The sequence below is a fragment of the Otolemur garnettii genome, unplaced genomic scaffold (genome assembly GCF_000181295.1).
Source record: "Otolemur garnettii isolate 467f Iridium unplaced genomic scaffold, OtoGar3 scaffold00036, whole genome shotgun sequence".
Classification (NCBI taxonomy): domain Eukaryota; kingdom Metazoa; phylum Chordata; class Mammalia; order Primates; family Galagidae; genus Otolemur; species Otolemur garnettii.
This window is the reverse complement of record NW_003852431.1, coordinates 3,041,930-3,109,185: the sequence shown is the minus strand read 5'-3', so window position 1 is coordinate 3,109,185 and position 67,256 is coordinate 3,041,930. Positions and strand designations below refer to the sequence as shown.

At 34.8% G+C, this 67,256-nt stretch overlaps 1 non-coding gene across 1 annotated transcript; it reads right to left on the bottom strand.

Moving 5' to 3' along the window:
• Positions 1 to 19,824: 19,824 nt before the first annotated feature.
• On the bottom strand, positions 19,825 to 19,928 carry LOC111725301. Its single transcript, XR_002773394.1, has one exon. It is a non-coding gene; the product is annotated as a U6 spliceosomal RNA (small nuclear RNA).
• Positions 19,929 to 67,256: the final 47,328 nt, after the last annotated feature.

Sequence of the window (67,256 nt, the reverse complement as noted above, 5' to 3'; positions counted from 1 at the left end):
AAGACATTTATTAAAATGGTAAGGCATCTTTACTCAGTAAGTACAGGGACTATTGTGATAGGGTTGTGTGGTAGGGGAAAAGATTGAGCTGAACTCAGAATGTAAGTATTTATAATCAGAGCGTAGGGGGTAAGGAGACTGAAAAATTACCGAAGGAAACATCAGGGGTCAGAGGAGGGTCTGGCTAAACCAATAGAACAGGATTTCTGTTAAAGACGGGCCAAGGTGATCAAATAATAGGCGAGAGATAGTGGCAGAGGAGGTTAGTGGTTAGATATCAAGGGTGGGCGATTCTGGCTAACCTGATGTAGCGGGATTTTTTTTTCTAAAATTGGACTCTTGGGGGACAGACCCAAGTACAGCGCCAAGTTGAGTTCTGAGGAGCCTGACTAAAGTTCTGTCAAGGAGACAAGATCAGGACCCAGAATCTACCTCATAATTTGGCTTCTAAAGTATGCCTAAATTTCACTTGTATGTTTGAACATTATTTTTGTTCAAGTTAATTTCAAAGAGGCTCTCGAGTCCTTCTGTTATTAAGTCTCCTGATCAAAATGGCTACTGAGGTAAGTATGAAGAAGTGATTCTAATCAACAGTTCAGATTTAACTTTCTTTATAAGTTTCTACATTTAAATAATGTGTCTCAAACTGTAAGGTGCATTTGATGAAGCCGGTGAGCTTGTTAGGAAGGTAACAGCCTACCCTTTCGGAATCCCAATCTGCATTTTAATCAGATTCACAGGTTATTTCTGTGCACATCAGATTGTTTAAGTCACTGGGTTTTGGAATTATTTTTATCTACAGATTCAAATACAGAAACTATAAGCAAGTACCAGGTTTTTTTCACAAATAGACATCCAAAGCTAGTCGTGTACAGTATGCATGTTCTAGATGACCCTTCTTACTGAATACTAGAATTTCTTTAATTACTTTTAGCTCTGAGTCAGTGATCATGTTATATAAAATCTAAGGAAGTATGTTTGCTATCAAAATAAAATAAAAAGTTCCATAAATTTTATGTCCAGAGTTAATATGTATAATTTCATGGTGTTGCGTCATAATTAGACATAATTATACGTGCCTTGCAGGCATGATAGCAAATGTATTTTAAGATAGCCATACATATTTGTTAACACAAAGAAGTTAAAAGGTGCTGAGATTTCCTTCTATCCAAGGACTGATAGGAAACAGTGCAACTGGAAGGAACATAATAACCTGTTATTTTGAAAACCAATGTTGTAAAGTCATCCAGTTTTCTTAACATTTATTAACTTGTTACAATTTCTCGAGTTTGTATTTGATGTCAAGAAACTAAATAAGACACAATTTTCTCCTCCAGAATCGGAGCTGTTTGTGCAGCCAGGCAAGTAACCAGAAAACCTCAATAGAGATCAAGATGTTGTTGACAATATAGAATATGCTAGTTTAAGAGTACACGGGGCAAGGAGTACATACCCCAGTGAGAGACGACATGTACAAAATTACACTGGGGTACAGTGACAATATTTATGGCATTAAGGATGCCTGAGTTACCAGAGCCAGATGTCGAAGATAAGCCTTGCAGGAAGCCAGTGAGAGGGGAGTGGATGGTATTCTGTTTTATTCACCACACGAAATGATTGCCATATTTAAAGAACAAAACTTGTTTACCCTTTGCCCCTTTCACATATAAATCCTGTGCTCTTGGATTTTGAACTGCAAGTTCTCTGTTTCCGCTCTCTTTGCCTGTGTCATTTAGAAAAGAATCACTAATCGCTTCAGTAGGTTCTGCAAAGTGTCCCTCTGCCAGCTTGCAACCCACAGTGATGAGCTTTTGGAATTTCTTTGTGAAGGCTTTTTCTGGGGAGTTAAATGGATTCAAATGCTTGTTTTGCACTGGACTGTGAATTCAGGTGCCCTGAGAAGTTGGTTTACTTGCTCTTCTGTCACTCTGCTATTCCTCACTCTCTATTGTTAGGTAAATACAGATGCTGCCACTATCCCACTTCATTCACTGTTCCTGTATCAGTTTGTTTGTGTACATGTCGGAGGAAGCCAATTTATGCAATGACTGGGAGGGTGTGTTGATCTTCTTTTGCTGTGATGTGTCAACAGTGGCAACTGAGTGGTAGAAAGAATGGGAAACTTAACTATAAAAAAGGAGAGTTCAAATTTTAGTTCGAACATGTTAGCTATATGACATGGTGCAATATGTCTGGAGTTTCTGACCCGTGCCGCCTTCATTTGAAAATGGTAGATGGTGAATTCAGCTACACAGATTATTTTCAAAATCCCTATTAAACTACTTAGCTGAAAAATAGGTGACAGTTAAATGTTACCAGTAGCGGAAAGTAGGTTTACCCCCTTCTTCATGCCAACAAAATGGAAAAGGATTTGATTAAACAAATTTACTTAAGGAGAATAGAGGTTGTGATTTTGTATTTTGCCTCGGTGACTACAAATTTGGCACTAGAGCAAGACAACTTTGTGATTATATGATGGGACCGCAGACAAGTTGCTGCATCCATATAAGTCGGGACATTATGATTTGCACAGAGCAGACAATGCACACTGACTTCATAGAGTTTTTCAGAATATTAAATAATGATGTATGCAAAGTATGTAACGGGGGCCTGTTCATCTTGGATCTATAGTGATGGTAGTCATAATAGCAAAGTTGATGAGTAAGCAATTTTGAATATTTGCTCATTAAAAGAGGATACGTTTGAAATGAGAAAACATGTTTAACATATTGAGTAAACAGTCATGGATCCAGAAATGGTGGTAAAAGGCCACTAAGACACATTATAAGGTTTTGACAGTTGAATTTGTTCATATTCTCCTTTTTACTGAAGCAAGGCATGCAGCAGAGTCCACCTGAATAGACGTCACAGCCATGCCTTTGATGGAGCACACATTTCCCCTGCGGCCAAGTCTTCTTTGCACATCGCTAAAACTAGCACCACCTACATGGACCAAAGTCTCAGGTACAAAAACTAAACACAAGGTTTTAAAAAAAATGAAAAACAAAGAGAGACAGTCATGAACAGTTTTTCTTCTGCTGTGTGCTTCTGTGACTACACACGGATTCATAGAGATGTGATTGTGAAGCAGGGGTGTGAGTCATATTAATTAAATACTAGATATTGTCGTAATTTCTACTTCATAGTTGTCTTTTTCTTCTTTCTGATGGAAAGTGTTTTGACACAGGGTAAAAGCAAGGGTAATATACAGCAATGAACTTGAGTACATATCAATAACAGGAAAGGATGATTTATGACTAAAATATATTCTAATATGAATAAATAAAATATTTTCTCCAACTGCATAAGGTTTAGTCTCACTGACTACACAAAAGTCAACCTAAATTTTGAGAATAATGAAACAAGCCCCAAAAGGGTAATTTGCAACATTTTTACAATATTAGACAGTTAAATTAAAAAGATAATAACACAATTAAGTAGTCTAATCTTGCCAAAATTAGAAGTGAAGTTTCAAAGACAATTAACTACTAGGATAGCCTGTCACTGGAGGATTTTGACAATCATGACATAGAATATCACCTGAAACAGGGCTCTCTAAAGGAAATCTATTACTTCCTCGTCTCTGTTTTTGTTTCTCATTTACAGTAAAAGTACTTGGAGCAATTCAATGTCATACTAGTTTTATGTTACAACTTGTTTCAACAGGTTATACTTTCTTGCAAATTGAATACCAAATGCTTTCTGCTGTATATTTAGCTCTTCAAAGAATGAGATAAGTTTTTATCTTTTTAGGGTTTTTGAAACACACTGGAATGATTTTTCTTTTTGAATGGTTATTTTCACTTCGGGGAATATTTTCAGTTTAATTTTCTACACATTCAAGTTTAAAATTTCAAGTTTAAAAAAATTTCAAGTTTAAATTTCAAGTTTAAAAAAAAAACTTAAGGTATAAATCAATTCGTACCTAATTACATATTTTTTCATACCTCTGTTTGATTTTATTTCTAAAAAATTTCCTGCTCAAAAATGGATCTAACTTGATAACATTCTTTATATTCTATAAAGAATAACTAATACATATTTTTAACACATTCATTTTTTATTATTACTTCAACTACTAAAGGTAATTTTACCAATGTTTAGTTATAAATAGAATTGAACGTTAAGCACAGAAGTGTATTTTTCCTCGAAAGAAGAATAGCATGTCTGGATAGCAGAACTCTATTTTTAAGAGAACCATGATTTCTTTGTTATCCTGTCACAATGCTGAATACAATGTTACATCTGTAGTAATTACCTATAGTTATTGAACTGAATTCTAGGCACATTTAATTTTTTGAATAGTTCAAAAAATAATCTTTTATTTCTTAGGAAAAATTTATGCTTACCTAATTGCATATTTTAAAGTACCTGGATATATTATTGGAATAAAACCTATACATTGTAAATTTTTAAAAGTACATACATTTAGGAAGCATTGTCAAAATGTAAAAGTTTGCAAACCACTTTGTAATAGTCCACTAAAGTAGACCAATTTTGATCATTTATTTATTATTATTATTATTTTAGAGTAGGTATTGAGAAGTATATATATGGCAGACCCTGCGATGAGTGGTAGCAAGGGAATGCCATCAATTAGTTAAAATATGTCTTGCATTATTGGTTTGAGGGTGAGGGAGACACTTATATGACTAGTTTTCCCTTTTCTAAACATGCAAAATATCACATACACTATAGTATTGCTATCGAAGTTTCAAGTTCTTGGACTCAAAGAATGAATCCATTCTTTCCACAGGATCAGTGGTAAGTCAGGATTTATTCACAGAAACAAAAATCACAACTACAAAAAACCAAACCTCCTAGCAGAGAGAATCCAGGAGGGGAACAAACTCTCCTGCTTCCTCTTTGAGCTCTATCTTCGGGCTCTCTGTCAGGGGTTTATATAGTGGCAGGGGGTTGTTTTGCCAACTTGATGTTGACTTTTAGGGCATGGGTCTACATCAGTTACAGCCAGCTGTCCAGTGAACTCTCAGACCTTGGAAACTTACATGAAATTCACCAGTCAGAAGTGCAGGTGGAGGAGACAGCAAGGTGCCATTGTCTCCCCCTGCAGATGTCCGGCCCTTCCAGCAAGCTGATTCCTCCATCCACAGCAGCACCAACACCTCCAGGGCTAAGGCTGCAGATTGTGGTGTCACTTGGTCCTGCATCAGTATGATGTGGTATAATGGGTTTCCAGTATAAGGCCAACCTCATTCATGCATCGTGTGTAACTGGGTCTATTACTCTACCTAGTAGGCAGTAGGTATTTAAAAATATCTTATTCATAATTAATACAATAATCAATTTATTTATGCAACAAGGAACTTACTGAACACATTTTGTGATAGACAAGACTTCAGTGCAGTTGCAGTAGCAAGGATGAAAAGTGCGTCCTCAACTAGAGGGACATATTTTTTAGTTAGTAGGGCATGATGTATGAAGCACTTTAAACACTGTACCCCACATATGCATAAATGTATTCATGATCTATGTGTATATGACTTAATAAAAAAAAAGATGTATCGACAGGTAAAGTATAAATAAAACTGAAGTAACTCACATATCTTCTCTTGAGAGAGTCAGTTAAGATTGTATTTGGACCGACTCTGATGGAAGAATGGGAGGGTTCCAGGTGGAACACATGAAAGGAATCCATCCCAGGAAAGGGGAGGAGCATGTGAAAGTGCCGAGTTGACCAGAGCTTGGCCTTTCCTAGGTACTTACTAAATACTTCTTACTCCCAATGGATGAAATTATTCTTACCTGGAGAGATTTGTCGGGCTCAGGGGAAGTTCTTGGACCAGGAATAAAATGTGTGTTTTGGCAACGAGAAAATGTAAAATAACATAGTTTCTATGCCAAGCTTTTAGGTCTAGAAACAGGTATTTCAAAGTAGTTCACAGGAGTGAGACTTTGACTAATCTAATTCTATATGCTCTTGGTTCTTGAATAAAAATATATCCAAAATTAAGTAAAATGTCCAGGCATGGTGCTTTATGACCTGGATGTTAGGTCTTTTGTTATATTTCCTCCCGTTTCTGATAGTCTTTTCATTTACTTATTAAACTATTTTTTCCATTATTCAAATTGGATAATTGCTGTTATTCCATTTTTAAGTTTACTAATTATTTCCCTGCCTCCTCTATTCTGCTACTGGGAAGATTCATAAAGATTTCAAACTTTTGTTTATTGTACTTTTCAGTTTCAAAATTTCTCTGTGTTTCATCTCCATGTCTTCTATTTCTTTGCTGGGGAAAATTTTCCACTTGTTTCAAGTGTGCTCATAATTACTTGTTAAAGCATACTTACCATAACTGTTCTCAAATTTGTGTTGAATAATCAGATTTCTCTCCTTTCTCAGTTTGGCAGCTATCTGTTGATAGTCCTTTTGTTCCTCCCATTTGAGATCCTGTCCAGGACTCTTAGTTGCACTTAGCACAAGGAATAGGAAAGATTCATCTTCTCCATTTTCTTTGTCACATAAGTTACATGTAAATTTTAAGGGTTGGTTTCTTTTTGCTTATATGGTAGGGGACATAAAATTTATAAAACACATTTTCTATATGTAACAAGGCAAAAAAATTCTGGATTTATTAAGTAATTATAATAAAAATTAGATAATAAAACAAGTCAAAAATTAGTTACACAGTGGTTTATCATAATTAGTCTTTATATAAAAATGTTGCTAAATTTTACCTGGATGTCAATATCTTGTAAACTTTGTTTTTACTTGTGTATTTATTAACCTTATTTAGTAACTATGAAAAGAGTTTACTGATTATTTTGAAGTTACATTTTTATAGGAGTGATAGATAGGAGTATATTTTGTATTATTGTATGCTCTTACGGTTACTCAATATAATCGTAAGTAGCCTTAGGAATTAAAGACACAGTTAAGATTAGAGAACAATTTCCTAAATGAAATAATTACAAGTAAGTACATAATTATGTTGATAAGTTTTTAAAATAGAATTCACTGTCATTAAATTTTATTGGAGATGTAGTTGTAGATGATCACCATTAAAAGTTATTAGATATAAAGATAACTTAAAATTAATAATTATAACTGCAACTTTACTTCTAAAAATAAAAGCAAAAGAAAGAAAAGAACAGAAAATTTTAAAAAAGGAAAGGAGAGAAGGAAAAGGTAGAGATGTAAGGGAAGGCAGATAACTCTTAGTTTTCTTTCTTTTTTTATGCTTTTTCATAGGATATCGGCCAGGTAGAATCTTGGTTGCCATGACAGGCTCACAGTGACACTCAATAGCCAGTCCTTATTTAAGGGGGATCTTTATAGCTTAATTAAAATGTTAATTGCAAACTTTTTTTTCCCAAGAAAGGCATAGTTTAAAGTTGGGGTTTTGCTGGATTAATAAGGGAGTCCTATCTGGAGATTTAGAGCTCAGACAAATGAAACAGACAAATCAGACAAATGAAACATATACAACTTGTTGCACTGAGAAAAAATTCTTTGTTAGCTAAGGCAAGGTAGATGTTTTCCTTCTTTTAATTCCTAAATAATTAAGTATCTACTCATCTAGGTTAATGTACTGTCATAGAAAAATAGTTCATCATGACAGAAATCAGAGCAGCAAGCTCATCAGCATGAAAGGTCTTTGCATCCGTCATGTACTCTTTGTCAGGGTTTCAGAAGCATCGAAATACAAGAAGAGAAATGCCCTCCAGCATTGTCTTACAGTTGCCAGGCCTAGAAATAATATGTAAGGTGCCTGAGTACTCCTGACATGGTGATTTATTGAAGGTTGGCTGGCAGACAAAAGACTTCACCGAATGATGTGTTAGGAGTTCATGAAATAACTTCGCTTCTTATGTCTTTTGTACAACCTGCTAGCACATCTTAAATGTTCCTCAAGAGACATATTAAAATGAAAAAGATAAACTCAGCCTTTTCCATAAAGCATGTTTTATATTTTTATAATCCATATATATAATTACATAAATATGTTACATAGCATATACTTAGTTATATATGTGCACACACACATATAAAACTCTCATAATATTTTAGTAGCTTCCATGGTTACCAGAGTTATAAAGAAAATCAAGCTTTCTGTGACTCTAAAGAATTTTATGATGTCCAAGCTATAATGAATTAAAATAATAAATCTTAACAGATATCGGCTTGAGTAAAGCATGCAGGAAAAAAAAAAAAAGCCGTTCAAGTAACTGTCTTCTATCTCTATTATTAAATTGAAAAAATTAAATATAATTATATCGGAACAGAGATAAGCAAAACAGGGGACCGTTCGTTCTTTAAAAGTTTCTGATAGTCCCTTGGACGCCGTCACACTAATAATAAAAAGGACAACATTGAAAAGTACAGGAATTGAGTCTATTTATGAAATTGAAGGAAAGTTTGTGGATTAACGATAGAAATAAAGCTACTAGAACATTATAGTAAGTTCTGTCCTGCTTCCTTCCTCCCATATTCAAGTGCCAAATGGATTATTGAAGTGCGTGAATTTAAAGTAAAACTTTTTTTTAATACAGCACTTTCATCTGACAGAGTATTTTTTTTGAAATGTATATTTTAAAAATACATTGATGATGATTATTAAAGCCAGAATGCATTTGGATGGCCTACAGGGGTGACGTCTCAAACTCCTTTCCCAGCATCACAGGTGGCCTTGATGTTGGGATCATGAATAAATCTGTCTTTACAGAAAATGTTTATATTTTTTTCATGATGGGTTTTTTTTTTTTGACAATGCATTATTTTATTGTTTCAGATTCATTGAGGGCACAAAGAATTAGGTTACGCGGTTTGCATTTGTTAAGTAAAGTTTCTCTTATAGTTGTGCCCTGCCCTCAAGAGGTTTGCTATATACCCTAACCCCCTTCTCCTTCCCTCCTCCCCTCTTCCTGCTCCCTGGCCCCCTGCCCCCACCCTGAATTGATTTGATTCTTTCATTTATGTGAGTATGTTTTACAGCATCTACTTGCTTCTTCTCAGGCTTGTGTACTTTGGATTATTATTTCTCTTTTCTTGTGAAACTTTACTAAGAAGGATGTGTTCTAACTCTATCCAGGTTAAGATGTAAAGTCTCCATTTTTTTTTTATAGCTGAATAGTATTCCATGGTATACATATACCACAGCTTGTTAATCCATTCCTGGGTTGGTGAGCATTTAGGTTGTTTCTACATTTTTGTGATTGTAAATTGAGCTGTTATAAACAATCTAGTGCAAATGTCCTTATGATAAATAATTTTTTTTTTCTTCTGGGTAGATGCTTAGTAATGGGATTTCAGGATCAAACAGGAAGTTTATTTTGGGTTCTTTGAGGATTCTTCAGACTTTCTTCCAAAAAGGTTGTATTAGTTTGTAGCAGGAAAATGAGGCCTGATGGAGAGAAAGATTCACCCGAACACCCATGTTTGAAAGAGAAAGGGCATTATTTCAGCCCATGGTGCTGCGATGGAACTAGAGTCCAGAATGTTGAGCTCCAGGCCTGCTTATCCCTGTCCTTTTATAGGGTTTACAGAAAAGCAAACAAAGGAATTATTATATTGTCCCTCATTGCAGGTTTCAAAGCATGTGCAGGGTTTATGCAAGCTGAAGCAAGAGTTGGTTTCAAGGCTCTATGAAGCTACATTTCTACAAATTCTTAAAAGTTGAGTTACCATGGGGAGAACTTTGAAGTAGGGTCCTTGAATTTTGGCAAGATGTCTTTTATCCTTCCTCATCATAACATACTTTTCTTGGGTATCCTCTCACAAATTTGGAATACAATGCATAGTTTAAAAATACGTTAGCATCATTTATGTTGTACAACTAAGGTTTTTTGGACTCTGTCTTAAATTTTGCATCTGATATGAGTGCCTGGTCCTCACAAGCTTCCCAATTGTTTGGAGTTGATGGGTGCAGTGTTGGCCGAGACACATCATTCTTTCTTACTCAAGGCGTGACTCTAATAGTGAGGAGAGAAATCAGAGACAAAATGCCCCTTATATCGCTGTCCTGTGGTGTACTGCTCTTGATTTTGTCTGTGAAAGCTATCTAGCAGGTATTGACTCTCTTTCCATCACAGATCCAGTGCCTTTCTTCTGCAGGATATGTAAGTACATGGGAGTTTCTTAGATGTAACTACATGATTTCACAGCCACCTCTTCTTGTCATAGCCAGTGTCACTGTGGCTCAACTTCTCAGCTTCCACTTTCTCCTGACATGATTCTGACTCTCAGTATTCCCCAATTGTGGACTGTCATGTGGTCCATTCATCAGCTGCCTTCCCACATGTAAACTTGGACCATGAGAAAAAATATTCTCATTATGTATTACATACATAATATTTTCTTTTCAGAGAGGTCCAAGTGATATAATGAGCTATGAATACAATATGGAAAAATTAAATCAAGTCACTTAACACATTCATCACTTAAAATATTTGAATTTTGGTGCAAGAAAATTCAAAATTTACTCTCTTGGCTGGGTAAGTTGGCTCGGGCCTATAAACCCAGCACTCTGGCAGGCTAAGGAGGGAAGATCCTTTGAACTCTGGGGTTCGAGACTAGCCTGAGCAAGAAAAAAAAACCCAATCTCTACTAAAAATATAAAAATTAGCCCGGCGTGGTGGCAGGCACCTGTAGTCCCAGCTACCTGGGAGGCCAAGAAGGAGAATCCTCTGAACTCAGGAGTTTGAAGTTGCTGTAGCTTGGCTGATGCCTCAGCACTCTACTCTGGGCAACAGAGTGAGATTCTGTTTCAAGAAAAAAGGTACTCTCCTAGCAATTTTGAATGTACAATACTTTAATATTCACCACACCATGCAATTGAAGTCAAAGTGAAAACAAAGAAACACATTCCTCCTCTCTTACCTCATTTCTATCCTTTGCACTTTATCTCCCTATTCCTTGCCTTTGAGCCTCTCTAGCCGCCATTCTCCTCTCTGGTTCTGTGAGTCTGATAGATTCTCCTTCTAAGTGAGAACACCCAGTGTGTTCTATGCTTGGCTTATTTCATTTAGCATAATATTTTCCCATTTTATCCCCATTATTGCAAAGGAGAGCATTTCTTTCTTTGTTAAGACTGAATAGGATTCTATTGAAAATATACACATGAAATTTAAATATTAAATTTGCTAATGATTTTACTAAACCTTTTTAAAAAGAAACCTTCTAATTTAAAGCTGACCACCAGGTACCAATGAAAAGAAGGATATGGGTAAAAGAAAAAAAAGATTTAAGCTAATAAAAAAAATAAATCTACAAAGAAATACTTTAATATTTAATCTTTAAATTTAATATATAAAATGCATATTTCTACTCTCTGGCAAAATATTTTGCTATTTCTTTTATGTAGCTTGCCTACTCTGACACTTCAAGAAATTGACCTCACGAATATGAGTTTCTTATTTCAATTTTCAAGAATTACTCTGTGCTTTTCTAATTTTCAAAACTCTGTATAGAAGTCATAACACTTTTTAATTGGGATTAGTATCTGAGCACTTGTTTTAAACATGGAGAGTGAAATTTAATAAGGCATATATTAACTGTACTTCCTGAGTGGCATTTCTAAGTACATGATTCCAACTACACTTCACAAAAATCTATTTAAATAGTTATTTTCATTTTACAGATATACTTGAAGTGCTGACAGGTAGAATCATTTTCCCGAGGTTACATAGATCACAGGTGTTCAATTTCAAATCTTGGTTCCAACTCTTTGACCAAAGTGTTATTAATTGTAACAATCTCTGTAGAATATTACATAGGGAATCTTATGAAGAGTAATTATTTTCACACAGCTTTTCTACCTATATTTTCTCTCTGTGATGATGCTTGCAATTGCAGATGTGATATTTTTATAATTCTAAAGGCTCCCAACAGTAGCCAAGTTATATGTAAAAGGGCATTTGAAGCAAAATATGCGTTTGCAGGTCTCGGACTCTGCTTTGTATTTTCAAGGTGACTGAGTAGAAACGTAACTGGGGAGGGCCAATTTGGGGCATGCACGGACAGCGTATTGTCTAGCTTTCTTTCCTCTGCTTACCTCCTGCGGGCCCTTAAGAAACAAAGTTTGGGATTGAAGGATTAGCCTCAGCAGATCCACTTATTTGATTAGTGTCCTGCCTGCTCTGCTTTTCCTCAGGTTCATTGATCAAGATGATTGCATTCTCTGTCCTTTGCTGGGCCAGCCAGGCAGGGTAAAGGGATCATTTGCTGAGATGTGAGTCCTTGGGGCAGGTCGGTGTCTTTGAATGCACAGTCGACTGGCTAGTTTGCTATGGTGTTCAGTAATAAAAATAATAAAATGTGTCAAATGGCCCCTCTGTTAGAAGGAATTTCCCCTCAACTCTGATTCCCAGCCAGTAAAGCTGGACTTTGACATAGCTAGTGAACTGTATTAGATGGTGGACTTGTCTCCCCAAAGACGAGACAGATGATCCAAAGCTTGCAGAATTTTAAAGTGAAGTGAACACAGCCTGACAAAAGGGAAAATGAAAACTCATGCTGTCTGAGGCTGGCTAAATGTGAGTTTGTGTCTTGGCGTTTATTGTCTCCGATTCAGTCCCATTGTATTTAAACTCTAAAGGGAGCATCAACTGTATCTTTTCAGAACTTGGAGGAGAAACATTAGCTTCAGTTACAGTATGGCAGAATGATACTGAAAATGTTCTATGTCTCATAACAATAAGATGTATAATGCATTTGTAAAAGTGAAATGCTTATAAGGTTTAAATGTGTTGGGAAAACAGGCGCTCAATCTATTTAATAAAAAATGTTGAAGTATTAGGTGATTGCCCAATGAATACCTAAGGCATAGGCTCAGTTTCTGTAGATTTATCAAGGCTTAAGGGCATAGAGTTGTTTTGTTTCTGCACTGATTTTATGTTAACTTCACAGTATAACAAAATGAACAAGTCAGTAATTCATTTTGATTGTTACAAGTGAAAATTTGCATTTAATGGACCAGTTAATGAAATCAGTAAAATTTAAATGAAGAAATACTCTATGCTAACAAGAATAATAAGTAGTATACTACAACGATTTATTAACTTTCCTTTTTCACATTTTCATAGTAAAATGTATCAGCCTGGAAACCTTCTAGAGCCTATAGAAGCAGTATTGCCAGACAAAACCTATGTTTTTGTTTTTGTTTTTTTTTAAGAGAGTCTCATTTTGTCCCCCTCAGTGGAGTGCTGTGATGTCATAGTTCACTGCAACCTCAAGTGATCCTCACAAAATCTTTTGTGTAAGGAAGAGTTAATTGGTTGAGAAAACTTTATTGTTGTCTTTCAGCAAGCACCACCCTGATCCATTAGCTCAAAAATTCTTCCACAGAACAAAAGATTGTAATGAGCTGATAGTTCAAATGACCTTTAGTATTTTCTAGCAATAAAGTATTTTCTCAATTAAGAAGTGTACACATTGTAGCCATAATGGCACTGCCCTCTTATATTGCAGTAATGTGCAAACAAAACTTTTGAATGCACTGGCAAGTGGAAAAGTTATGTGACTCTTACTACAAGATTCATTTTATTATTGACAGTCTGGAACCAAAACTACAACATCTCTAAGGGATGCCTGTAAAAGGTCTACTGGAATTAATATACAAAGGAATGTCTGTAGTCAAAATATACTTGTTTATATGCAATAAAGACCTCAAAAATTCAGATTTATTTCAGTTAGATCACATGAAATACTGTGTATACTATTAATGTGCTTAGGAAGCCCTCATGTAGTAAAACATATGCTTCACTATGTTATCATAAGTTATGCATTTGTGGTTGTGATGGTGTTTGATAATCTATTACCTACAGTAAAACATCTTTCAAAATTGGAGTGAATCGTCTCAAACCCCGACCCAATTAAGTTTATGTAATATCCTAAATTCTTTGTTTTCATTTCAACAATGTTGGTGACATCTTTGACAGTAATAGATCCCATCTCAAGAAACCACTTTTTCTTGCTCATCTGTAGGAAGCAGCTGCCCCTCCGTTAGAGTTTGTACCGTGAGATGGCAGCAATTCTGTCGCATTCGGGCCCCTCTTAGAGGTATACTACTCTTCCTGCTATTTCCACCACATCTGCGGTAATTTCCTCCACTAAAGTTCTAAATTACCCAAAGGCATCTGTGAGGTTCGGAATCTACTTCTTCCAAACTCCTATTCATGTTTATATTTTGCCCACCTTTCCTGAACCATGAATGTTCTCAACAGCATCGTAGAATGATAATCCTTTACAGAAGGTTTGCAGTTTGTCCAGGTGGATCAGAAACGATCAGTATCTATGGCAGCTATAACTTTATAAAATGCATCTCAAGCTAGTTTCTTACATTAACCAAAATTGGGGAGCATGGCTTTGAATGATGTGGACCACTTGATTACTCCTGAACATGTGTCATTGGTTATTTAGAATGTTTAAATTATCATCTCTATTATCCCTTTCTGATTGGACTTCCCAGCAGGTTCCTGGTCTTCCTTTGGGATATAGCATGTGAGAGTCCTTCTCCAGATTTACAGCAAACTTTACCATCAACCCTGCTGTGTGGGGGGAAGGGGAGAGAATGGGCACGTGCACCCACACAAACCTTTGCATTCTCCAACAGCGTATTTTAGCTTCCATATCCCTTACCCATGCTCTCATGTATTGTGTCAAATAGTTTATGTCCCTTCTTTTATTAACATTTCCTTGAAGACAGAAGCTTAATCTCACGCCACTCTATTTCCCCTTTTCAGCATAGTACTGAGCTCAGAGTACCTTTCATTCATTATAAGTCGAATTGATTGAACATACAACCTATGTGATGTTGTTATCAGATAAAGGACTGTAGAATAGAATTCAGAGTGCTCATATTTTCATATGTTAAGAAATGTTTAGAAACTAGACTTTTCGAAATATAGGAAAGGACTACTCCACTTTAGAGCATGTACCACATTTCATGTTACATCAAATAAGGACCTAGTAACTTTTTTATAGTAAATGCTATAAGCCAAACAAAAATACATATTTCAAGTCTACAATATATCTACCTATGATCATTTTGTAATTGTTTGATATTAATATCTGCTGTAATAACAGAAAATCCAATTCCTATTGTTACATATAGTGACTCCCTCTTTCTAATTGAGATTCAGCTTATTTTCTGAGGATCAGGATACTATGTTGAAATAAATTAGCATTCCTACTGACGAAGTCAATCACACAATCATGCAGTCAATAAATGTATATTGATCCCCTAATGTGTAACAGGCAGTAAGGTAATTTTCAGATTTAAAGCAATGGTCATTATATTCTCTGTACCTTAAAGAGTTAAAGGACAAGTAAATAAGTGAAATGCTAGATTATGATGAGAAGATGCACAGGGAGCAAGATCCTTATGTCAGTCCCAACACAGCCTCAGCAAAGAGTGGGGGTTTTTTGCTCTCATTTTTTTTCTTACTTATTTTTTGAGAGAGATTCTCTCTCTATTGGCTGGACTAGAGTTCCATGGTGTCAGCCTCGCTCATAGCAACCTCACATTCCACTCTGAGGCTCAAGTGATCCTCCTGCCTCAGCCTCCTCAGTAGCCACCACTACTGACTATTTATTTTTATTTTTATTTTTTTGTACAGATGGATTTTGCTTTGTTCAGGCTGGTCTCAAACTCTCAACCTCCAGTGAACCTCTAGACTTGGCCGCCCAGAGTGCTAGAATTGCGGGCATGAACAATCCTGCCTGGTTCATTCTGTATTTTCTGCATTCACTTGTTTTAACCTGAGTTAGACTGATAACATGCAGGAAGTAAGTAAGCCCAGAGCCATGAGAACCAGGATTGGAGATGGCAGGAAGACCAGCACAGGCAAAGACTGGAAGGAGAGGATGGGCCTGAGAATTGTCACTACCTCCCAGCCTGTGGCTGAGCTGTAAGGGACACTTTCTGGGAAAGTAAATAATCACAAAGGACAGTAGTATAGTAGATCTCATGATGACCCCACAAAAGCTGCCCTTGGCACCTTTGTTAAACCTATAAATATTATATTACATGCTGGAAAAATGGTCTTTGCAGATGTTATATAAGATAAGGATTTGGGTATGAAGAGATTATCTCGAATTGTCTGGTGGTTCCTAAACATATTTCCTCATAAAAGAAATACAGTGAGAGATTTAACATGCCAAAGTGGCGGAGAGAAAGTGACCACGAAGCAGCGACTGGAGTGATGTAGCCACAAGGAAAAGAATGCTGGCAATGGAAAGAAGTGAGAGGTTGCACACAACGGGACTCTGCAGCCTCTGGAGAGAATACAGTCCTGCTTTCCCTGTGATCTCAGCCCAGTAGAACTGATTTTGGACTTTTGCCCTCCAGAACTATGAGAGAATAAATTTGTGTTATTTTAAGCTACTGAGTCTATAATCAATTATTGTTTATTTATGTATTTAATTATTTGCAGGTTTTGGCCAGGGCTGGGTTTGAACTCACCACCTCCAGCATGAGGGACCGGTGCCCTACTCCTTTGAGCCACAGGCATTGCCCTATAATCAACTATTACAGTAACCTCAGGAAATAAACAGTTGATGAGGCCAAATCACATAAGAACTTGTATAAAAAGCTACACAATTTGTACTGTAACCTTAATTGATGACTTTTTTTTTTTTTTTTGGCCTGCGCCGGGTTTGAACCCATTACCTGAGGTATATGAGGACAGTGCCCTACTCCTTTGAGCCACAAGCACTACCCTAATTGATGACATTTTTTTTAACATAGGAATTCATAAGCATAGAAATTGAATAGGTAACTAAAATATATCTTCAGTACACAGTGCAAATATATAATCTTTCAGTGTGTTTTTATGAATACCCAGGTAAGTTTTATTAATCATTCTGTCTACCTATGGGTATCTATCAATTATTTGTTTTTTATATATATATATATATATATGATTTGTTTTCCTAAAACAGCTATACATCTTAAGTTTAGTAGGTCACTTTTCCCTTTGAAAATTTTATCAGTTCTATGCATATGCCACAGGAAACATTTGTGGGCTTGCATTTGTGTGCAAAGCCCACAAATGTCACGCACAGATTTATAGGCTTTACTAACTGCTGTAGCTTCCCATCCTCTCAAAGAAGATTCGGTGGGAATTATCCACTCTATGGAAATTCATAAAAATGTTTGATACGGCAGACTTTAAAATAATCAACTAGTTTTAACACTTGCATATTCACCTCGGTAAACTTTTCGGAATTTATGTTCTAATCCTCAGGGAAAGTGAACGAAGTAAATAAAGAGAAGAGAGAGAATGAGCACATGGTACACGTATTTCATTTTCGGGTAGTGAGTTAAAATGAGAAGCAATTCGGTGTTATTCTCCCTCTGTCCAGCCAGCTGCATGACTATGTGGGAGTTACCTTGAGATTTTTTGTTTTATACTTTTCTGCAGCTACATAAAGATTTAAGGCTTGTTCCAGTTCTAATCCTGTATGTTTCTCTAACCACAAAGCTCTACTTTGCAATGCTAGGGAAGAAAAAAACTAGATAATAATTTAGAATAAGCAATTCAGGAAATGTTGACAGGGTATAATGCAAAGTTAGAACAGCCAAGGAGGGAATGAATTGTAATACAACTAGCATTGCTGTTATTTTCTATTAGTTCTGAGAATACGGTTAGATTTCAACATATAAACCTGCTTCCTAAGAGCAGATTCAGTTTAGAGATTAAATTCGATGCACTCTTTGATCCCTAGGAATCAGGCAGGTGTGTAATTTCACTTTAGGGGAGGTTACTGGTTTAAACTTTGTTTTAGGGGCACAGACTCTACCATAGGTCTGATGGTCAGTTATTTTGAAAATAATATTGAAAATAGAAACAAATGTGTAAGTGTGCACAATTCTCAACACTATTTATAAGTCTAGTTAGTTAAAATTACTCCGAGCAGTGACCTACAAATGCTATATTATGGAACTTAAAAAGATAACTTTAATTTAATATCAATGAGGTATGTGCATTCTTACATTTTCCTAAATAATTTGATTGCATGACTAGAATGGGTGATTTGGGGAGTATGGGAGTGTATACCACATCAGCTAACTCTCTTCTACACAGTGCTTACTATAAGGTAATGTGAACCTGATACTTACATATTATTGATCACATTTTCAGACTTGGCATTATCCTAGCTTTTCATCACATCATGCCATAGGTAAAAATACTGAAATTGCAATGATTTCAATAAGTCAAGTCTGGGATATTTATTTGGAGAAGTAAAAAAAAAAAAAATTTCTACCCCAAGAATAAAGATTTTAATATGCTCAATATATTTCATCAAATCTTATATGTAATCTTTGTACGGTATTACTTATGTAGTAGAAATCAATCATAGCACAATTTTATGTCTATTTCTGAAAATAAATCATTTATTGTTATGCATGTAACATTGTCCATGTCATTCTTAAAACAGGGATATTTTTAAATTTATGAATATAAAGGCTATAGGCAATTATATATAATGTTTTGTTAAAATAAAGTTAATTTATAAATCGCATATGTTTGCTAATGTTTTAATAAGCTGTTCCAAAATTTTCTAAAGGAAATTAATGTGACCTATTTAAAGATATTTGTAAGGTTTATGCAGATTATGATGTTTCCATACTTGGTACAAATTTTATTTTATAAACAAATCTTACATTAAATACATTAATCAAATATAATGTATATAAAATAGCTCATGTAGGAAACAATCATTTCTCACTAATCATGTAGATTGGCATAGTTGTAAATCCAAATTGTCACTTTTAATGTGAATAAATTATATATATAAACATATAACTATATAGCTATAATCATGTTAGGAATCCATCATGATGGGTGAAATATTGCATAAAATGGTATTGAACCAGAATTCTGGAACTGTCATTTGAAATATATTATATATCTAATATTAGAAGTATTATTTCATTCATTCCAGATTGAAAGCCTGAGTAAAGAGAAGTTATGTGACTTTCTTGCCATACGAAGGAATCTTTTGGATCTAATCATTGATGATGCTAAAGATCACATGGTTGAAAATTTATTTCTATTTGGAAAAGTGAGATAAGAATGTTTATTTCTGAACTCTATTTACAGAACAAGTGAACAGTGTGAGAGGAGGACAAAGGTGTATTATAACATATAAAATAGGTGTATATCTGACTCAAGATGTCTGGCACAGGTATTTTTTAAAGGTCTGACAATTTCAATCAAAATAGTTCGTTGAAGAGTATTGACACTTCTGTGAATAAGAATGTCCTGCCTACACTATAGACACCAATCACCCCTTTGAACTAAGTGAGGGGATAAATTGGCAAGCAAAGACAAGTTTTCAAAGCTTTTCTCAAACAGAACTTCAAGAACTCAACAAAGCTGTAACACGTAAGACCATTACAGATGTCATCCTGCTAAGCGGCACACAGAGGAGGTGGCTTTTTCCAGCTCAGTATTTGAGATGACCTGGGATGTCACAGGCAATCACACTGCCAATTTTTACAAACTGCAGCATGGTGTAAAAGTCAGAAAACAGTCTCCCCTTGTATCCATGCCTTCTGACAGAGCTGAACACACGGGCAGATAATAATGGCAGCATCATAGTTATAGACATAAGAAGGACAAATCTAGTCATATGTATAAGGGTGTGTTTTTGTAATTAGACGTTGGGATTATAGCAAAGAAAGAGGCATTGTCTTCAATACTTACTCACAATAGAGAATACGTGTGTTCTTATGTTTTATGCTTTACAGTCCACAATTTTTCTTTGGTTAAAATATTCCTGCCTAGAGGATATTGAAATTCTAAAAAAAGATATTGAAATTCTTACAGTTTCTCTACTTTTTATTTTTTTAATTTTTAAATACAGAACGCTTCACAAATTTGCGTGTCATCCTTGCACAGGGCCATGCTATTTCCTCTATATCGTCCAATTTTAGTATATGTGCTGCCGAAGCGAGCGCCAGATTCTCTGCTTTTCGTTGAACTGCAAGATGTGTACTTAGGCCATCTTTTTTTCCATATTTATAATTTTGATAACGAAATTTTCAAATTGCTACATTTATTTTTAAAAGACGTTAGGCAAAAACAAAAATATAAATTATAATGCAGATGTATTTTTAAAATAATCTGAATATAATAACATAGTACTGATGATTTATTACATTGTGAATCATAATTTCTGATGGCGGACTGACAAAGTAATTATTTTATTTTCTGAAGATATTTGAAACTGTAATACAAAAGAAATAATCCTCACTCAAAATGATGTCTTCCATTAGGATGCTTGTGAGAAGGTGAACTAGCTTAAGATTTATTATTATGTTCGTATGTGATTCCATTATGTCAATCGGAGTTACTTAGAATTATTTTCTCCAATTTCTAATCAGGGACTATTGTCGACTTCAGAAATACTCAGTCTCCAACATTTTGTACTTTCTAATAAAATTCACACTTATTTTATTTTATTTTATTATTATTTTTTTATTTGACACTGAGTCTCACTCTATCACCCTGGCTAGAGTGTCATGGCTTCATCATGGTTCACAGCAACCGTAAATTCCTGGGTTCAAGTGATCCTCTTGCCTCAGCCTCCCAAGTAGCTGGGACTACAGGCATTCACTTAAATGCCCAGCTAGTTTTTTGTTCTATTTTTAGTAGAGACAGAGTCTCACTCTTACTCAGGCTGATCTTGAAATCCTGAGCCCAAGTAATCCACCTGCGTTGGCCTCCCAGACTGCTAGGATTATAGGCATGAGCCACTGCACTCGGCCCACACTTATTTTAATAGTTTGAACAACAATATAACAAATGACCTTCTACATTTTTTATTGCTCAAAATTAATTAATCAGCTTAATGGAGGCATGATGAAGTAAACAAACCATTTTATTAGAAGGTAAAATTAGAATTCTAAGTGTACTAAGAAATTTAACCGGGACCTCTACCCTTTCTGGAACATAGTATATTTGTCTTACAAAATGGTAACTTCTTATTCAATGATATCTAAGGCATCTAAGACTCTTACCTGTGTTCTTTTACTTAAATTAAATTAAAAATTTTTAAGTGGGAAATACTGATTGTACATCTTGATGGGGTACACAGTGATGTTTTCATACAATAATGTGTAGCATCCAGAGCCTTTGCCATTGTTTATGATTAATTTATTATCCAAGCACACCATCTTCATCTCCCAATGGTAACAAATAACCAAAGTTCATGTTAAAAAGCTTCATGGGTTGATTTATTTGACAATAAGAATGCTGAAGTTCATTTTTTATGCTAATAGCACTTGATCTTTCTTAAACTTCTAAAGAATAGGAAATATCTCATTTGTGAAGATACTTTAATGTAACACAAGATCTTTTCCCTTGGTTGGCTTTATTTTTATGTGCCACTAAGTTTTGAAAAACATGTACTTTGCAACATACAGAAAAATATTACCACATAAAATTATCTGAAGGTATGAAATTTTGAAATATATATAATGTGTGTTTATATTACTCATATATGTGTAAGTATACCTTTATGTATATGAAGAGTTCAATTTTATAATTCTCATTATCAGTAACAAGAGATAAGAGAACGCCTCTTACAAAAGTATTTCATTTATATATTTTTCTTTGTTCTGTGACTAAACCTTTTCCTCACATTAAATTTAGTAATACAATTTAAGTCAAAATATAGCATAAATATAAAATGTGATTGATCTGACAATTGTGCCTCTCAGATGAAATAAAAATAACTTACAATGAAAATGAAATAATTTTAAAGTTTTAAAATACAATTTAAAATTTAAAGACAAGAACTATAATAAAAGAAACTTAATGTTAATTTATACAAAAGAATAAACATAAATATCTTTAGGAAGTCAAGCAGTAACTGATTAATGAAATAAGATTCAAAAATCACAAAGTAAAATTAGTTAATTTGACCATATTGAAATCGATCCCTTTCTATCAATATAAATAAAACAAAAATGTAAGACACATATTGTGAGCAAACTAAAAAAGGGACTTGAAATTCACTTAGGAAAAGCAAACATGAAAACAAACCCAAAACACCAACAGCAGCCCACAAAAACAGGTGTTTGTGAAAAGGGAATCTAAAATATCAGTGGACTATAAAACATATAGAATTTTCTTATAATTAGGAAATTACCAATTGGAATAACATGTTAAAATTTTACTCCCTATAATTTGGGCAAAAATTTCAAAATATGAAAATGACAACTTGATAACTCAGCGCCCAGAGCTCAGTGAGCAGGGTGCCAGCCACATACCCTGAGGTTGGCGGGTTCAAGCTCAGCCCAGGCCTGCTAAACGGCAATGACAACTGCAATCAAAAAAATCGCTGGATGTCTGGCAAGCACCTATAGTCCCAGCTACTTGGAAGGCTGAGACAAGGGAATTTCTTAAGCCCAAGAGTTTGAGGTTGCTGTGAGCTGTGATGCCACGGCAGTCTACCCAGGATGACATAGTGAGAGTCTGTCTCAAAAAAAAGAAAAAGGATAACTTGAAATGTAGAAAAATAGAAATTGTAATATATGTAAATATGAACATCCATTTTGAAAATAATTTATTAAAATTTGGTAATAATGAATATATACATTGTGTACTACTTAAGAATTCCATTAATAGATATATGTGGTAGATACACACCCATATACATATGGATTTATACTTTATAAATGTTGTAGGACATTTATTTGAGAAGACAAAGAATAAGAGTGAAGTGATCCAGCATGGTTAAATCCCTAAACAAAATCAGGTACAATTAATATGCAAGAGTTCAGAACATTCAGAAAAATTTTAAAGCCATACAAACCATCCATACAAATATACATATGTAGTAAAATGTAAAAATACATTCATATCTTTGATAAGAAAAACAGCAAAGTAGTTGAAAGCCTGAATGTTTATTGCACGTTTTATTTCTTAAAAAATCCTGCATCAGCGCAACATCTGTGGCTCAAAAGAGTAGGGCACCAGCCCCATATGCTGGAGGTGGCGGGTTCAAACCCAGCTCCAACCAAAGTCTGCAAAAAAAAAAAAAAAAATCTGCATCAAATATAGTTAACCGTGTGCATGTATTAATTCCAAGAGTACAATTCCTGCTTATATGACATATTCCTGCTATATGACATATTCTATGTACATTTTACATATTGTATAGTCAATATTAGATGTTATATTTGCTAAGTATGTTATGTTTAGTAATCTCTGTCAGTATAAAAGAAAACAGTACAAATAATTTATTATAAGAAGAATTCTGCTAACAGTGTGGTCCATGGATACGTTTGGGAAGAGTCCAGAACCTCAGGGCTTTCCCCTGGCAGTTTATAGCTTCTTTGATTCCTCTCTTACAGAAAGGTGGTCTCTGTGTTTTCTGCGATTGAATCTGGGTTGAATTTAGTGACTTACTAGTAACCAAGGCAACATGCACCAGTGAAGGAAGTAACATCTTACATTAGGTCACGAAGGGCTGTAGTGCTTTTCCTGGTTTTCTCCATGGATACTGTCCTTGGAGAAGCCGAGCAACAAGGCTGAGAATATCTCGCTGATGCTCAGCAGAGCTTTCAGAGGAACGCAGTTATCTGAGGGCAAATGCTGAGGCTTCCAAACACAAACCACCCAGTGATGCCCTTCTGATTCCCTGATCCCCGAAACCATGAATAAAATAAAATGTTGTTTCCATAAGCCATTTGGATGTGGGTGATTCATTAGGGATCAGTAGTAAATAGAAAGATATTGGAGTTGTGCAACCAAGTGATGAAGGCTTTACCCATGGCTGAGTTGTAAAGCTAGAGAAAGCTAAAGAGCATCAAGATATTTAGATATAAAAGTTTGCTTACCAGTTAGCTGCTGGAAATGAGAGAAGAGAAATGTGAATGGCTCTCACTCTTATGTCTTAGCAATTCCAGCTTAAGCAACTAGCAGCTACCAATGTAAATATTAACAATAAAACTAAGTCTAATGGTTCACTATGTTTTCAAATACATCAGGAAATAGTGAAATAACTGACATAGTTTGTTTGATGAGAGAATTTTATGTGAACTCAAATTTCATGTATTAAACTAAGAGATAAATAACAAATTACCAAAACATACTTTAGTGCCTGGTAATTGAAAAGAGAGAAGCATCAAGTGTTACAGGAACATAGAGACACATGTATTCAGGAAAAAACTACAAATGCCACTTGACCTGAGCTTTGGAAGAAAATAAAATTTAGGTAATGAAAAAGGTGGAAGAACATTGCATTTTTAGTGCATATGCCTATGAAAGGGTTATAAACTTTAAGGTCATTGAAATACGCAGATGTGGCTGGGTGCAGAGGCTCATGTCCCTGATCCTAACGCTCCGGGAGGCCAAGCAAAAGGGTCCCTTGAGCTCAGAAGTGAGAGACCAGCCTGAGCAAGAGGGAGGCCCCATCTCTACTAAAAACAGAAAATTAGCTGGGCAACTTGCTGGGTGCCTGTAGTCCTAGGAACATGGAGGAGTTTGGGGTTGCTGTGAGTTAGGCTGATGCCACAGAACTCTAGCCTGGGCAACAGAGTGAGACCCTTTCTCAAAAACAAACAAATAAGAACAAAACACACACAAACACACACACACACACACACACACAAATGGATTGGTTGCAGATGGGTTAACCACTAGACTTCAGCTAAGCGCCTAGGGAATGTTATTACTACAATGGTTAGGGGCACAAATAGCTCAAATACCCTAATAGTCTGAATCTTTCCAACCAAAAATTAGTCCAAACATATTTCTCCAATGGTACCACTTCCCTCTTTTGCAAGTCCTTTCTAGAACATATTTTATGTGAAATACTGTCAAAAAAGACAGTTTAAGTTGCCATATCCAGATCTGCACAGAATATTTTTATTTAAAAATAGAGAGAAGACATTATTTTCTTGTTGACTATCTATTTGAAAGTTCTTACACGCAAACTTTTTTGTATTGGTACAAGTTTTACCTGCTGATCAGATTCCTTATTCCCACATCCTAAGGAAAAACAAATGCTCACTTCTCACCAATGAATGTTAAAACTGATTATCAAATTAACCCCTATGAATCTAACAGAATATACCACTCCTTCAGTGCTTTCAAATGCTTAGATAAAGGATAGTTATACTAAGAATTTTAATCAAGGATATGTAAATTGCTACATTACCAGGGCAGCATTTCTTTAAAAAATAAGACAAAAAACATAAAGCACAAAGTTAAATAATTTCATACTAAATTTAAGAAGCTTTATAAAGAAAACACAAGTTACATATTGTTAAAAAAAAAAAAAGCATTTGTTCTCTCCATACCTAAGAGGTCCACAAAAATATTTGCACAACTATGATCATTAAAATTTGGAAAATAATTTTAATCGTATCAAAATCTTTAAAAAAAATCATTGTATAAAAGTGGTTAAATTCCACTTACATCTGATAGCAGTGCATTTTGGTATTAATTATTGTTAACACCTCTGACATCTCCTTTATTTTCTCTCACACGCACGCACACATACAGGCACAGGCCCACACACACAGAGATATTTATTTTTCTATTTTCTAATCCACTCGTACGTTGTTTCCATTCACTTAATAACAGTAACTGTTTGCTTAATGACCTCAGTAGGTTCTTGCAAAACCTATAACGTGACATGTACCCAAACCGAACTTTTTGTGGCTGTTTCTTGTCAACATTGCAACAAAACGACATTGAAGGAAAAGATGTGATTCCAGGCCCCACTGTGCGGTTTTTCACTGCATTTTCCAAGAACCTGTGCCTGGTGCTGAGTGAGGACTTCCTGTAGATCACTTGCCCAATTTTGTGCAATTTGAGGAAATTTTTATTTTGAATAGAGCAAAGTTTTAACCTTTACCAATCTTGAAAATCTTCAAGATTTTACTCATAAAATAATACTATAGTCATTGTGTTAAAAAATTGTCAGTGATTTTCCTACAGGAATTGTGATAATAACTGTGCATATGAACAATTTTTATGAGCAATTAATTTGCCTCATTGTATACAATGTCCTCAATTGTTACGCATCTAATAATCCCATTTTACCAGAACAAGAATAAGTTATAATTTTTCTACCTTGTAAAAAAAAATCCCATTTTACCAGAATAAGACTAAGCTATAATTTTTCTACCTTTCTAACCTCTAATTTTGAGGTTTTTTTTTTATTTTCATTTCTTTACAAGCAAATCTTAGAAAGAGGAATCTGGGCTCAGCGCCTGTGGCTCAAGTGGCTAAGGCGCCAGCCACATACACCTAAGGTGATGGTTCGAATCCAGCCGGGTGTTGTGGCGGGCGCCTGTGGTCCCAGCTACTTGGGAGGCGGAGGCAGGAGACTCGCTTGAGCCCAGGAGTTGGAGGTTGCTGTGCGCTGTGATGCCTCAGCATTCTACCCAGGGGGAGAGCTTGAGGCTCTGTCTCAAAAAAAAAAAAGAAAAGAAAAGAAAGAAAGAAAGAAAGAGGAGTCTGCAAGCATATCTTTCTTCTCTTCCTCTTTTCTCGGGAGCCACTCCACTGAACCACTGGTTCTACATACTTGGTGGAGGCCTTTTTGACAAGCAGAAGAATCACCTAGAAACCATGGCATTTAATAGTTAATATTTACTCCTCATAAATTGCACCGACGAGCAGTATTTGATGGTTCTATAAACACTCATTCCTTCCTGCAATCATATATTTTTCCATATTTTCAGCACTGATAGTCTGTTCCTGCTGGTCACTCCCTTCCACTTTGCACTGTTAGTTGCCCTCATTTCCCTGAGCTCCGTGTCTCAGGATATTATGGGGTACAGTCCTAGGACTTATGTTTATATATCCAGCTCACCTATGATCAAAACTTTAAACATCATCTATAAATGAGCAATTCCTCACTTATATCCTGTTAAACTTTTCCTTTAAATTCTGGAGTCATTTATCAAAGCGTTTACTAGAAACTATATTAGGATTTTTAATAAGCGTCTTAACTTAAACCTGCCCAAGTCTCTTGTGACTAACCAGATTCTCCTTCAATTTTATACAATTTAATGAATTGCAATTTCGATTCAATATTTCTGGCCTAATAAACATGATTTGTTTCTATTTCTCATTATTTCAAACAGCAACACTGAAACGTGAGTTTTTATCGTCACCTAGTTTCTCTCAGACAGTAGAAGGCAGTGGTGAGGGAAAAGTGATCTGATTATCTTCCCATATTATATGCTTGTCTTAAAGTAGATAAATTATACCAAAGTTGGTGTCATATCTCCAGATATCTGAGATGTACTTACATGTCTCCCCCTATCATTGATATAATTCTTCGTGTTTTTCTCCTGTGTGCTTTATTTGATTTGGTTAGCCTTTCCCCAATTTTGTAATTAAAAACAAACATCCCTTTACAAAATAAAGGTACTTAACTTTTTCTTATGTTCTGTTTATAGCTGTGGGGTTCTTTTGCATCTGTGGAAGACATTTTTGAAACATTTGGAGATTAATGGCACATAGAAATGTATCATTTGTATGCACCATAAAAATATCAAATGCAAACAAGCAGACCCTGATAATTGAGTAATTGCAAAGAACTCTAACTGTTTTTATAACAATTATGTAAGTGAGCATAAATAATTGTTGAAATGGCAATGCAGATGGAATGAGAAGGAGGATTTGTGGCTTGTGTGCAGCTTATGTCTCCTTAAAATCCTAAGAAGTGTTCAAAGTAATGCATATTCTCTTAGCTCTTGAAATAACATTGGGAAATTTAATACTCATCTCTGTACATGAAATGTACAGATGAGACAGCAACTTGTGTTGATCATGATGTAGAAAATATCTTAATAGCCGGGCATTGTGGCGGGTGCCTGTGGTCCCAGCTATGCTGGAGGCTGAGGCAGGAGATTCGCTTGAGCCCAGGAGTTGGAGGCTGCTTTAGCTGTGATGCCAAAGCACTCTACTCAGGGGGACAGCTTGAGGCTCTTGCCTCATTAAAAAAAAAAAAAAAAGAAAAGAAAGAAAATATCTTAAATGTTAACCATACCTCTATCCACGATACAACTAGTGTAGCAAGAAAACAAGGCCCCTGGGTGGTGCCTGTGGCTCAGTGAGTAGGCCACTGGCCCCATATACTGAGGGTGGCTGGTTCCAACCCACCCCAGCCAAACTACAACAACAAAAACAACAAACAAACAAACAAACAAACAAAAAAACAGCCAGGCATTGTGGCGGGCAATATAGTCCCAGCTACTTGGGAGGCAAGAGACTCACCTAAGCCCAGGGGTTAGAGGTTCTGTGAGCAGGGTAAATCATAGCATTCTACTGAGGGTGATAAAGTGAGACACTGTCTCTACAAAAAAAAAAAAAAAAAAAAGAAAGAAAGAAAGAAAGAAAAGAAAAGAAGGCCTAATGGAGAGAAAGAACCATCTGAACACCTCTGTTTATAGGAGGAAGAGTCTTTATTCCAGTAGGAGGAGCTTTGGTGGACTAGTGTCCACGATGGCCGAGCTGCCCAGCCTGCTTCAGCCCTGTCCTGTCATAGGGTTTACAGAAGGGCAGACAGAGGAATTATGTTATTGTCCTTCACTGGAGGTTTCAAAGCATGGGCAGAATCTACAGCAAAGTTTCAGGAAGTTAAATCTTTTACAAAGAAGCTATGAGGAAGGCTCAGTCATCATGAGTAACCCCTGTGGAAATACCACAAAAACACAAAACTTCTGTCATTTCAGATTTAGACGTAATACTTCAGGGTTTCTTCCCTCACTAGAAATGCATTAGAGAAAACAACACATAAAATAGTGAAATACCCATTTATAAATTCCTGTAGTAGGAAGAATTTTAAGATATGTACTGGTATTCTGTTGTATGTACAAAGTGTTTTCTTAGCAAATTTGTGTGCCTCAGTTTATTTCTTGAAAAATGTAATTGCAGTTATGACCGTCTCTCAAATTTAAAAGATTTTCTATTCCAATTGGCATGTACAGATTAAACAGTACTTAAGTAAATCTGACTAAAACAAGCCAAAGTTTAACTTCAGATATTATGAAAAAGCTTTCCCTTTATAAGTTTCAGACACTTGCCCCAGTTATAACCCTGCAACATTTTTTAAATGTTTAGCTTTGAAAGAAAATAATAACATTAATGAACAAGATAAGAAGCCAAGGAAACCAAGTCAGCATCAAGCTTGCAAAGAGTTGAGAAAATGTAAGATGATTCTAATATGTTTATAAAACATTTGAAGGTTTCCAAGCTGTAAATTATCCTACATATAAATACAGAGAAATCATATAAGTTAAAGTCAGGTGATTTCAAGGAAAATTTCTGAGCAAATTTATCTGTTTTAATATTGGTTTACCAACAGAGTTATCTCTGATTTTATTACAGTTTAAATAATTAGATGATCCTATGTAGTTTATGTCTGAGTCTACTTCTACACTCTATTGCCGGCATCCTCAAACTATAGCCCATGGGTCACATGCAGCCCTGCCTAGGACATTTATCTGGCCCCTAGGGTGTTTTTGCCGCCACTGCCTGTCCTGCTTAGCAGCTGACATGTCTCGGGGCCTGCAGTACGGCTCTCCAACAGTCTGAGGGACAGTGAACTGGCCCCCTGTTTAAAAAGTTTGAGGACCCCTCCTCTATTGCAATCAGCCATGGGTATATTTTTATGAAGGTTCCTACCTGCTTGATTATTATAACTTTTTAATCAGGTACTGATACTCCAATCTTTTTAAAAATTTCAGGTAATGATCAAGGTAACTTACCTTTCCACATACATTTTATAATCTATCAGTTTCTACAAAAATGCTAATGAAATTATAATAGATTTTCATTGAATCTGTAGAAAAATTTAGAAGAACTGAAATCTTAACAATTTAGTCTTTCATTTCATAAGCATAGTTTTTTCTCATTTATTTAGGTCTTCTTTAGTAGATTTTAGTGTATCTGTCACATATAGGATTATATATTCTGTGTTAAATTTTTTCCTACCTATTTTACATTTTTCATGTTATACAGAAATAGAATTTGGTCATACTCATCAAAATGACATTGGCTGAACTGTTAAACATTTGCCAGTTTAACAACCAATAAATGTTCAGCTGCACTCCTTGGTTGAGAACTAGCAAAGCCTTTATATTTAATATGTGTACATAAAAATATACATACATATACATATATGTATATATACATAAAACATATATTTTTTTTCTCTGCAGACTTTATACTATCTATCTCCATTCTTCTCTCATCCTCCAGTCCTTTTGCTGGTGAACTAGGGAATGACCTTGCTTTGCACACGCCTGAGTTAGTAAAAAGCACTTAAAGTCCTAGTGATGACTGCTTCTCTTGAGGGCTTTTACATCTCTTATATAAAAAAGAAGAGATGGAGTGTCAAACATCAGTTTTAGAAAACAGCCAGATAGCACTAACCCAAGTATTATTTTATTTTATTTATTTCAAATAAAATTCTACTTTTATATCACATTTCTTACATAGTTACTTAGTGTATATAAAATGCAATTAATTTTTCTATGAAATCCCATAACATTGTTAAGTTTACTTATTATATCTAGTTTTTCTTGTAGATTCTTTAGAATTTTCTTTGTAAAAGTCTTGTCTTCTGGGAATACATTGCCTTTGGGAATAGGGATGAATTTATTTTTTCCTTTCCAAACTTTATAATTTTTTTCCCTTAATTCTCTCACTGGGGTATTTAGTAAAATGTTGAACAAAACTGAACAAAGCAGACATACTTGCTTAGTATTAATTCTAGGGGAATTTTTTTTGAGATTTTACCATGAAGTGTGATCATTAGTATTTATTTTCTTTGTTCTCTCTCTTTCTGCCTCTCTCTCTCTGTTCTTTCTCTGGCATCTTTTATAAACATTCTTTATCAAATAGAGATAAACCTCTGCTATCATAAATTCAGTGAGAGTCTTATTGTGAAATTTAGTGTGAGGTTTTTATTACACATTTTTTTCTCCTTTATTCCATTTACTCAGTGACTTGTGTTGATTTGTTGCCGAATGTTAAACCATTTCTGTATTTCTGAAATAGACCTATCTTTATTTGTCAAAGTTGTGGCCTGAATATTTGTACCTCACAAAAGATGTGTATGTTGAAGCCCAATCACAAATGTAGTGGTGTTTAGAGGTGCTTCCAGGGAGGCTATTCAGGTATGAGTGTTGAGCCCTCCATAATGACATTAATGCCCTCAAAGAAGATGCCTTAGAAGAAGATGACATCAGACACGGGAGCTCTCTTACTTTTCACTTTATGTGGATACAGAAAGAAATAGTCATGTCTATTTATTTATTTATTTATTTAATCATAGCTGTGTACATTAATGCAATTTGGGGTACAATGTGCTGGTTTTATATAAAATTTAAAATATTTTCATCAACAGGTTAACATAGACTTCATGACATTTTCTTAGTTATTGTGTTAAGACATTTATATTCTACACTCAGTAAGTTTCACATGTACCCTTGTAAGATGCACTGTAGGTGTGGTCCCACCAATTACCCTCCCTCTACCCATCCTGCCCCCTCCCCTCCACTCCTTCTCCTCCATCCCTCTCTTCCTGGGCTATAATTGGATTATAGCTTTCATATGAAATTGGTTTCATAGTAGGGCTGAGTACATTGGATACTTTTTCTTCATTCTTGAGATACTTTGCTAAGAAGAATATGTTCCACCTCCATCCATGTAAACATGTAAGAGGTAAAGTCTTCATCTTTCTTTAAGGCTGCATAATATTCTATGGTGTACATATACCACAATTTATCAATCCATTCATGAGTCGATGGGCACATGGGCTTTTTCCATGATTTAGCAATTATGAATTGGGCTGCAATAAACATTCTGGTACAAATATCTTTGTTATAATGTGATTTTTGGTCTTCTGGATATATACCAACCATGTTTCCCTGAAAATAAGACACTATCTTATATTTATTTTTTCTTAAGAAGACACACTAGGGCTTATTTTCAGGGGATTTTTTTTTTTTTGGGCTGGGGGCTGGGTTTGACTCCACCACCTCTGGCATATGGGGTTGACGCCCTACTCCTTTGAGCCACAGGCACCGCCCAGGAAGTCTTATTTTATTAAGTATAATACAACAATCTACATTTATTCAAATACAGTTAAGTCATCTTCTTCTGGAAACTGACAGGGGGAGCTGACCTTGTTGGTGGGACTGGCACAAGTGAGGTGTGAACTCCTTTTCCCTAGCCTTTCACATGTGTGCAATAGGATGCCTGGGACCATAGTTACCACATGTGCACCCATACAAATGCAAATGGCTCGGAGAAAGGAGCTGTGGCAGATAAAGGGTACTCCAGCCTTCCTTACCACTCCATTCTGAAATGCATGGCATGGCTATGCAGCATATCTACATCACTAGGTCTTATTATGGGACTAGGTCTTATATTTAACAAATGCATAGAAATCCTGCTAAGGCTTATTTTTTGGATAGGTCTTATTTGGGGGGAAACACGGTAGTAGAGGAATTGTAGGATCAAATGGCAGGTCTATTTTTAGATGCGTAAGTGTTACCCAAACATCTTTCCAAAAGGAATGTATTAGTTTGCATTCCCACCGACAGTGTAGAAGTGTTCCTTTTTCTCCATATCCGCGCCACTATCTCTGGTTTGGGGATTTTGTGATGTGGGCCAATCTTACTAGTGTTAGATGATATCTTAAAGTAGTTTTGATTTGCATTTCTCTAATGATTAAGGGTGATGAACATTTTTTCATATGTCTGTAGGCCATGATCCTGTCTTCTTCAGAGAAGTTTCTCTTCAAGTACCTTGCCCACCCTGAGACGGGATCACTTGTTCTTTTCTTGCTAAGCCATTTGAGCTCTCTGTGGATTCTGGTTATTAAATCTTTGTTGGAGACATAACCTTAAAATATATTATTCCTTTCTGAGGGCTGTCTTCTTGCTTTACTTACTGTGTTTTTGGCTGTGCAAAAGCTTTCTAGTTTGATCAAGTCCCAGCAATATACTTTTGATGCTGCTTCAATTGCCCAGGGCATCCTCCTTATAAAATATTTGCTCAGGCTGATTTCTTCAAGAGTTTTCCCGGCACTTTTTCCTAGTATTTTTATAGTTTCATGTCTTAAGTTTAAATCTTTAATCCAGCGAGAGTCTATCTTAGTTAATGGTGAAAGGTGTGGGTCATCTTCTACAGGTCGCCAGCCAGTTTGCTCAGCACTATTTGTTAAATAGGGAATCTTTTCCCCCACTGAATGTTTTTAATTGGCTTGTCAAAGATCAAATAACAGTAAGTAGCTGGGTTCATCTCTTGGTTCTCTATTCTGTTCCATATATCTAACTCTCTGTTTTTGTGCCAGTACCATGCTGTTATGATCACTATAGATTTATAGTATAGTCTAAGGTCTGGTAGCGTGATTCCTCCTGCTTTGTTTTTATTTCTGAGTAATGTCTTGCCTATTCCCGGTTTTTTTACGATTCCATATAAAACAAAGTATTATATTTTTGAGATCTTTAAAGTATGACAGTGGAGCTTTAATTGGGATTGCATTAAAATTGTATATTGCTTTGGGTAGTATAAACATTTTAACAATGTTGATTCTTCCCAGCCATGAGCATGGTATGTTTTTCCATTTGTTAACATCTTCAGCTATTTCTTTTCTTAGGGTTTCATAGTTCTCTTTATAGAGATTTTTCATGTCCTTTGTTTGGTAAACTCCCAGATATTTCATCTTCTTTGGCACTACTGAGAACGGAATAGAGTCCTTGACTAATTTTTCAGCATGACTATTGTTGGTATATGTAAAGGCTATAGATTTATGAGTGTTGATTTTGTAACCTGAGACACTGCTGTATTCCTTGATCACTTCTAAGAGTTTTGTAGTAGAATCCTTCATGTTTTCAAGATATACAATCATATCTCCTGTGAAGAGTGAAAGTTTAATCTCTTCTGACCCTATATGTATCCCCTTGATTGCCTATTCTTGCCTAATTGTGATGGCTAAGACTTCCATTACAATGTTTTAGCAATGGGGACAATGGGTAGCCTTGCCTGGTTCCTGATCTGAGTGGAAATAATTTCAATTTAACACCATTCAATATGATATTGGTAGTGGGTTTGCTATAGATCGCCTCTATCAGTTTGTACTTCATAAGGGCCTTCCTGGTGAGGTACAGCACTAAACCTTCTAAAAACTTTGATGCAGGGGGACAGAGGCAAGATGGCCAACTGGAGCCAGCTTTCCACAGAGGGTCCCATTTGGAAGGAGAGTTAAAGGAGAGAAGTTTAGCAAGTAAGCTGATGTGATAGTTTGGAGCTGAGCCAAAAGAGAAGGTTGAAGAATACACATCAACCCTACTGAGAAGGCTATGACCCCAAGGAAACAAAGAATAGGTAAAAAATCCATCACCAAGTGGACAGGAATCCCCCCCACCCTTGAGAACAGCTCACAGTGTACTTTCTACAAATAAATAAGCAGAGTTCAGATATCCTTCTATTTTATCTCATGGGAGAGACCCTCTAAAAACCGAAACTCCTACACCAGAGAGAACCTACTAGTGTGCCATGGCACTCTTCCACCAGGCATAAAACTGTATATCTTCTCTACCTGCAATTCTGAACTCCCAGCTCTCCCTTCCAACCTCACCCCGAGGTCTGCAAGCCTGTCCCCCATGGAGCCCAGATCCTTGGGCATTTTATTGAGAGGTATGGAAAATGTCCTTGTCTAAATCAAGAAGAGGGCCTCTGGCAAGAACCTGACCTTATGACCATCCTTATCTTACACTCCAGCCTCCAGAACCATGAGAAATAAATGTCTGTTGTTTAAGCAACCCACTCTGTGGTAACTTTTTATAGCAACTCAAAATGATTAAGGTAGTCATTGTATATTACTCATTTACATATTAATACATGCTTTTTATAATATTTTCTTAAGTTTTGTGAGCTATTCCATAGTTTTTGTCAAGTTTAGTGAAATGTTTTGCAAAAATTGTGCTGGCATTTTAAAATGACTTGAAAACATTTCCCTCTTTCTCCATTCTGTGAAATTAAAACCTGGGTAATTTTTTCTTAAATAATTGATTTAAACTAGAATTTATTAACAAACTCCTCATGCCTCTATTGTTGTTTGTTTGTTTGTGGAAAGACTTTCAGGAATAAATTCAATTTATCTTATAGGTATAAAGCTATAGAGATTTTCATTCATCACATGCTAGTTTTGCTTACTTATCATGTATAAAAAATTAATATTTCATCTAAGCTGTGCAGTTCATCATCATACTATCTAGAACATTCTTCTAACATTTTCTATCTATGAAATCTATGGAGGTATCTTGTCTCTGGAGGCTGATATTTGCAATGTACAAATTCTGTTTTCTTGATCACTATGAGTTTATCAATGTTTCTGAGTTTTTCAAAGAACCAGCATTTGGACTTCTGAATTTTCTATTCTGTTTATTCTATATCTGTGATTGTTTTCAGTCTTAATATTTACTATTTCCTTCTTTCTGTTTACATTGGGTTTACTTTGCTCTTCTTTTCTTAGTGTTCTCATTTGGAAGTTTGGATCATTGATTATAGATATTTCTTCATTTCTAATATAGACTATTAGATTTTCTACTAAGCACTGCTTAGCTGTGTCCCACATATTTTGATTTGTTTTCCATATTATTCAGTACATTATGCTACTTTAATATTCCACATGATTTCTTCTTTGACCTCATATTTATTTACAAGTTTTGCTGTACCATAGTTACCACTGTCCTTAGGATATTTTCTTTTTCTTTTTCTTTTTTTTTTTTTGGAGTGATTTTCTCTTTGGAATTATAAATTCAAACTTGAATCAATTTTTTCTTTTAGAATTTGTCCTTTTTCAGTTTGTCTTTCATCAGTCTGGAAAATTCTCAGAACAATTTTCATGATGATTGATTTGCTTAATATTCTCCACTTTTAGAACTCCTAGTAAACATTTGTGATATTTGCTATTTAAACTTGTATCAGTTTACTTTGGCTACCATATCAAGTCACCACAGAATCAGTGACTTAAAAGACAGGAAAACAGAAATTGCTTCTTTCATGGTTCTGGAGGCCTAAAGTTCAAAATCTAGGTGTGGGCATGACCATATTCCTAGCAATGGCTATGTAAAATCCAAGTCCACCAGAGATAAAGGTAAGTTAAAATATCTGGCATGACATGTAGAGTACAGATATCTTGCTATAGTGTGTGTGTCACACAATCTCTAGGGAAAAATCTATTTCATGTCTTTTCTGGCTTCTGCTGGTGGCCACATCCCTTAATTCACTGCCATTTCTGCCTTTGTCTTCACAGCACCTTCTTTCTGCTGCCTGCCAAATCCTCCTCACTTCTCTTATTGGATTAAGCCCCACCTGAATAATTCGAAATGATCTCATTTTAAGTTTATTTATTTAATTACATCCAAAGGTTCTATTTTTTCAAATAAGATGATGTTCACAAATTCTATAATTAGATCACTAACATATCTTTCAGGGTGCTATGATTCAACCCACTACAAATCTTTCAATTTCTTAATTATGAAACCTACATGATTTATGTATTGATGATGGTTCTCCAGAAAAACAGGACATGTTAATACGTGTCTGTGGAGAGATAGAGAGAATAGAGACTAAGAGAGAGAGAAAGAGAAACAGAGTGATGAGAGCCAGAGAGAGACTTATGGAAGGAATTGGGTTATATGATTGCAGTGGCTGGTGAGTGTGAACTCTGCCGAGCAGGCCAGCATGTGAGAGACGCAAGGAACAGCTGATGTTTCATCTGAAGTCGCAAAACAGCTTTGAACAAGAATGACAATTTCCTCAAGTGATTTTAGCCATTTTCCTTATGAGCTTCAAGGGATTGAATGAGGTCTATGACTTTAGGAGGGTAATTTGTTTACTCAAAATATACTTATGCAAATATTCATCTCATGTAAAAATATCTTCACAGCAGCATCTGGATTGGGGTTTGACCAAAATATTCTAAGGTATTATTAACCCTAGGTTTATCTACTTCTTATCTTTACCTGGAGTGCTTTCATCTGTTTATTTTCCTATAATTTATAGATTTTTCTAGATTCTGTTTTCCATTCTCAAAAGTTCTTAAGTCTATTATCCTCATTAATTTGTCTGCTAGGTCTAACTCATTTGAATTATTCTTCTGTAGGTTTGCTGTTTTTGTTGTTGTTTCATTCATTTCAGCAACCACCATGTTTTCTTGCTCAGAGCATTTCATTAGGCCATGCATGTTTATTTGTTTTTTAATTCAATGTTTTACATTTTCTTAAGACCCCAGATAATCATTTCACATTATGCTAGTATAAATCTGGGCTCTGTGCCCTCAGGCAATGATTTTTCAATTTATTGAGATTTATTCACTTATTAATTTGTTGATTTGTTTGTTTTCAGTGTGGGGTAGAGTAGTTTTTGGATGATCTGTAAAAGAAAGTTCTTGTTCATCATACATGAAAATACTTTATTTATTTAGGCTATTCTCCCATTTAAATATCATTTGCCTTTTCTTACTCTTCTCCTAGAGCCAAATTCTTCTATTCTCTTGAAAAGAAAACAAAAATGTTCCTACCAGCTATTTTTAGGGAATCATTATGACCTCCTCTTGTAGTTTTATCTGAATACTTATTTCTACTTCATTTAGATTGGAAAAAGAAAAATAGCCCCTTGGTAGACATTCTACAAAAGGGAGAAATGGAACTATATAGAAAATAATCAAACTGGCATTTCATAAGATATCATTACCATACAGATATACCAAGATTTGCCATCTATAATATAACCTAATCTGGGGTCAGCCTACTCTGGCCCATGGGCCAAATCAAGTCTACTGTTTGTTTTTGTAAATAAAGTATTGGAACACACCCATGTTCATTTGTTTATATATACATATGGCTGTTTTCACACTACATATGTGAAGTTATGTGGTTGAAACAGACACCATATGGCCCGCAAAACTTAAAATATTTACTATCTGGTCTTTACAGAAACTTCTGCTGACAGCTGCTCTTCAGGGTTCCTGGGGAAGAGAAAACAGTTTTATTTTTCAGTCAGTGAATTGATCTCTGGAAATGTCTTTGCTTGTTCACCATTATTCTCACAGAGCATCGCAGCAACTGTTGGTGATTGAGGTTGCAGTGTTGTTAATTACTTTCTCTTTTCCAGACAAACAAACATTTGTAGACAGAATCCTGGCAGAACTTAAATCTTTTTTTTTTTTTTTTTTTTTTTTTCTTTTCCTTCAGATTCCTGGGATAAAACCCAAGCACATCAGAGTCTAAGGAAATCTACGGCGTATCTAGTCTGGCTATCTTGTCCCAGCGTGTCATCCATAAATTAGTGCCTCTTGCTGAGCCTGTCTGGGCACCTCCCTATGTGGACATTTCATCTTCTATTCCTTGGCACAGTGTTCCAAGCTTTGCATTAATACTTCCAGGTTCTTGTGGCAACCAGCCGATACCAGTATGTCTAAAGTATGATATATTTCTATTTCCCAGTGGAACTTATCAGAAGAGTAAATCTCAAGGTGGCTATAGTAAAATCATGGAATAGTTTTATTTTCCTATATTCAGAAGACCTCAAGTGTTTTAATACAGTAAATGTTTATGGAAGATGGCTGTCTTGGTTTTGGCTGCTATAAAGAAATACTATAGACTGGGTGCCTTTTAAGGAACAGGTGTTTATTTTTCATGGTTCTATAGTCTGGAAGTATGAGATCAGGGTGTCAGCATGGTTGTGTTCTAGCAAGGACCCTGTTCCTTGCTGCAGACTATCATCTTTGCTTGTATCTTAATGACAAAGGGAGGTGGTGGCCCTGGCTGCCTGGCCCAGCTGATGTCTCTGGGCCTTCTGTGTCTCTGCTAAAGTGTTGGTGCAGCGGTGGGCAGAGGATCCAGCAGGTGAGAGGGTGAGCAGAGGGGGCCACAGAAGGCTACAGTAGCCAGAGGGGCCAGACAATTACTTGGGAAATACCTCCAGGTTGCCAGCTCTGCTCCAGGAGCAGTATTGTCTTGGCCCTCTACCTCTGTCTCCCCCTCCTCAGTACTTGCAGCTGATCAGGGACCTTCCCCCTCCCCATTTCCCAGTCCTGGTCATTTTCATGTAAGTTTCCTAGACTGGGAATGCCCTCACAGGGACCGTATCCATTCATTTGCCAATACATTTATTAAACTTGCCCCAATGGAAGGAGCTGCATCTATTCATTTTTAGGCTATATACATATATATCCTTAGACAAAGGACCCAGGCAGAGGGGAGATTTTTTCAAACTTGGATTTTTCCCTCTGCCAGAAGCTCTAGTGCTCCTTTTGTTTTCTTTTCTGTAAAAGAATGAAGGGTGCGTGTGGATAGACCTAAGGGAAGAGTCATATCTTGATGTGCTTACAATACTAGTTATAATGATTTTATAAGTTTGAAACCAATATTCAATTATTAATTGTTAGTAGATTAGAAATGTTATTAGGAATAGGGAACAAAGTCTAGACAAAGGGAGAAGACAGTTATGGGGATTCGGTTTGAACCCATTTTTCCTGGCTCTAAGCACAAGGTGTAAGATCCTGTCACTTTAATATTTCTGCTGCCTGATGTGTTGCATATAGCCCCTCCCCTTGCAGCTGTAGCTAGCAGTTGGCTGGAGGCCTTACAGCAGCTTTCTGCCAGGACAAGGCTGTGTACTTTGAGGGAATGGTTTTTGGGAGTTAAAAATGTGAATTCTTTAAACTTTGTCCAACCGAAGAAGACTTGCTCTGAACCAGATAAGGAGAAGAAAGATGTCTTTTCTTTTGTCACCTTGACTGGGCCAGAGGAGTATATCTGTTTGGATGCAGGGCTGTCAGAGTGCTAAAACATCGCATCTGTGATGACTGTGGTCAGCTAGGATTTGGTCCTTGAGTTGGCCTCTGATTGGCTTCCTTATCAAGACTTTGTTTACATTAAGACCATACTACTTTGAAACAGTGAAATGTAGTAAGTAAATCCATGCAATTAACATAAGCAGCTGCAGAGTTAGTCTAGTTAATTAGGAATGCAAGTGCAGAAAGAACCATGAGGGGATTATTTGCCTTGCTTTCATGAGATTTATGACTGTAACACTGATAGACGAAATAAATATGAGCTATCCTGATACTCAGGGCGGCATACTGGAAGCCTCACAAAGAAAGGTGTGCCAACTCCGGAGCCCTGCTGCTCTTAAAACTATCTCTTTGTCTGTCTATTATTTCTCCATATTAATATTTTATAACTCCTACTAATAATTTTCTGGTCTCCTCTCACCACCAGGCCACTGGGAAGTACATCCACCACATGTTGAGGCTGGTCCCCAACAAAACAAATCCTTTCTTACCACTGATCTGTGGTTCATGGATTCATTCTTTGACTCCCTAAGACCAAGGACTTGCTGAAGAAGAAATTCTGGTGACACTAAGATGAGAGAGAGAGAGAGAGAAATTAAGCTAGCTCTTTGAAGTGTCCTTAATAAGGGCACTAATCGCATTCATGAGGGCTATACTCTCATGACCTTCTAAAGGTTCTCACTCCTGATTCCATTACATTTAGGGTCTAGGAATCCAATGTATAGATTTTGGAAGGCATGGACATTAACTCCATAATAGTTGGCTAACAATAAACTTCCAACTTGTAAACTTATGGTGATTTGTATTTTGTTTCATGTAATTATTAAATGTTCCTAAAAGTTAAAATGATTCTAATTTGAGCATACCCAGTCTTAAATAAAACATTCTATTCATATCTAAAACTGTATCTTACTATTTCCCCATAGTTTTGGAGCACAAGTCTGTCTGATAACAGCTTTTTGAGTCAGAAGTCTAATAAAAGGATAATTAGGTGGGGAAAAGATGATATCCTCAAGTGAGAGGAACAATTTAATTTGGGGTTCCTGGCTTTTTTTTACACCTCAAACCTAATAATATCAAAAAATCCTCAAAATATATTTCTTAGATATGTGATTTTTCTAGGGTATTACCATAGTTAAAGTAGGAGTTAACTTTAAAATATTTTATTTATTTCTAGCTTTTTGGAAGTATAATTGATGCAGAAAAATCATATATATTTAAGGTGTACGACATGCTTTTTTACGAAATCATTGAGGTATGTGTGCAATTTTGTTGCATGCGTGGGCTGTGTAGTGGTCAAATCAGGGCTTTTAGTGCATCCATCACCCGAACAATGAACATCATACCTCTTAAGCAATTTCTAATTATTCATCCCATAATCCTTCTAATTCTCCAATATCTACCACTCACTGATGAGTGAAAGCACACAATATTTGACTTTCTGTGCCTTATTTGTGTCAGTTAAAATTAATGGCCTCCAGTTTCATCAATGTTATCTCAAAAGATATGAAATCAACTTAACATCTACCAGTGGATGAATGAATAAGAAGATATGGAATATATACACAGTAGGACAATTTTAACCATACAAATGAGGAAATCATATCTTTGAGTTAAATCTTTAAAAGTAATTCAGAAAGTAGTTGAGTTTTTGCGAATGTATAAATCTGCAAATATTTCATAAGTGTGCCCTTTTCACACTGCTAAAATGTATCTCTTTGTCACTCAGTTCTCTTTCTCTCCTGCTCCCTCTCTCCATCACTTGCCCTCCTTGTTTCTCTGCTTCTTTATATTACTCCTCCTCTTCTCACAATTGCTAAGACATTATTGCTTTCCAAATACTAACACTCCTAAATATTGCACATTCTCTTTGCTAGCAGCCCCTTGAGAAACATTTTCTTTCTCTTTTCTAATATTTTTTCCTTTTGAGATTGAGCCTACTGAAATTTTAGCAATTAAATCATCCACCTTCTGTATAACCAAATCCTAGAATTTTTTTTTTATTCTTTTTGACTTGCCAGCATTATTACTTCATGTTTGCTACATAAAGTTCTTTGCTCCATAAACCAAATCATGCATGGCCTTCTTATTATTTAAGAAAATGCTATTTACGAAGAAAGTTTCCAGTAAACATTAGCAGATGATTTATAAAAATATAATAATGATATGAATGATAGAGGATCTATAATACTTAGATAGTTCATGGTGATTTTATGTTTGAATGGAAAAATTTTTACTGTGTACTTGAGATAAACCAATCATCCTGCTGTTTATACCAATGATCATTTATAGGAATTCTCAAAAAATCCATATACCTTTTTTTAAGAAATGCACTTCTAATGTTTCTAGGTTATGGGTAACTAAAAGAGTATTCTGAAAGGTATATAAATCTATTATTTTCTATAGACGATGAAACTGCTTAAAAACATGATGCACACCAATGATTCTAAGACATTTTTGAAAGAATCAATTATCGTTTTCCTAAAAAGAGAATACCATAGATAATATTTAAAGATTTTTCTGTAGAAATCGTCAAATTCTAACTGTGTGGCCAAGCAATCATATAATGTAATGACACATTGCATTTTATTATTGGCAGGTAGTATTTTTTAAATACCTATTGACTTTCAAATTCTGTCATATTATTCACAATTTTGTAAATATGAGTTACATTAGAATCTCCTTTACTTTGACAAGTACTAAAAAGACATAAATCATTGTGTTATCTCCCATTTTCAATTACTAAAAGTTTAACATTTAATATTTAGATAACAATACTCTCTTTCCCAACAAATGACTAATTATTGTATTTTGAATATTTTTTCCTGATGGTAAAAACTGTAGAAAAATATTACACATATAACTTCTTCCTATGATATTAATATTCCCAATCGCAAAACTTTCTGCTGAGATACTTATCAGAAAAGCATACACAATAGAAAGGTTAGATTTTATCACTAAAGCTTTGATACAACTACATAAAAATATTGTGCCAAGTTGATAGTTAACATTTTATTGTAGCTGTTTTGCACCTTGTTGAACTGGAAACTAATATTTCAGCATTCAAGAGTGGATTACTTTACAATTTATAACACAAGCTGCTATTTATCACATTATACATCTACATCACTTCTACCTCTTCAAAACCAGTTTTTATTACTAAATAGTAAAGCTTTTCGAGTGTAGAAAATATCATGAGATTTGCTGGATAAATTAACTGTCTTGCAAATGGCATAAGAAATGTCACATTTTATGAATCAGAGTTAACAAGATCTAAAAAATAGTATGCCACATATTTCACAATGTATTATAGGAATAGTAGGTCTCAGTGTATTGTAGGGATTCTATTATTAAATTTCAACGCATCAGTAAAGAATCTTTCTAGTCGGTTTTAGAAGTGATATCACCAATATTACTCCTAAAACCATTAATATCCTAGAGGTTCCTAATATGACATGGATGAGTGGATACTGAGAAAATATTAAGAGATGTAGTTTGTCTGAAGTGTGACAAATTTCAGTTCTTTAGATTTATTTTATCCTTTCTTCAGTTCCCAGTGAGGCATCTGCTACATGTTGTTATTTATTATAAATGACAGTGACTTAAGTTTTCAGAATGTATTCCTGTATAGAAAACTTCATACATATTCTATAGACATGAAGTACATAGAGTTCATTAGATTTCTGTTTACATAAATTAGCATTTTCAAGGAGACTTTTGACATTGTTTCTTGATTGGTCTTAATTTTGGTCTTAATTTTGAAAGACTATGTCTGAATGAGAAAAGTGTCCAGCAATGTAACCAAAATATCACTTTTCCTTCAATTTTCTTAATTTATTCACAGGAGATGAAAACAGTGTCAAAATCTACATTGTATGAAAGCAATTTTTCCTTACATAATAAAAATTAGCTTTTATCATACTTTCATTATGTAATGTTGTTATAAAGGTAAAATAAGAGTTACATAATAATTATATAGTTTATTATAAAGGTATCCTTCATTTATGACTGGTCTATATGTAAAAAGAAGGGTCAAATATCTATGACACAATATTTTTAATAGAGCTAAAAATGCTGTTAGAAGAGAAAGGAGATAATTAAAAGGGAAGCAAGATAGTTGCTGAACAATGATATCAGTTGATCCCAAAGAAGCTTAAAAAAATATAATTTATGCTTAAATAATTAAGCTATTTCTCTTTATGCCTGCTCTATTCATTTTATTATATATTCTGAATCAGATAGATCTTGCAACCTGTTCCTTGTGGAAGATAGATAAGCTTTAGCAGATAGATAATCAATTCTATGTAATAAAGAAAAAAGTGCATTAAGGCAAATATTATTACTATCACATTCCATATACATGACAGAGACTCACTTTATCTTTTAAAAAAACACGTCCCATCTTATCATAATACCTTGAAACCTCCTTAGAAATGGAAGTTTGTTGATTAATTGTAGAAACTAAGCAAAGTGTGTCACTAACATCTTAGTAAGGTAAAATAAGCCTTGATTCAATATGAAAAGCATTAAAATCACTGCAGTTTATGTGCTATCAGATAATGGTACTGAACATCTACCATGAACCTGTGTACTGTTATTAGACTAGCCTATGAATCACCAACTCACAACTGCCCTCAGACACCATTTAGGGGACGTTGTGAAGGCTGCTTCCAATAACAATGAACATTCCTAGCTGTGTTATTTGCCTTAAGTTCTGTTCTAATACTGATAATTTATCCTCACTTATGCTTTATCATATTCCTGATTGAGAGTGAATGGCATTAATATTAATGCCATAGCTGAAATTTACAGTAGCTTTTGAAGTGGCTTATAGAACTGTCACTTCAATGTGGAGCCTTATTGAATCAGGGTGGGAGTTCCCGTGGCAGGCCTCGTGTGTCAGGATCCTTGTATCTTGCTTTAGCTCGACTTATCTCTTCATGTACTTGTGTTACGGTTTATGGGTGTTCTACTAGGGACTGTGAATACACTACGATGTTGCTTATATCATAGAAAGCACACTAATATTTCAAATCTGGAATTGTAAACTTTGTGTAAGTGAGCAACAAGCCCATTCTCCCCAGCTTGGGCCATGCTAAAGTTTGACTTCTAATTTGTATGTACAATGAACAGGAATATCAGGTAATGCACAAATATTTAGCAGTTGCCTTTGAAGATTGTTCTGTTCCTTCCCTCTCTATTTCCCTTCTTATTGCCTTTCCTTCTCTCTGTGCCTCCTTCCTTTCTTCTTTTTGACCTATTTTAAAATATTACTGTTTCTATGTAATAGAAATGCTCCCTCTGGCCTCAACTGTGTTGGGATTTTAGTTTCCTTTCTAAATTCTTGACAGATTTTCTTCATGAGGCATATTTTGATGTACGAGTTTATTCTGTCATAGTTTACTGACACGATAGGACAAATAAATGGTCATGAAAAGCACATTCGTCTATATTAAAAATATAAGTCAAATGAGGAAATTATTAAGAGGGAAGATCAATTCCATAATGATGCAAGATGAGTGCTTTAATATGATTGAAAATACTGGAGTTGTATGTCACTTGAAATAATAGAGCAGAATGGAAAAATGTTGAAGAGAGGGAAAAAACAAGAGAGGAGAGATATTAAATTGCAAGAATAATATTGACAGGCAAGAAAGGATGAGTTAAATGCATAAAGAAACAGGATAGTTTTTTGAAGGAACGTAGATGGCTTATCTTTAATTGTAGGAATAAAGGAAGAGAATATACTTAACAATGCTAACAAATACATGGATTTTTTCTCAAAAAATAAAAAAAAAAGGAAACGGAAGTCAGTAACACAAAGTGTGGTCATGCTAAGCAATGACAATTGTAAGAGAAGTTTAACTAACGAGAGAGAGCAGAAGGCATAAAAAGTCTTCTGGATAAATTGGATACTGAATAGATTATGAAACATGTGTGATTAGTGACCATGGATTTGAAGTAAACATTTTGTACCGTTTATTGTCATCTAGCTAAAGAATTAGAGTAGGTAGAGACACATTTCAGCCAGACTTGGGTCTCCACAAAAGGCTAGGAGAAATAGAAGCTCTATACAAGGGATAAATTGGATAAATAAAATGCTGAAACAGAGAATTTAATCACTGTAAGATGCAAATATAGAAATGAAGATGGTTACAATTAGTGAAAAAGATGCAATTAATTAATTTTGGTCCTTGCTACAGGGATAAATTTTGAAATCATTATAATTGCAATACTCTGGGGACAGGGTAGAAGGACATTGAGATTATGATGGGGGGGAGTTGTAGTGATTAGTAATTCTATATTGCAACTATAGGAATGAGTGGCTAATGTTAGGTAGAAGACAAAGTATTGAAAGCTGTAAGATAAAGAAGGAAATCCAAGGTATTGGAAAGACCATCTAAATGGATATTGAAATCATACAAACATGGTAGGAGCAGCATTAGAAAGATAAAATATGGGCTGAATGACGCAATACACCTGGGAATTCATACATGATGATGATGATGATAATCAGTCATATTGAGTACTATGATCTGCTGTGACAGAAAGTGGGGCTTATTTAATGGAGAGAGAGAAAAAGAATATTGGAAAGGCATGGAGATGGCTTACTGTATTTCATGTTTTAATCATATGAAATGTGAGGAGAAAATGTTTCTGAGATTTTTGAGAAAAGAAGTAGATTTTGTGTTCCCCAGGGAAGTTCTTTTTCAAGTTACCCCAAGAAGCAAAAGCAGACATTCAGAACAAAGGTCCAGAATATAGATGATTTTGCAAACACTGAATATCAAGGTCACTAGGCGTGACTTTAAGTTCAGGGCTCAGCAGAAAGAATAGGTGGAGGCATAAAGAGGGAAGGCAGAGCGTAAAGGGGGGCGGAGCGCATCAGATGAGGTGACTCAATAATCTTAGTCTCTTTGTGGTTAAGGACATAATCTAAAAGAAATGAGAAAATTAAATGAGATTGGGTGATCTTATAAGTGAAAATTTTGATGAGGTGTAAGTGAGTGTAGTGATATTGGGAGACATACCCTGTCACAAATACTCTCAGTCCTAGAGCCTTTTGTTAACTTTTGCTGATGGAGGAAGCCAGACCAGAGGAGCAGAAATGGGATTTTATGGAAGATGGAGCTCTATCAACATCTATTAATGAAAGAGTAGATGTGAGGTGGTGTGTTAGATTAATCGATTATAAGGAAAGAGAAACGATAATATGCCTGATAGACTCACCCGGTAACTTGATAACTTTTCAATCATAATATCCATACTACCATTATCTAAATTCAAGAAAAAAGAGAAGAGCAATGATGACAAAGTTCTGTGGAATTTTGCTGTAAATGAGAGCAAAAAAATCGAATAAAATCTGGTTGATCCATGTGATTAATTATGTTAATATAGCTTCTATATGATTATGAGGTATATTATGACATGGATACATATATATTTATATATTGCATATGCTATATATATTTTTATCTATATACAAGAAAAGAAAGAGAATTCTCTTTAGTTTGTTATAATTGAAAAACAGTAGAGTGCAAGCCTTAAAATTCCTCTGTCAATTAAATAAGGAGAACAACATAAGGGATACTGGAGAAAGTATCAAATAACCAGATTTCTCTGTGCAGAACAGAAGAAATGCAGAACATTTGTGCATGTGTGTCTAAACCTACAGCTCTTCTCCAGTTGATCTTGGGAAGGAAGGAACAAAGGAAAATAAAAAAAAAAAAAAACATTTTCAGACAGACTTTACTCAATTGTTTTGTTTATAAAAGTCAATAAACTCTTCATGTCCACGGAGTTAAAAGGATCATTCAACTGTCCTTCAAATTGTAGAACAGCATATACAACTATTACGGAGATTTTTTTTTGTCTCCAAAAATACTCTGTGATAGTTACTTCTTTAATGATTTTTTAAATGTATAATATCTTTTAAAAACCCAAATCTTAAAAACCATGCATAGACGTATTTAATTAAAACACTTTAAGTATTTCATGCAGAGATTGTCATATCTTTTGGCCTCTGCTAATAGGATTTGCTCACATAAATTTCAAAACCTGTTTCTTTCTGTAAACCATTTAAGGAACAAAGTAGGATTCTAGTTTATAAGAAAGTAAATTATACAAATCTATTTCATTTTCTATAACGATAAATACTTTTGTATAAAATTGAGTAGTCTAGAAAATACAAATTATAAAGAAAATCATAATTGGGTTAAATATGTTTTCTACTCTTCTCTCATACACGGCTACATAAAAAGCACTACAAGTGAAGTCACACGGTGGATTTAGAATCATTTTCATAATGTGACTATCAGACGTATTTTAAAATCAGGATACAATAGTAAAAAGGAAAGGAAAGATATCAGTCAAATTTTGTGCTTGCCAGGTAGACTATGTGTAGACTATAACATGCAATCTATTGGATTTCACACTTCTTACTTTGATAAGAAACAAAATAAAGTAAAAAAATTAAGTAGGACATGCAAGTTCCTTTTTCCAGATGACATACGCCTTTGATGATTTTTACAGTAAGAGGTAAATTGTCTTCTATGTACTTTATGGCTCTTCCCTTGTTCTTTGGTGAAGTATCTGCTTTAATCCTCATTGTTTTCCAGGTAACTTGATGGAATATTTTTGTACCATTAAAAAAAAAGCCAACCAACTTGTACTCTATAAAAATCATACTTTTCTTTACAAGGATCATGCCTCTAGCAATAAAATAGCTTTATACTTTGAGACTTTTAAAAAATTCCATTATGCTAAAGAGGCTTTGTTTTCATATGCTCATGTGTTTTGAAGTAAGTCAGAAATTATCTCAAAAGTTGAAAAATAAAAATAAACGTATACTAGATCCTTATCCAGGTTTCAGTCATAGCACTATAGCATACCAGGGTAGTTTAAATACCTGGTCTGCAAGAATCTAAGTCTTTATTTTTTGATAAATTACTTTTATATGCCTCAATATCCTCCTCGATAATGCCTACTCAGTAAATGGTGATACAGTTTAATTAAATTATACACATAAATAACCAATGACATTCTGCTACACAATGAGCTGTTTTGAAATATATCTATTTTATTATCAGAAAACAAAGATGCTAAATTAGGGCAAGGTAGTCTTAAAAAGGAAATACACAATTGGATTGATTTAAAAGTTTTATTTTCACATTGCTAACTTAGTTATATCTCAGTGGGTTTTTTTGTTCAAAATTAATTCCTTAAGAGACTATAGCACAGTGTCTACATGACAGATTATTATTTCAGTGAAATATCTAGCATGCTCAGGATTAGCATTTCCATGAACAGAGGTGTTGGCCTAAAAACTTGCCACCAGGGGTTAGGCATGAGACCAGACAGTGAGCACACATTCCTGAACCAAACAGGCTCAGTCTGTCCCGTTGTAAAGTTTAAGTGTGATAGGACTCAAGATGGAGAAATGGGTAAAGGAGTTAAAAAAAAAAAAAAAGAAAGAAAGAAAAAAAAAAAGTAGATTATTGAAGTTGTTGTAGATGCCTGTGAGATACAGGCACTTTGTCCTCATTAGTGAGTCTTTGATCCAGACATGCAAATAATTGTGTCATATACCAAATAATATATAACAAAGGAACAAGTTTATTAAAAGACAGAAAACAGCGCCAGCATGGAGGGGTGGCTGAAGCAACACATCACCTTGTACAGCTACTTCTTCACTACTAGATATTCTTCTAAACCCTCTAGCAATGTCCGGTTAATCCACCAATCATGTACTTGTCCCATTTGGTCATTCTTTGACTTACCGCCCACTGGGACTTTTGACCTTCAGATCATTACCTAACCACAGCCTATTTCTCATAGTCACACATGGCTGAAGTTTGGCATTAGGCAATCTGGAATGTATGTTGAAACTGCCCTGGTGATCACATCTTTAATCTAAATATACCTCAACTATTCAGGAAAACAGAAACAATACAGAAAAACAAGAGTTGCTTCACATGTTCACACTATGCCATACTGTCTAGGTCATGGAAAGGGGAAGCCTTTTCAAAATGAAGTTAGTTTGGCCATTGCTAGCTCTATATTGGTAGGGCATCAAGACCTAACCCCTCACTTTGATTACAAATGGAACATAATGAAGTAGAGATTAACATGGTGAGAGAGGGTAAATCTTCATAGATGAGTCAAGATAGAAGTTAAAGGAGGAAAAAGCAAACTATTAAAATAAGAGGCAAAGAATAAGGGAAAAAAGTCTAGCCCTATAAAGAAAAAGAACAGTAAATGCAAAGGTGTAAAATCCGCAAGAGTTTTTATGTGGTAGTAATTGAAAGTAAAACAATTATAGTCATGCACCACATGATGCAGTTTAGGTCAATGGCGGACCTCATAAATAATAATGGAAACAGTAGATTAAAACACCCTATTATTACATAAGTTTTTGATGTGTAAATAGGTTTAGATGCACAAAGCTTGCCATTGTGTTATAATTATACACAATGGGAGCAACCGGCAACGGCAACCCCATCTAGGTTTGGTAAGTGCCCTCTGTGATGTCCCCACAGACTCCTCAGATGCATTTCTCTGAAAGTGTCTTCAGATTGAAGCTACACATGCCTGCATCTGCAACACATTACAGACGAGAGTCATTTGAAATAATTTTGGTAAGGTAATGAGAAGAAATTACGAACTTCTTTACAGACCTTGTTAAGAAATTTGCATTTTGTTCTCAGGAACATGTAAAATCATGGAGTGGTTTTTTGATTAGGTGATTGAAAGATCAGATTGGTATTTTACAAGAATCATGTTATCGTTTATTGGGAAGACTCTAAAATGTTTGTACTTTCCTGTGAAAATACTTTGATATTGACAAAAAAATCTACTAGGTTGTGTGTGTGTGTGTGTGTGTGTGTGTGTGTGTGTATATATATGTATATTCTAACATTTTACTCCCAAATGGAAGGGAAATATTGCTTTGGTTGTTTAACATCTATGGTGCATAAATCAGTAATTCATACTCCTAGAGGGGTTGATTAGCATCCGAGAGACTAATCAGAAGTGTGCACTGGAGATGATTCTGCCTAGCTATTGAACAACAATGAGGTAGGTAATTTCAAAGTGTTTCTCCAAAACGTTCAAATATATTTCTTTAAAAAGTGGTATACTACTTTGCACATTTTAAAACTACATTTCAAATATTCTTGTCAGAAATGTAAGTATCGAAAAAATAGTAATATTTACATTCTATAAATTGTGTCATTTTGAAATTAAGCCACTGGCATTTCGAAATTAAACAATTCTTTTTAAAAATATATTGAAATTGCCCTCATAAAATTAATGAAAACCAAATTACCAAGATTTTAACAATGGCATTTGTCTTGAAAAGCACAAGTATGCACTAATCAACTCTTCTTTTTATGTTTCTCATTCATTCATCTTTTTTTTGATTTAATTATTTGGGTTTCATTGAGAGTACAAAGAATTAGGTTACACTGATTACATTTGACAGGTAAAGTCCCTCATGTACTTGTGTCCTGCCCCTCAGAGGTGTGCTATGAGTCGCCCACAATTCACTCCATACAGCTGTTTACTGCTTACAAGTCACATACGCTTTCGTTACAAAGTCCTATAATGTTCCTTAATTCCTATAAATAGGAATTTTCATCTTCAACCTTAAGAAACATGGACTGTTTCTAAGGCATTTTCCAGACCTGGCATTTCAAAGGTCCCATGGACACCAGCTGGTCCACGTACTTGCCCTGGTAACAAAATTAGTGCAATAATACTGTTTCTACATCACTACAATTTCTTTTTTTTGTTGCCATTGATTTAAAATAACTGTTTTTAAAAATTATGAATAGGGCAGCACCAGTGGCTCAGTGAGTAGGGCGCCGGCCCCATACACCAAGGGTGGTGGGTTCAAACCTGGCCCCAGCCAAACTGCAACCAAAAATAGCCGGGCGTTGTGGTGGGCACCTGTAGTGGAGGCGTTGTGGAGGGTGCCTCAATTCAGGAGGCTGAGGCAAGAGAATCTCCTAGCCCAAGGGCTGGAGGTTGCTGTGAGCTGTGATGCCATGGCAGTCTACCAAGGGTGATAAACTGAGAGATCTTGTCTCTTAAAAAAAAATATGAATAAATACATAAGTATTTATAATTTTTTTAATTTTTTAATTTTCAAAATATTAAGGGGGTACAAATGTTTTTGTTACATGGATGCCTTGCATAAAGCTTAAGTTGGGGCTTTTCAGTGTGAATATCACCAGAATGGTGTTCATCATACCCAATAGGTAAGTTTTTCCTTTCAACCACCTACCCTCCACCTCCTTGATTTCAAGTGTTCTTTATACCTCTTGTGTCCTTGTTTAACTCTCAAATATTAAGGAGTTACCAGTTGTTATTTTCTTTTTTCCAATTACTGAAAGACGTCAGTTAAAATAATGGTCTCCAGTTCCATCCAAGTTCTGCAAAAGACATTGTTCCATTCCTTTTTATAGCTGAGTACACACACAGCCCCCCACACATCTTTTTGTCCATTGACTGTTTGATGGACATTTCTACTGATTCCACAGCTTTGTAATTGTGAATTGTGATGTGATCAACACTGGAGTACAGATGTCTTTTTGATAAAACTGCTTCTTTTCTTATTTTTCTTTGAATAGATACCCAGTAGTGAAATTGCTGGATTGAACAGTGAGTCTATATTTATTTCTTTGAGTAATCTCCATATTTTTCTCTACAGAGTTTGCACTAATTTGCAGTCCCTTCAACTATGTATAAGCGTTCCTTTCACCCTGCATTCACTCCAGCATCTATTTTTGTTTTTGTTTTTGTTTTTTACTTTTTAACAATAGCTATTCTGACATGGGCAAAGAAGTATCTCATTGTTTTGAATTTGCATTTCCCTGATGTGATGCTGAGCACCACACACACACACACATTTGCTAGCCTTCTGCCTATCTCCTATTGAAAAACTACTGCTTGTGTCTTTGCTCTCTTTTTAATGGTGTTGTTTATGATTTTCTTCCTAGTTACTTTCAGTTTACAGATTCCGGATACTGGCCCCTTATTGACTATATATTTCACTAATATTTTCTTCCATTCTGTAACTTGTCTATTTGCTTTGGAGAAGCTTTTTAATTTAATTGAGTTCCTTTAATTTAGTTTTGTTTTTGCTATATTTGCCCTTGGGTCTTGGTCATAAATTCTTTGACTAAGCCAATGACTAAATAATATTTTTATTTGTTTTCCTCTATAAATTTTATGCCTTATATTTAAGTCTTTTATAGATTTTTGAATTAGTTCTATACATGATCAGAGATAGGGGTTCTATTTAAATCTTCTGCACGTAGCTTTCTAGTTTCCCCAGTTCCATGTGTTCAATAGGTCTTCCTTTTTCCTGTGTCTAGTAAACTAGATATTCAGTATTTGTTGAATAAAAAAGGGAATATGTGGTAGTATAATTATGCCTAATAGGGGAAATATAAAAATACTAAGTTTATTCTCCTATGGCACATACATAGGTTTAAAATAATTAAAATCAAATAAGTTTCTCAAAACTAGGGTCAGTATTGAGATTTGTGCTTTTTTATGTATTAAGAAATTAATCTTAGCTATCTTCATTCAATTAAGATAGTTTTGATTTCCAAGTTATTTATAATATATACACCCAAGTTAAATCATATATAATTTTCATTTCCAAGTTATTTATAATACATACACTCCAGTTAAATCATATATAATAAGTAAGGCAGATTGATTGGTTAGATTTGGATCTTTGAATCAGGCAGTGTATATGGTCTCAGACAAATAGGACATATGTATACATATATATAACGTTTATATTTTATAACCTTATATAATATATAATAGTATAATATTGATTATATAATAAATATCTAATAAAACTTAGGAGTCGGCTTATTGTATTTGTACCTAGACCTTCCTTTGTCCTTATATATGAACTTGACATTATTTAATGATCACACAAGGAGGTAACTTTGATCCATCTGCACTATGAATTCTCACTAGCAAATCATTCAGAGAACCAGGTCAAGTCTGCCATCTTTATTACACCTACACCAAGAAACCCTATGAAGATTTCCTCCACAACTCTTTTAAGAAATCTAAGAGATTCAGATATATTTAGCACTGGTGCAGAAGGGCGATAATCCTTGAGACTGCTCTCAAGTTGAAAACAGAACTAGGTTAGTGAAGTGTGAACACTAACTTTACTCATCGATTCTATTTCTAAATAGATAATTGATTTTTTTTCATGTCTATACTCCCACAGCTACCAAATTTTACAATTAGTGCAAAGACACATTTGCAAGCAGACACAAAGACAGGAATAGAAAAAAGAGAACCAAGAAGGATGGCTCATGCCTATAATCCTACCACATTAGGAGGCTGGGATGGGGATTACATGAGCCTAAGAGTTCGAGACCACTCTCTGTCTCTACAATACTTAGTAAATTACCTGAGTTTGGTGATACACACCTGTAGTACCACATACTCTGGAGGCTAAAGCAGTAGAATTGCTTAAGCTCAAGAGTTTGAGACTGCAGTGAGCTATAATGACATCACCGCAGTCTACACACGGCTCACCCTACCATGAAAAAAATTCTGATGGTCATAATAAAAACTTCTCATAGATTTGGTAATTGATTAGTTTTCTGTTCACTTAAGTGTGAGAAAAAATAGAGAACTAAAAAAATTCCTAAGGTAAATCATGGGCCATCAAGAGGTACTAGTCATAAATGCATTCACGCTTATTGATCATATTATGTATGTATATCAAATCTGAAAGGACAATATAGAGATGGCCCAATTGAGATGACATAACTTGCACAAAGCAAGTGGATTAACAGAATAAATTAGAAAAAAATAGTAAGTTAGAAAAACATTTCAATTTGCATATATTATTTTATAATATAGCAACACAACATAATGTTTAATAAAACAACTCAGTCATAAGTTTGCATTTAGGTAGAATTCAGAAGAAAAGTAAATGGAAATATTACTAAACAGGTAAATGAAATATGTAAAATTTCAGTCAGATATTTTTTGTGGGTATTTTTTATTAAATGAGTTTAAAATAACTTTGGATTGTGTTTGTTGTATTTTTTTTTTCAAGAGACAGAGTCTCACTTTATTGCCCTCAGTAGAGTGCAGTGGCAACCAGTGCAGTGGAGCTCACAGCAACCTCCAACTCCTGGGCTTTGGAGATTCTCCTGCTTCAGCCTCCCGAGTAGCTGGGACTACAGGTGCCCTTCACAGCGCCCAGCTATGTGTTTGTTATATTGTTATAAGATGACCAGTTTCTCTGGCCCACTGCACAGTAATAGATCAAAATTTGGGCAGCCAAATTAGGAAATGGTTGGAAATCCTCTAATCTGTTTTCCCAAAGAGTTCTGGCAAACCCAGGTGGTCAGGGACTACGGAATTGGGATAAATGTTTGACTAGTGGGTGGAATGAAATTATAGGGATGAAGATTGTGTTAAATCTGTAAATCACTTTAGCAATATGGGCATTTTAATACTGTTAATTCTACCAGTGCATGACATGAAATTGTTTTCTATTTTTTTGTGTCATCTATGATTTCTTCTTCCAGTGTTTTATAGTTCTTTTAGAGACATTTCACCTCCTTAGGTAAATATATTCCCAGGTAATCTAGATAATTTCTTTACAGCTGGTATAAATGGTAGTGAGTCCTCATTTGATTTTAATACTTTAAACCTATATATGTGCCATCGGAGAATAAACTTAGTATTTTTATATTTCCCTTATTAGGCATAATGATACCACCACATATTCCCTTTTATTATTCAACAAGTAATAATAACTACTTTACTAGACACTTTACTTGACTGGGGAAGAGCATTGAACTGAATTCCACTGAACTGAATTCCATTGAAATGAATTCCAAAGAACTTAAGTTCCACTTAGGAAATAGAAAATAAAAAAGAAATTATAAATTGCACAGACTCCAACATTAGGTTGTCATGAAGTCTCTGAACCAAATAAAGTGTCAATGAGTCTTAGAAAGCGTTGTATGAGCGTGAGTCTCAGATACAATAATATTGCGACCCATCGGGCCCTTATGGCCCTGGTCTCAATCACCGCAGGAAGGAACCAGGTATGAGGAGGATTAGAAGTGCAAGCTTGAGGGAGGCAGGCTAGCCCTTACGTGCAGGGTAGCCCCGAGAAACCTCCGCACCAGCACTTTTTTTGAGACCGTACAACACAGATGAGGGGAGTAATTAACCAATGCCTACATGCTGAAGGCTTGGGCTCTTTCACAAGGAGCTCCTGAGGATGAATGGCCCGAGGGTCCACCCCTCAGCTGCAGGTCATCTTGCTCAGATGTCTTCTGACTCTTGGCGTCACCTACACAGTAATATTTCAAAAGAAACCCAAATGAAGCATATGACGAATGACATAGTATCCTATAAAATGATACAGTTGTGGGAATAGAGTTCCCTGAAACAGGAAGATTCTTAGAGTATTGGCACAAAAACCAGAAGTTTCACCTGGCTGGAGAGGCAGAAGAGCAGTGCATCAGATTGTCCAGCTTAGGGAGGGCAAAGTGTATGTTACTGGGATGGCAGGAGCTTCTTTTCTATTCCCAGTGTTTTACTGCCTGTGGGGAGAGATGTTGACTCCCCTTGCCCCTTCTGCTCCATGCCCATGAACCTTACGGGAGCAGGAGCAATGGGAACAAACTCTTTTGATCGGCTGGTTTAGAGGAAGATGCTGTGCACATCCTGCTTATGGGCGTCTCTTTCATTTATTTCGTGGAAACTAGTCTCTCAGCAGTCAGCGTGTATTTTCCATTTCTCTCTTCCAGGTATAAAAGGGAAAGTTCTGTCCAAGAAGAATGTGGAGAGCAGTGGGACACTGTAGTGGTGGAGACTGAGCTCAATTATGGACACCAGATTATTCTTTGGTTTTCCTTGGATGCATGATGAAAACTCATTGTAGGTTTCATTTTTAAATATTGAGCTTAACCAAAATCTTGGGAAGTCTAATAAATTACCAGAAAAGAATTGTGGAATGTACTAAGGATTAAAAGACCCCAAATGTGAAAAGATAGATCCTCTCTGATCTGGTTTCTACATAATATTAATATCTTAGTAAAGAGTGGAAAGACATTTTATTTGAAATGAGACTATCCCATTCTCCATCATTTGCTCCATGTGTTTTAGCACCAGCTCTATTTATCTGGACTGTCAGCTTTTTTATTTTTTCATTTATCAGAATTTAGAAAAATAGTTCTCTTTAGAGGAAAAAAATACAAGAAATTAAGGGACAGAAATGCCCTCTTTATGTCATATAACATATTATCACACTGAATTACCTAAGAGAGAAAATACTAAATAGTATCAAACATCCCAATTAACCAGATATGAGTTCATTATCTCATGAACAAGACTCAGTATAGCTTCACTATATGCTCATCTTAAATAGCATTCTAAGTATGAAGAAGGTGACGATTTTGTCTATCTTTTTTTTTTTTTTTTCAAAAATAGGCTCTAAACCTAGTAGCATGTTTGGAATATTCACTACATTGTTGCTGTTACTGTGAGAAGAAAATTTGGTTTATCATCTATTTCATTATCCTTATGGAATAAAATTATGCTAATATATACATGGAAATGAGTCGCTATTGTACTTTGTTTCCTGAATTTCATATTTAAATTATAAATTTTACATATAATATTCATATTTTACATATTATTGAAGAACTTGTGAGTATGTTCATTTTTAACAAACAGCAATTTTCATACAACTTAGACTATAAATTTTGGAAGAATGACCCTCTCGGTGCTGTCTGAAGACATTTCACTTCTTGGCAATATGGCAGGTATTTCCCAAATTACACTTAACCACTACTCCTGTCTAAAAACACAAAAATACAACAGTAGTTCAGAAAAATGTAATTATAATATTTTAAGAATAAGAAAAATAAATTTCTTAGCAATAAAATAAATGTAGATTAAGTTTGGAGTGTATTTCAGCCATTATTTTGTAGTAATAAATTCACAATATGTATACCACCCAATGCGCTCAAATTTAATTTCTTTTTCTTTTTCTTTTTTTTTTTTTTTGAGACAGAGCCTCAAGCTGTCGCCCTGGGTAGAGTGCTGTGGCATCACAGCTCACAGCAACCTCCAACTCCTGGACTCAAGCCAGTCTCCTGCCACCACCTTCCAAGTAGCTGGGATTACAGGTGCCCACCACAACACCTAGCTAATTTTTTTTGGTTGCAGCTGCCATTATTGTTTGTCGGGCCTGGGCTGGATTCAAACCCACCACCTTAGGTGTATGTGGCTGGTGCCTTAGCTGTTTGAGCCACAGGTGCCGAGCCCTCAAATTTAATTTCTATAGGTTGTCTTTACTTTAAAAATGCATAAAATTTGATTAAAACCAATTTTTTAAGATAACTTTTCTTATTTCTCTAATTGTTAGCAATATTTTTATGCTGCTTACCTCTATATATTTAGCCACTTTGATTATTGTATATATATATTTAAAAAACTAATGTACAGTATAATTCGTTGTTATATTCATTCCCTTTTCCCATTCTCATACTGTACTACAACCTTGCAGAGGTTATTGTCACAATCCTACTCAATAATCTCTTCTTTTTCCTAGCTCAAAAATTCACAGGATGTTAATATAAGCTAAAATAAGTTTGGTAAATTTAATGATCTGTGAAAATAGAATACATGAATAGTTAAATAATGGAAGTATTAAGGCTAATTGAGTGACAACAATAACTAAATATTTATGCAGCTCATAAGATTTACAATCAGATTTGTAGTAAAAGAAAAACAAAGTAATTCAGTTTCCTATGTGATGACCATGATTTTGAGCATATACATACTTATCTCAGATAAAAATATTCAACATTAATCTACCAGGATTTTAATCTTATCACCGTGTTTCAACTGACTTGATAAAGAAAGTTTAGAATGCCTTTTTTATGGTAATTTTTTTGGTTCAGGCTCTGAAACTACCCTAATACACGTTGTATCTTTTTGATCAACCTTTCCTTATCTGCTTCCTATATTTCTTTGGTTTATCTTTGTTTCATACCTTCATTAAGAATTCCCAGGGATTATATAAACAAATATCTTTTTTTTTTTTTTTTTTTTTTTTTGAGACAGAGTCTCACTATGGAGAAGAGTGTTTTGGAATCAGAGTTCACAGTAACCTCAAACTCAGGCTCAAGCGATGCTCTTGCCTTAGACTCCCAAGTAGCTGGGACTACAGGTGCAGAGATATATAATATTTGTTTATATAATTAGTATATAGTATTAGGTGTTAAGAATGCGGGCTTAATTTGTTTACTGAAAAAGAAGTCACATTCTTAATACCTAATTCTTAAGGCACAAGCCAGTTCTGACAATTAAGTTTGGGGACTCATCCTAGAAAAACAATACATAGCTCATTGCTGTGTATGACTGCAGTCACCTTTGAAGTACTCTCTTTGTAAAGCTGTGCACTGATGCCAGCGCCCATTTCACCCTTCAAAGCAATTTTGGAACTCTTTTTCTGGAAAGGCCATCAGAACTATCATCATGCCTTCCTTTAAATGCTTCCTTTATCTTCAGATAAAGAAAAATGTCACTGGGGGCCAGATCAGGTAAGTAGGAAGGGTGTTGCAATACAGTTATTTGTTTACTGATTAAAAACTTCCTCCTAGTCAGTGCCATATGAGCCAGTGCATTGTCATGATGGAAGAACCATGAGCCCTTGGCAAAAATGTCCACTTCATTATCATCTAATTTTTCATGCAGCACATTCAGCACTTCCAAGTTGTAAACTTGGTTAATTGTCTAGTTGTTACAAATTGATAATGAACAATATCTCTGATATCAAAAAGGTATATCGACATTGTTTTAACTCTTGATTTGAAGTGACAGAACTTTTTTGATTATAAAGAATTGGCTGATTTCCATTGTGCACCCTGATGCCTTCTTTGGGGGTCATATTGGTACACCCAAGTTTCATCACCAGAGGTGACATGGCCCAAAACATTATATTGCCCCTCCAAGAAGTATTGGCAAACTTCAATTCTCCCTTGGTCTTTTAGGACCATTTTTGCACACACCTTTCTCATGCCAAGATTTTCAGTTAAGATTTTCCTGTTTCTCTATTAATATTTACTTGGTCAGTTATGGTACTCACAGTCAGATAATGATTTGACACACATTCAGCAAGTTTTTGGTGTATTTTTTATCAGTCCTGCTCATTACTGGCTGCCCTGACATCTCTTCATCAGTGATTCTTTTTCTCCCCATCAGAAAAAAACACATAATTCATTTGTACACTGCCATTTTCTTCATGGCATTATTCCCATAAACATGGACTAACATATTCCTGATTTCATTTCCACTCTTGCCAAATTTAACAAGTAATCTATGAATGTTTGTTCCTTGCTCTAATTCAAGCTCGTAACATTCTCATAACAGCACCCAGAAACATGCAACAGCAATAATAAATACCATTCAGCAAGTCACCTGAACACATTCACATGAACACAGGGAGGAGACACTGATATACCAGGTTAGCAAACTTTGTCTAGTTGTTTATACATTGCGGCCAACATAAGGGCACAGTGGCCAGTTCATTATCTTATGTTCTTTAGCTAAGATAATATTTAGATTGTTAACAATGATTTATCAGACTAAAACTTAGAATCCATTGCACTTTTTAATATAAGGATTAGAGTAATATCAGGATAAATATTCTCATACACGTAACACACTGTAATCATAATTCACAAGCTTCAAAATGTTCACAGGATTATATTTTGAGAGTATTAAAAATTTCACATGTTATTTACTTCTTTCATTTTATTAAGGAGAAAATAAAGGCAACTTTGAGTTGTCTAATTATTGAGTTTTTGCATTTTGAACATTTTAAAGCTTTAAAATATAAGTACTGTATTTAATAGAAAAGGTAACTGAAGCCTGATCATCTTACATAACTTGTTGATGATTACTCTGTAAATGTGGTGTAAGCTGGTCTAGAATCTTAGGTGTATTCTTCTGGCTCCTACACCAAATTTCCATTATATTGAAGGATATTCTGAGAACACATAGTTATTTTTTTGTTGTTGTTTGTTTGGGTTTTTTTTTTTTTTGTATTTTTAAAAAACAAACACATAATATCAAATCATGAAAACAAAAAATATACAGAATTTTTTAACATTATTCTCTCAGATGTTATCATAGTTCATGTTTAGAATTTTGCCAATTATATTTTTATTTTTTGTTAAATTTCCTTTTTCTTTTTTGACTCCCCAAAAAGACATGTTTGAATTTCATTCAGGATGCATCAGAGACAAGACACTTTATATACTGAGTTATATACTGAATTCACATATTGCTATACTTAATTCTAAGTTTATGTTGGCACACCTGACCAATTTCAGTCTTAGATAATGGAGAACTGTAGAATGTGAGATATTTAAAACTAGTTGAAACAAACAGCAGCTACTAAAATCAAGAAAAGAGTAAATGTGTTCCAACTCAATCCAGGTTAATACAAATGATGTATCACAAGAATGGAGAATGTACTCAAATATCCAATGTACTCAATCTAATATGAAGGTAGTAGATGATCTAATACAAGGTGGGGGTGGGTAAAGAAATGAAGGATTGGGAAGAGGGGAGGACAGAGAGGGATGGGGAGTCATGGTGCATGGTATATGGCACAGCTCTTGGGGGCAGAACACAATTAGAGGAAAGGCTTTGCCTAACAAATGCAATCAGTGTAACCTAGTTCTTTGTACCCTCAGTGAATCCCAAACAATATAAAAAAGAAAAGAGTAAAAGAAGTAAATGAAATTTAAAACAATATTATGCAGTATTAATGCAAGTACTTCTATAACAGATGATTCTTTTCAAGTTTTTATTTATTTAAATGAGCTTACTTAGGTCACTAAAATGATTCTGCATGCTTGGGTGAGATTTTTAAAAATTATTTATGTGTTCCAAGTTTTTGACTATTAAGCTTAAACCCTCCAAGCAATGACAAGGATCAGGCACGAAGGCAAATATGCAAAAGACTGTTCGTATTTATAGTTATACTGACATATGATAGATGTCGCACCACACAAACATGGTCACATAAATTATGTGAAGGTGATGACATAAGCATAATGAATCATGCTATAAATCACTCGTTTCCAGGATGTATCTGAAACTTGTTAGTGTGTAGGAAAATTCATGATATGTCATATGTCCTGAATGATATGTCACTGGAAAGGGGATGATTTAAAATGCTTAATCTTGAGCGTTTCTAAAATTAGAACATTCATTTACTAATGTAAAGTTAAATCTTGTAGCATCAACCAAAACCTTTAGAACATCCCTTTAATGTTTACCCATTTCAAAATATATGGATTTCCAATTCTTCTTTTGAGAGTATGATGCGGTACGGTGTGAATTTTGGATCATCAACAAACTCCTAACAAATAAATCCATTTTAAGGGGAATATACCAACCAAGGTCTTTAGAAGAAGTTCCTTCTGTTAATTAAATAATATACTTTTTTGTTGTGTGATTATCTAATCAGTTAAGTTTGACATATTCCTGCTGTTATAACTATTAACATCTTTATGGTTTGTCTTATTGCTCCTTGTATATCTCTAGGGAGATTTCTAAAAGTCAAATAAACAAGGAGCCAATAATTTCTAAAGATTTTTACCCTCGGTGACGGATAATAAAAGGGCATTCCTAGACATTTGCAACAAAACAGAACACTGCCTCAACGCCAGAAATGAAGAAGCCCAAAACTAGAGTAGCTATAATTTGGGAGCAAAAGGAAGGAACACTAAAAGAGGCTCCTTAAAGCAAGATGGCATAGTTCCTCAGGTGAGAAACAGCCTCAGAGGAAGCCCTTTCTAGAGGATGAAAACAAAGGATTCTTATTCCTAAGCGGCATTAATTTAAAGCCAAGTACATACAGACTTTGGCACTTTCATGATAGATGAAAAGTAAAGAAAATATGAATTTTGTTCATCTTGGTTGAAATATTTATTCAAAACATCAATATCTTCTATATCTTCTCTATTTCAAAGCTGCCGCCACTGGAGTTAGAAGACACTAAGTTGAATAGCTGAAATTTGTGGGGAAAATGTTGTGTGTGTGTAAAAGAAAAGTCAGAAACAAACAGAGCATGCTTTTTGGCCTGTTTTAACATAAGAACATATTTTATCCCTCAATGGATGTGTTATTTTGAAAGTCCTTAGATAATATCAGCAATAATTAACTCCAAGGCTTTGCACACACTCTGTACAAGGGGAACAGCCCAAGGAGAAAGGTAAGAGGTATTTGTTAGCACAAACTTTTATTTGAGATTCATCCTAATGTGAAAGAGTCTTCGGATCAATGTCTTTACATGTACTGAAGAAAATAGAATTAAAATAAAGATTAAAAGAAAATTTGTCAGGAAAAACCTTTGTTTCTTTTTTTGTCTAATGTCTTTCCCCCCCTTTTTGTCCTATTATGGAGGCTATTAAAAAAGAAAAAGAAAAACTCAGAAAAAAAGGTTGACATGGTACTATTTCTCAGATAATCATGAATTAATCACAAATCTCTTATGAGATTATAAAAGAAATATCAAGCAGTACATATAGTATTTTGGGGAAATAATCTGTGGATTTTAAATACACAAGATAGCACTAAACTTTTCAACCAGTATGGAATAATAAACATAATTAGCAAATGAATGCAGAATAAATACTTCATCAGACAAATTCATTTAGACAACATAAAGGGAACGGGGTCAATAGTTTGTGAAGTTAATATGATAATTAAACTGATGAATTTTAATCATGCAACTTTTTGTTTTATTTCAGCCTTTAGTAATTTACTATAATTATGAAGAGAAATTGTGTAATTTGGGTATTTCTGACTGCCTAAATGGCAGAAGGGAAAATTAGAAAACAAAGCTCTATGGCCAAGAACACAAATGTTTCTCCCACATAGGGAGAATCCAGATAGAGAAGCCGGATAAAATTTTAAAAAGCTCAGCAAAATCCTAATTTCAGATAAACGAAAGTTAAACAGCACTTTGGTTATAACCACTGGACAAAGTACATATTGTTTATCTTAAATTCAAATGCTAGCTGGGCACACTGTGATCTAATTTGTCCAATATGGCTTTCCACCTCCTGAGGAACTTCTGGGAATTTACCTTTAGTTTTAAATGCATTCATTTCTATTTATATGAAACTGAAATAAATATACTGGTTCAGGATTTATGAATACACCTACACAAATAAATCTTCCACTGTTTCTAAATACTAAAGGAAAAATAAGGAGAAAGGAATCAAAGCTTCAATACTTAACCTAAAAAGGAGGGGTAAAATATGGCTGTGGCAGAAGCATTAGAACTGATGGAACCATAAACTAATATAGTGAAAATTATTAGTGGATTGGATAATAAATGAAATGGTATAGCTTCATATACAGATAAGACATTTTGTCTGTGATTGATTGATAGGAAAAAGTATTTTCTACTGTCCAGCCATTTTTTCCAAAAAAACCCACATTTCTTTATTTATAATGAAATGACATTGGTCCTATGTCCTAATGCATGAAAATAAAAATGCACATGCTGTCAATGTGGCTATTAAGTGAAGGATTTCCTCCCGAGTGGAATTCATTTTATTTCTTTTCAGTTGTTGTTGATTATGAATGAACAAATAGGTCTTTGTGAAATGAATGGGCACAGCCAGAGCTTACTATTAAACCTTTTTTGTGTTTGCGGTACATCCATTGTGAAGAATGGAGGCTACAATTTGTCTGCATGTCTTTTTCATTTTGCTTCCTTCCCCTCCCTCCTTCAGGTTACTTTACAATTAGCGAGAACCATAACACCAGAGAAGAGATAGCTGGAATGAGGCGGCATGATTGCTTTTCTAACTAAAATGAGAAGAAAATGAAAACATTTTAAATGAAGTGTCTCAAATAAACATTTAATGTAGGATGAGACAGCAACTGCATATATACCACCATCTCAAATATTGAAAGAGCATTTATTGAAGAGTTGAAAGACTCATTTGTGGGAAAATAAATGTATTTCTGAGAGTGAGCTGCTGCGAGTAAATATGTAAAATCACATCTAAGCGGCATGCAATGAACGTGAATTTATGCTGGAAAAAAATGAAAAACATCATGAGGTTTTGGTGAATTATAAATACATATTTGAATAAGACTTGTTTTGTTCTCTGTCAAATATGAGCTATTTATTGGATTCTCTCTAATGAACTGTACATTTCAAACAAATAAGGTTATCTACTTATATATTCAGTAGATATATAAGAGTAGACACATATTCTCAGTCTTTATGTCTTTAATATTCCTTCCTTCTCTCTTCAGTATGTTTAAATAAACCTGTCTCCACAGCTCTTACAGTATATTTATATCCTTCTTCATATAATTTTTTCTAAGAACTGCTTTTCATTGTTTTCCCTATATTGTAATGTTTTCTGACATTGACACTCAGTTTTGACCCCTGTTCACTATTTTATATCCACCTCACTTTTCTTTTCCCCAACGTGTAGCCATATAATTTATTTTTTCATAATATCTGGGCATTATAAATACTTGGGTAAATAGCAACGCTATGACACTAATAAGGAGACAAAAAATTTTATGTCTTTAATAAAGAAATGGTATTATCATCAGAGTGCTGCATAAATAAATAAATAAAGCATTTATTAAAAGTCTATAGTAATAATAGTTGATATTATTACAAATTTTATTAGAGATGTTGATGTCATATTACAGATGACTATAATAACCTTCTAAATGTGATACTATATAACTAAGTATAACTATATAACTATATGTAATAAATAACTATAACTACATTTAAAATGATTTCAATCACATAAGTAAAGGCTAATCAAATCAAAATATACTGTATATAGTTTCCAATAAACTAAATGGCAAGCATACTGTTAAATGATAAATATGTCAAAACATGAAACAATTCTTTTTCTCTTAATAGTGTCATTTTCATCAGATATGTAGAAGATGACTAGCAATGGAAATGTTTGAAGAAAACAAAAACAGTCATGACTAATATTAGTGCCTAATAATATTTACAAACTAGATTCTAAATGATTTATATCAATTGCCAATTTATTTTGGCTAATCTAAATTATAGTATTTTCTGCTTGAGCAGCATTAAGATTAAGAAAAATTAAGAAAATGAAATTAAAAATGGAAAATATAGTTTTATTTTTTGATATGATATTCCAAACATGGTGAGAAACATTTTGCTTATGTTATAAAGTTCTCAGTCACAGTATATTTTATTATTACATTTTCCTAAATAAATTTAGTTTGCACCTATGTAATTAAAGTTCCTAGAGCTTTTGAACATTTTTAGATTCAGAATCTATTTTCTAATACTTAGTAATGGAGTGCACGTTGCCATTTAAAGTATTTTTTATTCTAGGTGATAAAACATGAATTAAACTCTAATTATGAGGCCTTGGTCAAAAGCTTCTTCTATCATTCAACTCACCAATTTATTCTTCTTTCTACTGAAAATTTAAATATCTCTATATCAAATAAGAAAATGTAAAGAAGTCCAGTGCACAGGGAGAATGAGGACTGTTTGGCAAGGGAAAATAAGCAAAGCAGAATAAAAACAGTTCAGCTTGCTTATTGTTAAACCAGCAGCTAAACTACTTATCTGAGCAGTTCCTGCTTTTATAGAAGGCTGCCTTGTAAGGGATACAGCTTGTAAACACCCCTGCTGGGTCTCTAAACACTCTGAGGAATAAGGGCCTCAGAAGGAAGCTGTGTGCAAGGCCGTGGAAGGAACATTAACCAAGCTGTCCCCTGCTCAGTCAACAGTCAAAGCAAATACCCATCATGGGGATTTGTATTATGGCCAAGGCAGAGATCAAGGGAACAGCTCGAATCCTGAAATATGGGCAGAAAGGTTTGTACCCTAATCACTGAGGCAAACACCTTTGGGGAGAGATCAAAAGAAAATTCTTCTATTCCACCGATTCCTCAGAGGAACCTGATGCTGTCGTGGTGTCTTCTCCACAGTGAACTAGTGAAGATTAACCTGATCCAAGGAATCTGTGTATGATCACAGACAGGAAGCTGCCCACCAATAAGGATCAGGTTTTGGACCTTTCAAGGCCGCTCAGACCCGTAAAGTTAATGATTATAGATAGAATAAAGACTAATATGCTTACTCAGAGAAACTGCTGACATTTTTATTTCCTTCCTCAGCTTACCCTCTGGGCTAAATGAGATAATAGGTTTCAACAAAAGCTGAGTGGAACAAACACTCAGGGCCACTTGCTGGAATCCTACAAGCTAGTGGAAGTCTCCTGTTTTGAAAACTTTCAAACAGTCCTACCTTTGAAAACTCTATTCTGGGTGTCCTCTTTATCTCTCACTGCTTTTTTTTTTTTTT